We start from the raw sequence: 56,368 nt of genomic DNA, 5'->3' as shown, positions 1-56,368 counted from the left end.
AGAGAAGAAAGGGAGGGGTTCTCAGGCGACAGAGAGGAAGAAAAAGAAGAAGAGGAAAGGAAAGGAAGAAAGGAAGAGGAAGAAGAAGAAGAAAAAGAAAGGGAAAGAAATCCCGGATGCACTTCCAGCTAAAGGAAAAAACGTAGATCTCCTTCCCCTCTACGCAAGGACCTCGATTTCAAAAAAAGAAAAAGGTAAATATCCGTTCCTACCTAGTCTTTTGATGATATTAGGCTATACAAAGGGTGGATGTAGTCTAGAGGGGTCAGATAAGGGTTGTAGAGGTGGTTAAAAGAGAAAGAATCGGATTTCGACAAATTTTTCCGACACTACGGAAAAATCGTGTCAAAGTTCCAACTTTGGCAAATTATTTAGGGGGTCAAACGGCCTCCGATAGTGATGCATGTTATCTCTTTGGAATCCTCTATGAGTGTAGAATGTTAGGTAAAAATTTCATCAAATTTGGAGTCCTGAAAGTGGATCAAAACCGGGATGAAGTAACCCACTGTCAGTTCGGGTTACTGTTCATCCAGGTGGAAAATAGGGGATTTCATGCTATAATAGAGTATTAAGCCTAGATCAAGCTAAAAGGGACCTTGTACTCATGCAAAGGAGTCCCTAATACACATAAATGGTGAGTTAATTAATTAAAAAGAAAAAGAAGAAAGAAAAGAAAAGATTTAGGGAACAGGGGAGTTGAATCAATTAAAGTTCCCTATGTTATAATTGGCACGTAGATTATAGCCCTTGATACAAGACTAAATGTATTGTAAATGCATGTCACAGTTGGGCAAGAAGCTAGGGAACAAGAGGAAGAAGTTCCCCACTGCCTGCTGTAGATTTTTGGAGGCGTATCAGGGCTGTGCCGGATTGACAGGTGAGTGGGAGTCATGTACTTTGCACCATGAGCATCCTTAATTCATTTTCATGAATACCGCCAAGTGTGAATTGATTCCACTTGTGCATATTGATTGATATTGTAGTAGATTCCTCTATAATTTTGTTTCTCCATACTTGATTATCTTGTGCACACATTTGAGGGAACATTGAGAGGAATTACGAGGGGTTGATGAGTAACCAAATTGATTTCGAATTGTGAAATAACTTCTTTTGTAAATTGATTTCATTTCCTATATTTCAAAGACTTATGAGTGGTAGCCTTGATTATACTCTTTATGAGTAATTAAATTGGATCTGAATTGTGAAATGACTTCTTTTGTAAATTGATTTCATTTCCTCTATTTCAAAGACTTGTAAGTGGTAACCTTGATTATACTCTTTATGAGTAATTAAATTAGATCTGAATTGTGAAATGACTTCTTTTGTAAATTGATTTCATTTCCTCTATTTCAAAGATTTGTAGAGCCCATTTCAGTGGTATATTGAGTTGCATTACACACCCTTGACCCCTCACTCCCAAACCTGATGTTAGTTTATGATTGGGTCGGAGTCGAGTGAGTGGTAGTCTTAATTATGCTCCTTTTAGTAGAGTATTGGGAGGGTGCATTATGGCATTCATGCATGGCTTGACAGTATCTGCAGGACACCTATAGTCGATGGGGTTGAACATCGGCCTTTGTGCACATAGTAGCCTTCTGGGTGGGCGGAGCCCAGTCCCTTCCTAGGGGGGACACGGCCCTAGGCGTAGGATCGGCCGGTCCTACGACTTATATTCTGCTTGCCGCCGGGCATAGTAAGACTCCGCGAGGTGCAGTATGGCTTTCCGCGGATGTAGAATTCCCGCGAGGTGCCGTTTAGTATGTAGATGTGAGATGGATTTCTGTTCTGGATACTGGCCGGCATTTACATGATTAGTGTGGTGTCTTATCCTGCATATGCATGTGACAGTAGGAAGTTGTTGCTGGTTCGCCTGGGGCGTAAAACCCACCTTCCGACAGCTGTCTAGCATTTACTTTATCGATATGGTGTCTTATCCTGCATATGCATGTGACAGTAGGGAGTTGTTGCTGGTTCGCCTGGGGCGTAAAACCCACCTCCCGACAGCTGTCTAGTGATGATTTCAGCATATTGACACCTGATTTGTATGTTCCAGCATTATGATCTGTTGAGCATATTCATGAGTAGTATATATGTTTACTTGATTATTCCATATATGCTTCAGATGAGTTGATATTGATTGTGGTGATATTGATGATTTACTCCATATTCTCTATGTTGAGTTCATGTTCATGTTGTTATTGATCTTGAGATTTCATCTCGAGCCATGATTATATTCTGTCTCATGTGCATAGTACTCTCTACTCCACTCACTGAGTATTTATATACTCACTCCCCAGTTTGGTATTTTTGATTGCAGGGCAGGTATTGTATAGAGAAGAGCAGGGTTAGAGATTGCCTGCTAGCTGTGCCGCTCCATAGTATAGTATAGTATAATGTAGATAAAGGTTTATACATTTTGGTGTATTATGAACCTTCTATTGTATATAGTGTATAGTTACAGTCATAGATCCTGTTGTGGATATGGGTTTGACCATGGATGGAATGGGAACCAGATTTTTATACAGATGAGTTATATGCCTGAGATAATGTATTGATATATATTGTCCAGGTTCATTATGTGACGGATTATGTGATTGCTGCTCTGACAGGTAGTGTGTTGTATGTATTGAGATAATCCTGACAGGTCACTATAGGAAAAGTGATCATTTTGTGCATGTATCATGCCAAATTTTTCAAGATCTATTGATGATTGATAGGTAGTAGGGTTCTACGCGGTGGCTGGTGGCCTTATGCCTATCCGCACCCTAGGACCGTCGCGGCGGCCCGCCGGGAATGGGGCGGGGGTCGTGACAAAGCTTGGTATCAGAGCAAAGGTTAAGAAGAGTCCTGTCAGAGCAATAGAGTGAGTCAGAATTAAGTATAGGATTATACTATGGAGCATAGGATTTTTCTGTATATTAATTTATGAGTCATTTACAATTCAGTAAAATATATTATGGCTCTGTGTAACGACTGTCCTCTCTTTTTGACTCTTTTAGAGACATATAAAGAATACTTCCAAGGAGAATGGAGCCAGATATAGCATTGGATGCGGGTTCCGCACATGTCGAGCCCCAAAGAGAAAAATCTCCTCCTGCTGATAGACGGAGGGTTGATGATCAAGGAGAGGTAGGAAGTAGAGATGCATTAATGGAACAGTTACTGGCGGAGAATCAGGCTCTGAGGGAGCAGATTGCTCGGGGGAAATCTCCTGCCCCGTCAGTAGTATCCATCCCACCTCCTGTAGTTGTGCCAAGAAGTTTGGCCAGGCGGGCTCTAGATGATGAGGGGATTACTGTACAGGAATTTCTGAGGCTCAGAACCCCAGAGTTTAAGGGGGAAGAAGGTGAAGATCCTCAGAGATTCCTGGAGGAGACTGAAAAGATGATACGGAGACTGCCCTATTCTGATGCAAGGGCAATAGAACTTGTAGGGCTCACAATGAAAGAAGATGCCTGGGGCTGGTACTAGAGGCACGTGGAGGACAGATTGTACAGTAGGAATCCTCCAACCTGGAAAGAGTTCAGGCAAGCAGTGATGAATGAGTTTTTGTCTCCGGCTGAGAGGCAGAATCGGGCTCTTCAGTTTGAGAGGCTGAAGCAGATGCCCGGAATGAGTGTATCTGAGTACGCTCGTGAGTTCACTAGATTGGGGAAGTATGCTCCTTACATCATCCCCACTGAAGCTGCCAGGATAGAAAGATTCAGGCGGGGTCTGATTTCTCCGCTTTATAATGCAGTGCTGGCAGTAGAGGTCCCCACCTTGTCTAGGCTGATTGATAAAGCAAAACAGTGGGAGATCAGAAACAAAGAGGAAAGGGCTGAAAGAGAACATAGGAAAATGAGTAAGGGGAAAGGGTAAAGCAGCCGAGGTAGATCTGAGGGAGCAAGTCTTCCGGAGGGCCCGACGGAACAGTCTGTACGCTCAGCTCCACCTGCCCCACGTAAGAGGAAGTGGAGGAGAAGAGGTCAGTCACAGGATGCTTCTCTACCATTAGCACCTCGTCCTCCGGTCACTATGGCCAGAACTGAATCCAAGTTCCAATCATGGCCAGTGTGTGGCATATGTGGGAAGCAGATTAAGTTCACTTGGACAGATTCTTGTGAACAGAGCTTCCAGAAGCTGAAAGATTGCCTCACATCAGCTCCAATTTTGACTCTACCCACAGATACAGGCGGGTTTGTAGTTTACTGTGATGCTTCTAAAGTGGGATTGGGATGTGTGTTGATGCAGAATGGCAAGGTGATTGCATATGCATCCAGACAGCTAAGAAAGCATGAAGTAAACTATCCCACTCATGACTTGGAAATGGCTGCTGTCATATTTGCATTAAAGATATGGAGGCATTATTTATATGGTGAGAAATGTGAAATATATACTGATCATAAAAGCCTCCAGTACATTCAGCAGCAAAGAGATTTGAATCTCAGACAGAGAAGATGGATAGAACTGTTGAAGGATTATGACTGCCAAATCCTGTATCATCCGGGCAAGGCTAATGTTGTAGCAGATGCATTGAGCCGGAAATCAATGGGCAGTTTATCTCACATCTCCGGCCAGAGGAGAGAGATAGTCAGAGATCTGGCAGATTTATTTGCTCAGGGACTATCTTTTGAGGTATTAGAGGTTCGTGTTGGCGTCCGACCGCACCGGAACCCACTCACACCGGCACTGCCCACCAACGTCGGAAAACAAAGAGAGAATAACTCTCTCGCTCCCTCGACACCGGACTCAAGGATCACCGCTTCGCTTATCCCTACGAAGGGCAAAAGATTACCCCGTGGTATCAATAGGGTAAAACACTTGAGCACCGCAGCGGATTATCAAACCAAAGGAAGAAGAAATAGGAAGAAGATAGCAAAGCAAACACAAAGATGTAACGAGGTTCGGCTACAAATAGCCTACGTCCTCCACCGCTCCAAATCTCAACTAGGATGAATAGATTACAGAGATGGCACACACACGAACGATCACACGAGATCGCTCTACAAGAGATTCACACAGAATTCCCTTTGCACAAGAAGTAGGATCCCAATCCTCTTCTTCTCTAGAACCCTAGCCTCACAAACAAGAGTCTCTCTCAAATATACGGCCAATAGCTATACCCTAGGGCTCTCATGAGTCCTATATATAGTCTCAAGACCTTCAGATGATCATAGCCGTCGAAACGCCAACAAAACACCAAAAGAAAACTCATCCGTATGATTTCCGCGAGCTCGAGTCGACTCGGCTTTAGTTCGAGTCGACTCGGGCACGTCTGGACAACTTCCAGTATGATTGGCACGATCTCGAGTCGACTCGACTGTGGCTCGAGTCGACTCGACGATGCTTCGAGTCGACTCGACTGTAGCTCGAGTCGACTCTGACAGTCCAGACAGAAACATGGTTTTTCGGCCTTTCTTCTCCCGGGTCGACTCAATGGACCTCGAGTCGACTCGACTGTTCCCGAGTCGACTCGACTGAAGCTCGAGTCGACTCCGACAGTCCGCCAGACAGAAAACTATGCAGAATTGATTTTTCTTCAATTCTCTTCATCACCAAAGGTCTCCACATACCCCAACAATCTCCCACTTGGAGACCTTGGGTATATCCTCTTGTTACTTGGCTCTCCTCTGTGCTCCCACTGAAACTGAATCATCCTAGTGAAATAGGTACGATGCCTCCTCAACGTCTTCAAGCATGAAGACCAGCAGAAGCTGAACAACTCCTCAGCTTCTCCACCGTGACGACCTTCGTCAGCATATCTGCAGGATTCTGACTTGTATGAATCTTCTCCAACTTGACGAGTCCCTGCTCGAGCAATGACCTCACGAAGTGGTACCGTATGTCAATATGCTTCGTCCTCGAATGGAAAGCTGAATTCTTCGCCAGATGAATTGCACTTTGACTATCTGAATATAACATGCAATCCTTCTGCTCCTTCCCAAGCTCCTTCATCAAGCCTTGAAGCCATATTAGTTTCTTGCACGCCTCTGTGGCTGCCACATACTCCGCCTCCGTAGTCGACAATGCAACAACTGGTTGCAACCTGGAAATCCAACTGACGGCTCCACTGCCCAAGGTGAACAAGTACCCTGTCGTGCTTCTCCTGCCGTCCAAGTTCCCTGCCATGTCTGAGTCCACAAAGCCCTGTAACTGGATCTCAGAACCTCCATAGCACAATGACATGTGCTCCGTGCCCTTCAGATACCTCAGTATCCATTTGACCGCGCGCCAATGCTCCAAGCCTGGGCAGCTCATAAAGCGACTCACAACTCCCACTGCTTGAGCAATGTCTGGTCTTGTACACACCATAGCGTACATCAAGCTCCCCACCGCCGATGCATACGGGATTTTTGACATATTGAGCTCCTCCACCCGCGTCTTCGGACTTTGCCCTTTGGAAAGCTTTAAGTGGGCACCCAGCGGTGTGCCAACAGGTTTGGCACCCTCCATGCAGAATCTCCTGAGTACTCGGCTGATGTACTCCGCCTGAGATAGTCTGAGGATATGTTTAGACCTATCTCTGCTGATCCGCATTCCAAGGATCTGTTTCGCTGCTCCTAGATCCTTCATTGCAAATTTTCTTGACAGCTTCAGCTTCAATTTTGCAATCTCATGCATGCTAGCTCCTGCAACTAACATGTCATCAACATACAATAGTAAGATAATGTAAGATGTACCGAAGTCCCGGAAGTAGCAATAGTGATCCTCCTGACATCTCCTGTATCCTATCTTAAGCATGTAGCTATCGAACTTGAGATACCATTGCCTGGGCGCTTGTTTCAAACCATAGAGGCTTTTCTTTAATTTGCAAACCAAGTCACCCGTGCCAGCTGCAATGTATCCCTCCGGCTGCTGCATATATATCTCCTCATCGAGATCTCCGTGGAGAAAAGGCGTCTTCACATCAAACTGCTCTAAGTGAAGATCCTCTTCTGCCACCATGCTCAGCACCGCCCGAATAGAACTCATCTTGACTACAGGAGAAAAGATCTCCGTGAAGTCGATACCTGCTCTCTGCTGAAACCCTTTTACAACCAGCCTGGCCTTGTATCGCTTCTTCCCATTCTGCTCTTCCTTCAGCCTGTAAACCCATTTGTTTGACAGTGCTTTCTTCCCCTTGGGCAGATCCACCAAATTCCACGTTTGGTTCTGCTCCAATGACTTCATCTCATCATCCATGGCCAACTCCCACTCCTTCCTGGTATCAACCTCCAATGCCTCCGTGAAGCATTCAGGTTCGCCATTATCTGTGAGCAGCAAATAACTAAGAGTCCCATCATACCTTTGAGGAGGCTTCCCATGAGTACTACGAGTGGACCTTCTTAGTTGTGGAGGGGGTGCCAATACTTCAGGTTCTTGCTCTGACTGAGTCTTCTGACCAGAATTTGTAGACTCCTCTTCAGGATCCACAAAACACGGCTCAACAGGTTTTGTTTCTGATTCAGTGCTCTGCTGCATTTTCTCATTGAATACCACATCATTACTACGAATGATCTTCCTGTGTTCGGGATCCCAAAACCGATACCCAAACTGTTGACCTCCGTATCCAACGAAAATGCACTTATTTGATTTGGCGTCTAGTTTGCTTCTTTGACTGGAATCAACATGGACATAACTGGTACAACCGAATACTCGTAAGTGCGCCAAATCAATCTTCTTTGCTGTCCATGCTTCCTCAGGAATCCCAAATTCAAGTTTCTTTGATGGCCCTCTGTTGATCAAATAGGCAGCAGTGTTAACTGCTTCCGCCCAAAACTGCTGTGGCAATCCAGCATGTATCCTCATACTCCTGGCACGCTCATTAATTGTTCTGTTCATCCTTTCAGCAACTCCATTTTGTTGTGGTGTCCCTGGAACTGTCCTCTGCCTGACGATCCCAGCCTCTGCACAGTAGTCCTCAAACTCCCTGCTACAATACTCACCACCGTTGTCTGATCTCAGGCATTTTAACCTCCTTCCTGTCTCGAGTTCTACCATTGCCTGCCATCTCCTGAAGGCCCCAAATACCTCTGACTTGTGCTTCAAGAAGAACACCCAAAGCTTCCTGGTAGCATCATCAATAAAAGTAACATAGTACTGAGATCCACCAATGGAAGAAACCGGTGCAGGCCCCCACACGTCCGTGTGCACGAGATCTAGCTTTTCTTGCTTCCGAGGTTTACCTTCTTTGTTGAATGAAACACGCTTCTGCTTTCCGAGAATACAATCCTCACAGAAGTCCATCTCAACACTCCTGAGATCCTGCAGCTTTCCCAACTGGTGCATCACCTCCAGTCCCTGATAACTCATGTGCCCAAGTCTGCAATGCCATAACTTGGCGTCCACATCTGCTGCAGCAACTCCAATAGAGTTTTCTGTGCCATTGGCGACATAAAGTGTCCCAATCTTCTTGCCACTAGCCACCGTCAACGAACCTCTGGATACCTTCCACTGATCAGCTGTGAAAGTAGTCTTGTACCCTTTGCTCGCCAACTGTCCAACAGAGATCAGATTTCTCTGCAGTTGAGGCACGTGCCGTACGTCCTCAAGCTCAAGTGAAGATCCAGAAATCAACTTCACTTCCGCGCTTCCCCTTCCTTGTATAGTGCAAGGCTCTCCATCCCCTAGGTAGACTTTGCCGAAGTCTCCCTTCTCATATCCTCCAAGAAGCTTCCGTTGGGATGTAGCATGGAAGGACGCGCCCGAGTCTATCACCCAAGACTCGTCACCGGTAGATAAAGATAGAACGAGGGCATCCATGTCACCGTCTTCAGCAAGATTTGCCAGATCCTTGCTGACTCCTTCGGTGTGGTCGCCTTGCTTCCCTTTAGGAGATTTGCAGTCCCTCCTAAAGTGCCCCATCTTCCCGCAGTTCCAGCACTTCGCTCCCTTGTTCTGAGGTGCTCGAGACCTGCTGGATCTCGACTTCGAGTCGCTTCGAAATCGACCGTCCTTCTTTTGTCTTCCCCGGTCAGAGGTGTTTAGTGCACTTCCAGACGACTCCGCAGCTCCAGAAGATTTCCTTCTTGCTTCTTCACTCAGAAGCACTCTCACAACGTCATCAAAGATCAACTTCCCCGTTGCCGAAGAGTTGCTCACCGCCATCACCAGGCCCTCCTAGTTATCAGGTAATCCGGAGAGAATTAGCAATGCCCGAATCTCATCGTCAAAACTAATCTCCACTGACTCCAACTGGGCCGTGAGTCCATTGAACTCGTTGAGGTATTCTGCTACGCTGCCGCCATTTTTCATACGAAGATTAAACAACCTCTTCATGAGAAATACCTTGTTTGATGCTGAGGGTTTCTCGTACATCCGCGACAATGTTGCCATCAACTCCATCGTCGTCTTCTCGTTTTTGATGTTGAATGCCACTTGGGATGCAAGTGACAATCTTATGGTGCCGAGCGTCTTCCGATCGAGGACCTCCCAGTCTTCATCGGACATCTTCTCTGGTTTCTTCGCTCTACCTCCAAGAGGTAAATAGAGATCCTTCTGGTAAAGGTAATCCTCTATTTGCATCTTCCAAAACCCGAAGTTCGTTCCATTGAACTTCTCAATTCGCAACTTCCCTTCATCCGCCATTGCAGAAAACCAATAGGTCTGATACCAATTGTTGGCGTCCGACCGCACCGGAACCCACTCACACCGGCACTGCCCACCAACGTCGGAAAACAAAGAGAGAATAACTCTCTCGCTCCCTCGACACCGGACTCAAGGATCACCGCTTCGCTTATCCCTACGAAGGGCAAAAGATTACCCCGTGGTATCAATAGGGTAAAATACTTGAGCACCGCAGCGGATTATCAAACCAAAGGAAGAAGAAATAGGAAGAAGATGGCAAAGCAAACACAAAGATGTAACGAGGTTCGGCTACAAATAGCCTACGTCCTCCACCGCTCCAAATCTCAACTAGGATGAATAGATTACAGAGATGGCACACACCCGAACGATCACACGAGATCGCTCTACAAGAGATTCACACAGAATTCCCTTTGCACAAGAAGTAGGATCCCAATCCTCTTCTTCTCTAGAACCCTAGCCTCACAAACAAGAGTCTCTCTCAAATATACGGCCAATAGCTATACCCTAGGGCTCTCATGAGTCCTATATATAGTCTCAAGACCTTCAAATGATCATAGCCGTCGAAACGCCAACAAACACCAAAAGAAAACTCATCCGTATGATTTCCGCGAGCTCGAGTCGACTCGGCTTTAGTTCGAGTCGACTCGGGCACGTCTGGACAACTTCCAGTATGACTGGCACGATCTCGAGTCGACTCGACTGTGGCTCGAGTCGACTCGACGATGCTTCGAGTCGACTCGACTGTAGCTCGAGTCGACTCTGACAGTCCAGACAGAAACATGGTTTTTCGGCCTTTCTTCTCCCGGGTCGACTCGATGGACCTCGAGTCGACTCGACTGTTCCCGAGTCGACTCGACTGAAGCTCGAGTCGACTCCGACAGTCCGCCAGACAGAAAACTATGCAGAATTGATTTTTCTTCAATTCTCTTCATCACCAAAGGTCTCCACATACCCCAACAGTTCGTCCTTTGATTGCACAGTTTCAGGTGAAACCGAGGTTGATAGATGAAATCAAAGTTTCACAGGATTTAGATCCAATCCTTGTGAAACTGAAAGGAGAAGTGCAATCAGGACAGACAGAAAAGTTCCAGATTATGGATGAGATGTTGATGTGTGGCAGTAGGCTATGTGTGCCGAATGTGGGAGATCTGAGACAGAGGATTATGCATGAAGCACACAACACTCCCTATAGCATTCATCCTGGTTCCACCAAAATGTATCATGATATCAAAGGCATATATTGGTGGAACAGATTAAAAAGGGATGTGGCCAAATATGTGGCTTCTTGTTTGACTTGTCAACAAGTGAAATTTGAACATCAGAAGCCAACAGGGCTTTTGCAAGAGTTATCTTTGCCCGAGTGGAAATGGGAAAGGATAACTATGGATTTTGTGGTCGGGCTGCCCAGAACACAAAAAGGATATGATTCCATCTGGGTGATTGTGGATAGATTGACAAAATCAGCCCATTTTCTACCGGTGAAAACCACATATTCAGTAGCTCAGTATGCCGAAATATATGTGAATAAAATAGGATCTCTGCATGGAGTGCCAGTTTCTATTATATCAGATAGAGGTTCACAGTTTACCTCTAGATTTTGGCAGAAACTCCATGAGGCATTAGGAACTCAGCTTGATTTCAGTACAGCATTTCACCCTCAAACAGATGGGCAATCGGAGAGGACTATTCAGACCCTCGAGGATATGCTCAGAATGTGTGTACTGGATTTCAGAGGTAGCTGGGACAGATACTTACCTTTAGTGGAGTTTGCATATAATAACAGTTATCACTCCACTATTGGTATGGCACCTTATGAGGCACTTTATGGGAGAAAATGTAGATCTCCCTTGTGCTGGTCTGAGATTGGAGAGAAGCACCTAGAAGGACCAGATTTGATCAGAGAGACATCAGAAAAAGTGCCAATGATACAGGAAAGGTTGAGGACAGTGTTCAGTAGGCAGAAGAGCTACTCAGATGTCAGAAGAAGAGATGTGCAGTTTGGCACGGGGGATCATGTTTTCTTAAAGATCTCTCCTATGAAAGGGGTAATGAGGTTTGGAAAGAGGGGCAAGCTTAGTCCCAGATACATTGGCCCCTTTGAAATATTAGATAAAGTTGGCAATGTATCTTACAGACTAGCACTGCCTCCAAACCTCAGCCATGTGCATCCAGTATTCCACATATCTATGCTCCGAAAGTATATGCCGGATCCATCTCATGTGCTATCAGTGCAGGAAGTTACAGTAGAAGAAGATCTTTCTTATGAAGAACTTCCTGTCGCTATTCTTGATACTCAGATCAGGAAGCTGAGAAATAAGAAAATATATATGGTAAAGGTCCAATGGCACCGACACAATGTTGAAGAATGCACTTGGGAGTCGGAGCAAAGTATGAAGAGCAAATACCCTCACCTCTTTGAGTAATCAGGTAATTTACTCTTTTAAATTCGAGGACGAATTTTATATAAGGAGGGGAGGATGTAATAACCCCAAAAAAATTTTTTTTTTATATAAAAAGGGATAGAATAGTCCTTTAAAATTGATATAAGGGGTAAAATTGGAAGGAATCAAAAGATAATGGCATAGTTGTAGATATGTTGAAGTGTTAGGGGCAAAATGGGAATTTAATAATATTAAACAAAGGTGAATAGTGCTTTGATGTGATTTAAATGGGGTGGTTGGTGGCTCACGGGAATGAAGCAGAGAGAAGAAAGGGAGGGGTTCTCAGGCGACAGAGAGGAAGAAAAAGAAGAAGAGGAAAGGAAAGGAAGAAAGGAAGAGGAAGAAGAAGAAGAAAAAGAAAGGGAAAGAAATCCCGGGTGCACTTCCAGCTAAAGGAAAAAACGTAGATCTCCTTCCCCTCTACGCAAGGACCTCGATTTCAAAAAAGAAAAAGGTAAATATCCGTCCCTACCTAGTCTTTTGATGATATTAGGCTATACAAAGGGTGGATGTAGTCTAGAGGGGTCAGATAAGGGTTGTAGAAGTGGTTAAAAGAGAAAGAATCGGATTTCGACAAATTTTTCCGGCACTACGAAAAAATCGTGTCAAAGTTCCAACTTTGGCAAATTATTTAGGGGGTCAAACGGCCTCCGATAGTGATGCATCTCTTTGGAATTCTCTATGAGTGTAGAATGTTAGGTAAAAATTTCATCAAATTTAGAGTCCTGAAAGTGGATCAAAACCGGGATGAAGTAACCCACTGTCAGTTCGGGTTACTGTTCATCCGGGTGGAAAATAGGGGATTTCATGCTATAATAGAGTATTAAGCCTAGATCAAGCTAAAAGGGACCTTGTACTCATGCAAAGGAGTCCCTAATACACATAAATGGTGAGTTAATTAATTAAAAAGAAAAAGAAGAAAGAAAAAAAAAGATTTAGGAAACAGGGGAGTTGAATCAATTAAAGTTTCCTATGTTATAATTGGCACGTAGATTATAGTCCTTGATACAAGACTAAATGTATTGTAAATGCATGTCACAGTTGGGCAAGAAGCTAGGGAACAAGAGGAAGAAGTTCCCCACTGCCTGCTGTAGATTTTTGGAGGCGTATCAGGGCTGTGCCGGATTGACAGGTGAGTGGGAGTCATGTACTTTGCACCATGAGCATCCTTAATTCATTTTCATGAATACCGCCAAGTGTGAATTGATTCCACTTGTGCATATTGATTGATATTGTAGTAGATTCCTCTATAATTTTGTTTCTCCATACTTGATTATCTTGTGCACACATTTGAGGGAACATTGAGAGGAATTACGAGGGGTTGATGAATAACCAAATTGATTTCGAATTGTGAAATAACTTCTTTTATAAATTGATTTCATTTTCTCTATTTCAAAGACTTATGAGTAGTAGCCTTGATTATACTCTTTATGAGTAATTAAATTGGATCTGAATTGTGAAATGACTTCTTTTGTAAATTGATTTCATTTCCTCTATTTCAAAGACTTGTAAGTGGTAACCTTGATTATACTCTTTATGAGTAATTAAATTAGATCTGAATTGTGAAATGACTTTTTTTGTAAATTGATTTCATTTCCTCTATTTCAATGATTTGTAGAGCCCATTTCAGTGGTATATTGAGTTGCATTGCACACCCTTGACCCCTCACTCCCAAACTTGATGTTAGTTTATGATTGGGTCGGAGTCGAGTGAGTGGTAGTCTTAATTATGCTCCTTTTAGTAGAGTATTGGGAGGGTGCATTATGGCATTCATGCATGGCTTGACAGTATCTGCAGGACACCTATAGTCGATGGGGTTGAACATCGGCCTTTGTGCACATAGTAGCCTTCTGAGTGGGCGGAGCCCAGTCCCTTCCTAGGGGGGACACGGCCCTAGGCGTAGGATCGGCCGGTCCTACGACTTATATTCTGCTTGCCGCCGGGCATAGTAAGACCTCGCGAGGTGCAGTATGGCTTTCCGCGAATGTAGAATTTCCGCGAGGTGCCGTTTAGTATGTAGATGTGAGATGGATTTCTGTTCTGGATACTGGCCGGCATTTACATGATTAGTGTGGTGTCTTATCCTGCATATGCATGTGACAGTAGGAAGTTGTTGCTGGTTCGCCTGGGGCGTAAAACCCACCTTCCGACAGCTGTCTAGCATTTACTTTATCGATATGGTGTCTTATCCTGCATATGCATGTGACAGTAGGGAGTTGTTGCTGGTTCGCCTGGGGCATAAAACCCACCTCCCGACAGCTGTCTAGTGATGATTTCAGCATATTGACACCTGATTTGTATGTTCCAGCATTATGATCTGTTGAACATATTCATGAGTAGCATATATGTTTACTTGATTATTCCATATATGCTTCAGATGAGTTGATATTGATTGTGGTGATATTGATGATTTACTCCATATTCTCTATGTTGAGTTCATGTTCATGTTGTTATTGATCTTGAGATTTCATCTCGAGCCATGATTATATTCTGTCTCATGTGCATAGTACTCTCTACTCCACTCACTGAGTATTTATATACTCACTTCCCAGTTTGGTGTTTTTGATTGCAGGGCAGGTATTGTATAGAGAAGAGCAGGGTTAGAGATTGCCTGCTAGCTGTGCCACTCCATAGTATAGTATAGTATAATGTAGATAAAGGTTTATACATTTTGGTGTATTATGAACCTTCTATTGTATATAGTGTATAGTTACAGTCATAGATCCTGTTGTGGATATGGGTTTGACCATGGATGGAATGGGAACCAGATTTTTATACAGATGAGTTATATGCTTGAGATAATGTATTGATATATATTGTCCAGGTTCATTATGTGACGGATTATGTGATTGCTGCTCTGACAGGTAGTGTGTTGTATGTATTGAGATAATCCTGACAGGTCACTATAGGAAAAGTGATCATTTTGTGCATGTATCATGCCAAATTTTTCAAGATCTATTGATGATTGATAGGTAGTAGGGTTCTACGCGGTGGCTGGTGGCCTTATGCCTACCCGCACCCTAGGACCGTCGCGGCGGCCCGCCGGAAATGGGGCGGGAGTCGTGACACCTGACCACCACTCTCCTCCACTCAGCCACATGGACTTCCCTGATATACCCTCCAGCTCAGCTGGACCTTCCACCTCTATGCCACCTCCTCCTACAGTCACTGGGCCCTTCTCCCTATCAGAAGAACAGATGCGCACTTTAGCATCTGTGATATGCCAGCAAATGAGGGAGGAAATGAGATCGATGATCTCTACTGAGTTGGCCCCCATCAGAGCCTCACATGAAGGGCTTCTACAAGAGTTGAAGGAAATCAGAACTCAGATAGAAGCTACAGCGCAAGAACTAGTTAGTGTGAGTGCCACCCAAACCTTCAGATCAATTGAGCTACAAGACAGTGATGCGGGACAGCTGATTTAGAGAAGAAATTAGGAAGGGGAAGGAGGAGGGAGGAGTCTGGAGTCCACCAGATGCCAAAGCAAAATCTTTTTTTTTTAATCCAAATATTCTGCCTCCAACAGTAGATATGGGGGTGCCATATATAGCCCCAATACAACTACCCATGATCCCCACAAATGAGATCATGTAACTACCCATGATCCAACAACATCACGGGTCACTACACTAGCTAAATACAATCAAACAAGCCAGCAACTAATAAAAGACGAAAATACATAAGAAATAAATGAAAATACACAAGAAAATAAAACTAGGGTGGCCAAAGTGCTATGCACGCCGGCGACGCCTGTATACATGCTGGAAACGGTGGTTTGTGTCCCCACCAACTCTCCTCAGCGGAGAAGAGTTCGCCTCTGGCGAAACGGATGTCTGGTAATGCTCCAACAGGTCTGAAGCAAGTCGCTGAAGCTCATCTCTGCTAATCCAAGTATCATCTGACGGAGGTCGACCATGCCATCTGACCAGGTATCGCTGATAACCACCGTTCTGCGTACTAACAATCTGATCATCCAAAATCTGTTCCACTGTGTCTGTGATCTGTGGAGAAAAAGGTACATGAGGCAAGGCAGGAGCAGGAGATATGTTCTCAAAATTGGATGTGCAGTCAGTGTCAGGCTCATTGAGTGGGTCTGTAGGAATAGTTGTCAGACCTCGGTAGGCAACTAAGTCTTCTACGTTAAAAACTGGATTAATCCCAAAATCACTTGGAATATCCACCACATATGCATTAGATCCAACCCGTTTCAGAATTTTGTATGGACCCATACTTCGGGCGTGCAATTTCCTAACGGCTCCTGGTGGAAACCGTTCAGGTCTGATTCTGATCATTACATCATCACCCGCTCGAAATTCTTGATAACGTCGACGTAAGTCAACGGCCGTTTTATATCTCGCATTGTTGATTTCGATTTTCTTCTTAATCTCTTTATGTAAATTTTGCATGTGTTGCGCAAAGGATTCAGCGGTCTCAGAGATTCTATTGTTAGGGGCTACTGGGATAAGATCAACAGGTTTTCGTGGTACATAGCCTAAGACAATTTCAAAAGGGCTCAAGCCAGTGGTCCTGTTTACAGAGCTATTGTAGGCGAATTCAGCTATGCATAGAAGAAGATCCCAATTACCTGGGTGGTCACCTACCAAACATCGTAGAAGGGTTCCTAGACTGCGGTTGACCACCTCAGTTTGCCCGTCTGTCTGAGGGTGATAGGCTGTGGAATATTTAAGCTTAGTACCCATAAAGTTCTAGAGGGTCTTCCAAAAATAACTAACAAATTTGACATCTCTATCAGTCACTATCGAGGTTGGAAGCCCGTGGAGCCTAACAACCTCATCAAAGATAATCCTCGCAACTTTGGAGGCATCAGAAGTCTTGGAAGTGGGTAGAAAATGTGCCATCTTAGAGAACCGATCCACTACCACGAGAATGGAATCATGCTTACTTCTAGTCTTTGGCAATCCTAGCACGAAATCCATACTAATGTCCTGCCAAGGACGATCTGGGACAGGAAGGGGAGTATATAAACCAGTGTTTTGTTTGCGCTGTTTGGATAGTTGACAAGTACGACACTGACTAACAATTTTTGCAACATCCCGTTTTAAACTAGGCCAATAAAATCTTTGTTCGACCATATCAATGGTCTTATTTCTACCAAAATGGCCAGCTATTCCTCCCGCATGAAGTTCCCAAACAAGAAAATCTCTAAGGGATGTTTGAGGGATACATAGCTTGTTTCCTCGGAACAGAAAGGCATCAACCACAAGGTAATCGCTATTGTCCCTGATGTGACCATCTAAGACGCTTGCATAGATCTCAGCGAAGTCTGGACAAGTTGCATAATCGTCAATCATACGTTCAAATCCAGTAACATTTATGCTTACCGACAAAAGTAATGCTACACGTCGGCTTAAGGCATCAGCTGCTTTGTTGTCAATACCTGCTTTGTGACACAATACGAAGGTATATTCTTGAAGAAATTCAGCCCACTTTCCGTGTCGTGAATTCAATCGCATTTGGGAATTTAAGTACCTCAAAGCTTCATGGTCGGAATATAATACGAATTCCTGAGGTAGCAAATAGTAACGCCAGTGACGCAGCGCTTGTACAACTGCATAAAATTCTTTGTCATAGGTGGAATATTTTCGTTTGGCATCATTCAGCTTTTCACTGAAGTATGCGATAGGATGCTTTTCTTGGCTTAGGACACCACCTATACCTATACCAGATGCGTCACAAGAGACTTCGAAAACTTTAGTAAAATCTGGGAGGCGCATCACCGGGGCTTCAGTCATTCTAGTCTTGATCTCTTGGAATGCCCTTGAGGCCGCAACGGTCCAATGAAATTCACCTTTCCGGATACAATCCGTAATCGGTGCAGTGATCGTACTAAAATTCTTGATGAACCTTCTATAAAAGGTGGCTAGGCCGTGGAAGCTTCGCACCTCAAATAATGTAGTGGGTTCGGGCCATTCAAGAATAGCTTGGACCTTCTGTGGGTCTGCTGAAACACCCTCAGAAGAAACAACGAATCCTAAGAAGATTACACGATCTGTCATAAATGAACACTTCTTAAGATTCGCATATAGGCTTTCTTTTCTTAGTGAATTACAAACCAAACGTAGGTGCTCAAGGTGTTGTTCCTTGTTTTTGCTGTAAATTAAGATATCGTCAAAGTAGACTACAAGGAATTTACCCATGAAAGGTCTTAGTACTTGGGTCATAATTCGCATAAATGTACTAGGTGCATTTGTTAATCCAAAGGGCATGACTAGCCACTCGTATAACCCATCCTTGGTTTTGAAAGCTGTTTTCCATTCATCACCTGGACGGATACGGATTTGGTGGTAACCACTCTTAAGGTCAATTTTGGAAAAGATAGTGGCACCTGCCATCATATCAAGCATGTCATCCAATCGTGGTATTGGAAACCGATATTTAACCGTTATCTTATTAATTGCCCTGCCATCCACACACATTCTCCAAGTGCCGTCTTTTTTGGGCGTTAGAAGCGCCGGCACCGCACACGGGCTAAGACTTTCTCGGATGAACCCTTTTTGGAGTAGTTCATCAACTTGCCGTTTCAATTCAGCGTGTTCGATCGGATTTAGTCTATAATGAGGCAAGTTCGGGAGAGTCGCCCCTGGAACCAAGTCTATGGCGTGCTGAATGTCACGCATAGGGGGAAGCTCATCAGGAAGGTCCTCAGGAAAGAGATCCTTAAATTCTTCCAGAACATGATGAACTTCCTTCGAAAAATCTATTTGAAAATCAGGAATAACTTCTTTGGACACTAACACAAGGACTATGGATCCTTGGGATGCTGCTTTCTCAAATTCCTTAGGGCTAATGATTTGAAGGCGCTTTTCAACCTTCACATCCTTCTTTCCAGCATTAGAAGGTCTAGGTGGTAGAGGGTTTAGTCGAATTTTCTTTCCTTGGTGAACAAAAAAACAGGAATTGGATTTGCCATAAATGGTCACATCCAAATCATAAAGCCATGGTCGACCAAGGATGATGTGTCCAACGTCCATGGGAATAACATCACACCAGACCTTATCATTATATTCAGAAAAGTTGATTTGAACTAGACAACGCTCAGTGACTGGTATAGCGGTTTTATCCACCCAAGACACATTATAAGGGTTAGGATGAGGCACTGTCTTTAACTGTAGCTTCTTGATAGTTCTTGTGGATACAACATTGACACTACTCCCACTGTCAATGATAACCTTACAGCTATGTTCGCCACATTTGATATAAGTGTGAAATATGGATCGACGTCTCCAGTCATCATCTTCTTGCTTAGGTTGTGTAAGGACACACCTAACTACGCCTAAAGGAGTGGAACCCTCAAGTGAGCCGGATTCCTCACCTTCATCTGACTCTTCAGGGTCTATCTCTGGTTCATAGACCAACTCATTCTCTTCTTCATTTCTATCTTCTTCGATGACCAGTGTTTTCTTAGTAGGACATTGACTAGCTCTATGCCCAAAACCAAAACATCTGTAACACTGATCTCTAGAAATTTTGTGTGGTTCACTTAAAATTCCCTTATTCTTTTGATCATTAATTTTTGGGGACTCGGTCGCTTGATTTCTAATATTAGGCTTACTCCAAGTATTAGTTTGACTACCGTGGGTGTTCTTATAATTGGTCTCCTTAAGATCAAATCGCCTAAAGGTTGTCTTATTAGTATAACGCTCAATGTCTTGGACAAGTTGATAAGCATGTTCTAATGAATTGACCTCACGCAGAATAAGCTCTTTTTGTAAATCATCTCGCAATCCGGACCTAAACCTAGAAAGGGTCAATTCCACACTCTCACGTGCATCACATCGCATGAAAAACTCATCAAAACGAGCGATGTACTCAGACACAGGTTTGTTTCCTTGAATCAGTCGTTGCCACTGATCTAACAGGCGACTCTTATAGGATGTTGGGAGATATTTTTCTTTTAACTTCTCCTTCATTTCATCCCAATGTACCACAGGGGGTTGTCTAGCTCTAGCAAGCATATTTTCTATTGTGTTCCAATGTAATTTTGCAGGACCAATGAGCTTCATTTTTGCAAAACGAACTCTGCGATCGTCAGACAAGCTATACCATTCAAAGTAATGATCCATATCAGCGAGCCAATCGATGAAGACTTTTGGGTCAAGACGACCATCATAACTTGGTGCATCGATCTTAATACTGCGCATTACATGCTCATCTGGTGTCTCACGTGCTCTTAGGTAGTCCCTTTGGTGTTGTGGCCCAAGGCCTCTGGGGCGGGACGGTTCAATCTCACCAAGTTCAGATTCTCCATCGTTGTGAGTCACTTGGAGGTTGGTGATTGAATTTTCAGCCATAGTCAAGCGAGTGTTCAGCCTAGTTTCAAGGTCAGTGATTCTTGCTCCTAATCTGATTTCTAATGCTGCTATGGCATCTAACACCTGTTGGTTTGGGTTGGTCGACATCTCATGTGAGTAAGATGTACCGCTGCGAGTTGTCATACTCTAGAATTCAAAAATCCTAGATATATAATTAACATTCAAAATAAAATCAACAATGTTGAATAAAAGACGACTTTTGACGTAGTCTTGGTTACCTTCGAATTAGCACAGGTGATAACTAAATATCAGGACCTTAGGTACTGCTAACCTTGGTCTGGATCATGCAAAATCTTTACAGGTTAATCTAATGAAAGTGGGGTCCTTCAAATTGATTTGGGTTTCACCAGATTCAAGTAAAATTTCCTAGTTGCCTTTCGAGGATTTGAAAATAATTTGTAAGGCTCAATATGTGTTTTCAAGGGGCATAGGCTTTTATAAAATTAAAGTCCTATCTCAAATCGACAACATGAAGTGAAAACAATAATAATCTAAAGATAAACTAGTTTATAGGGAAAGGCTGAAAAATAATTATGTAAAGGAAAGATACGACCTCTTCTTACAGATCTGATTCAGTGGATGAGTTTGGATGTCAGAGTGTAGGATGCAGAACCGGAACCCGACGATTTGTAGAAGATGCTGCTGAAAAATGGCTGACTGCAGTGTCGTTGTAGAAGCCCAACTCACGGCAGGGTCTGGATCCAGGTGCAGGTCCTGAAAGCTGGGCCCGCAAGATACTGGGCCAGAGGATCAGCTGGGCTCGCGTGACAGCAGGCTAGATGCTGGGCCGGCCCACTCGCCCGAAAGCGGAGACTAGATGGGACCCGAAGCTTCTAGATGGCTTCGGATCCCTCTGTGTGATCGGGAGAGGAGCTGAGGGAGATCGGGTGGAAGAAGAGAGGCGGATGATGGGTGGCGATCTTCGTTTTGGGGAGCGAAGGAAGCGGCGAGGGTGGACGATGGAGTCGGCAACGGAGGTGGAGGTGGTGGCGTGGGGAAAGAGATGGGAGAACTCCCAAACTGATGAGGTATGGAAGGGAGGTTTCGGTGAGATGGGAGGGAGAAGAAAAGAAGATTAGGGTCTGAGGGATGAGGTATGGAAGGGAGAAGGGTCTCGGTGAGCTGGAAGGGGGAAGAAATGGGAGAACTCGAGGGTTGGGGAAAGAGTGGAGGCAACGGAGAAGATGGAGGGAGTAGCGGCGGTGTGACCGGGCAGCAGTGTATGTGGTCGCAGAGAAAAGCGGCGGCGGCGGTGGATGAGGATGGTCCGATGACAAGAAGAGAGGCGGCTCGGTGGCAGCAAGAGAGCGGCGACAGTGGCGGTGGAGGCGCGGCAGCGAAGCGTCGACGGCGGCAGTGGTGGCGGAACCCTAGATCTAGGGTTCTTCTCCGTCGACGACAAGGTACGATCTTTCTTGCTGCTTTTTTTTTTTTTTGAACAGCACGTGCAAGTCACGTGCTGCGTCTGGAGCTGTCACGTGTGATGTCACGTGCGAGACTCACGTGAGGGTCATGTGACCTTTTTTTTTTCTCTCTCTCTCTTTTTTTTTTTTTTGGTGGAAACGGATCCGGGTTAATAGACTGGGTAACGGGTGAGGGACTTACCCGTTAGCTGGTGTTTCTTCAACCTCCCGACGGTTTCGGGAGGTGGTACCGGGCTCTGCGGCTACGGTTGCCGAGCGGAACCTGTGGCCTGCTGCGATGGACAGCAATCGATTACAAGCCCTTGACTGGTTGGAGAGATTATAGAAGAAGAAACCTCTCCTTGCTCCTTCTGGTGAAAGCCGATCGAGAGGGAGGTGAATAGAGACGTAAGACTCTCCCTCTTCTTCACACTGTGCGCTGGTCGTCGGCATTCATCATGCTCCGGTGTCCGTGGTGCAAAGTCTTCTGTGAAGAACTCGTGCGGCATACGAAGCAGGGGCAGCCTGTCCATACACCAGGTCTTTGGGGATTAGGACGGCTACAGATGTACCGAGAGGGAGTCAGGAGGGAAATAGAATGACAGGATCAGGGCGTTGGCACAGAGGCAAAGCCCTGGCTGGCTCTGATACCAAACTGATGCGGGACAGCTGATTTAGAGAAGAAATTAGGAAGGGGAAGGAGGAGGGAGGAGTCTGGAGTCCACCAGATGCCAAAGCAAAATCTTTTTTTTTTAATCCAAATATTCTGCCTCCAACAGTAGATATGGGGGTGCCATATATAGCCCCAATACAACTACCCATGATCCCCACAAATGAGATCATGTAACTACCCATGATCCAACAACATCATGGGTCACTACACTAGCTAAATACAATCAAACAAGCCAGCAACTAATAAAAGACGAAAATACATAAGAAATAAATGAAAATACACAAGAAAATAAAACTAGGGTGGCCAAAGTGCTATGCACGCCGGCGACGCCTGTATACATGCTGGAAACGGTGGTTTGTGTCCCCACCAGACAGCTTGAGGAACATTTCAGATGGTCTTCAAGAGTTGACAAGCCCTGGAGGCAATGTGGGCACCGTGGCTGCCCAACTTAGAGGAAGAATTGAAAGGGCAAGCATTGAATTTGAAGCACTAGTGGCAGCCTTCCATCAATCTCAAGGAGAGCAGTTCAAAACTCTACTGGACTCAATTAATGCATTTATAGATGCAGCTGCTAGGGCTTATGAGCAACGTCGCCGATGAGGGACATTTTGTAGACATCTAGAGTTCATCTGTTTTTGTAAAACCCTAGGCTCATTTTGAAACTTCTTTTGTATTAGGAATCAATACTTGTAATGATTTCCATTTTAACCTTGTAATGACTTCAAATGTTTACAATGAATGACATACAATTCTTTTTGAAACCTTGTGTATGTAAATTTGACACAACTTATCAATGCATATGAAACAGGGGGAGCACAACCTGAATATCAAAGGGGGAGTGAAATGAATTCTGAATTCATTAATAAAACAATAGACAGAGGGAGCATAACTTGAATATCCTTGAGTGGTTCATTGTAATATGCTGAATTTCCCTAGGAATTGTGCTTTAAGTACCTACGTATAATTTGTCCCCTTCATTGTTGATGACAAAAAGGGGGAGTAGATATATAGAACTTATATATGGAGTAGAACCTGAATATGGAATGCAAAATTTACACTCATACTTAAAGTTGAATTAGAAAAGATAAAATTGAAGAATATTGGCTTTAAGATAATTGCCCTTCTAGAAAAGAAAGGGGGAGTCAAAAAGAACTTAGCTTTCAGTTATCTTTAGCATCAATATTTTATTTTAACTTGATTCAAATTCAGTTGATATGCTAAAATTGCTTAAGAGCTATTAAGATCAATCTTATGCATAAGGATAGAACTGAAAATTGACTATTTTGAATTATGCACACTGTATCTAGCTCTAATCAAAACATTATACTTGTACATCTGATCAAATACTGTGTATATGTTTAAATTTCGAATTTTGCATATACTCAGTGTTTTGTCATCATCAAAAAGGGGGAGATTGTTGACCCCCTAATGGATTTTGATGAATACAAAACACTAGAGTATAATTCCATTTATCTTAACAATTTACTTGAGGATTTCATGTGTTTAATTAAGAATATTGTTAAAAAATGTCTAGGCAAGTTCCCATAATTTTTATGAATTTATTGAAGAATTTTTGAGATGAAGAAAACAGATCAGGGACAGCCGAGACGTCTCCGGTTTGTTCCAGAGACGTCTCTGGCACAAACAGGAAGAACTGGCACGTTTGGAGACGTCCCCGGCACCTGGCGAGGCGTCTCGCAGGGTCGGAGTCGACTCTCTCAGAAGCGGAGTCGACTCTCTCAGTGGCGGCAGAAAGGCCGATTTCAAGAGATGCGCGCGAGCCGTCTCCACAGTACGCGGAGTCGTCCCCGCAAGTAAAAGCTGAGTTTCCGAGTCGTCCCCAGAGAGTGCGGAGTCAACTCTCTCAGGGTATTCCAGAGGATGTCTTTTTCGGTGATAAGGCAGCGGAGACGTCCCCTGAAAGAGCGGAGTCGACTCTCTCAGAGAATTCCAGAAGACTTGTTTTTCGGAGATATAACGGCGGAGTCGTCCCCAAGGCAGCGGAGTCGTCCCCATGCAAAAAGCGCAAACAAGCCGAGACGTCCCCGTAAAGTGCCGAGGCGACCCTCTCAGAAAAACAGAAAAACAAGGATTCAAACCGTTCATCATCGGAGTCGTCCCCGTAAAGCGCCGAGTCGACCAACGTCAAAAGTAAAATCTTACAGCCGAGACGTCTCGCGTTGAAGCGGAGACGTCTCCGAAGCGCCTGGGACGCGACTGACAACTTTTTCAGGTTTGGTTTGAATTTCAAACTCCCTTAACTTTATCTCTAACGGCTATATTTGCTTTTTGGGCTATAAAAGGGAGCTCTTAAGTGCTTTCCAATAACTTCTGACCAACCCAACACAAGATCATTCAAGAGAGAAGAAAGAAAAAGAGGTTCAAGGGAGTTAGTGCATTTAAGTGAAGAAATCAAGTGCCTTCAAGCTTCCCAAGTGATTTCGTGCTCAACTACTCTCTTCCGCTAGGCATTCAAAACTCACATTCAAGCCAACGCGATCCACATCGGAAGAACCACCATTTCCCACGCTTCCAACGGCTAAAAGGATTCTTCCGGGTTCTATTATTTCTCACTGTTTTATTTGCTTCTTGAGAGCTTTTAAATCCTTGTAAAACTTTTTCAATATTGTGCTTGTTCCAGTCAAGGGACTTGGAACAAGGGAAAGGCGTCCCAAGCCTAGGTGAAATTGGGGGTTATAGGGTTCGTTGTTAGCCCGGTGTAAAACAACGAGTTGGGTAGTGCACTCGCAAAACTACCGGACTGTAATATTGGATTATAGTGGAAATTCCCAAAGGTGCTTTGGGGAGTGGATGTAGGAGCAGTGGAAGCTCCGAACCACTATAAAACCTTGTGTTTGCGATTGATTGTTCTCATACCTCTATCTTTACTTTAGTTCATACATTTGTGTGTTTTATTTTTAATTAGGCAAAAAGTTTTAAAACACCCAATTCACCCCCCTCTTGGGTGACCATCTCTGGGCAACAGAGGTGAAGGACCTGCGATAGAGCTTGCCTTCATGCAAGAGGTATCGGAAAGCCTGATGCTTGATTCAGCGGGCCTCGAGCTCATTGTCGGGAAGGATTTCATTTTGCAGATAGTTGACGAACGTATCTATCCAGCTTGGTTTAGCTTCAATACAGAGGACCGGCTCAGGCTCCTCAATGCTCGGTATTTTGAGGTACTTGAGCGTTGTGGTCTTTGGGAGCTCGCTCATGCGGGATATCGCCAACTTTGATAGCAAGTCGGCCCTTGTGTTTTTCGCCCTAAGGTTATGTTGGATGTTGAAGGTGCTTAGCATGGAGGTGATGTCTCGCACCTTCTGGAGGTATTTCTGCATTGACGGCTTTCTTGCTTCAAAGTCTCCCAAGATCTGGCTCACGACCAGTTGGGAGTCACTAGGACCTTCAGCTTTTCGACCTTGAGCTCCTTTCGCCAATTTCAGCCCAGCGACGAGCACCTCGTATTCCACCTCATTGTTCGAGGCAGAAAATTCAAAGCGTAGTTCTTGTTCTGCGGCCACCCCATCTGGGCTTGTGAGAATGAGGCTTGCACCGCTACCCCCCAAGGTCGAGGAGCCGTCGACATGTAAAATCCATGGTTGCTCTAGGGCTTCCCCTTTTGGTGTGAGTTCGGCCTCGGGCTCATCCGGCAAGGTGCATTCCACAATGAAGTTGGCGAGCACTATGCTTTGATTGCTGGCCTCGGGCGGTACTCGAGGTTGAATTCTTCAAGCTCGACCGCCCACCTCACAATTCTCTCCGCTCGATCCGACCATTGCAAGACTTGCTTTATAGGTTGGTCGGTTAATACAGCCACGGTATGGGCTTGGAAGTAAGGTCGGAATCTTCGAGCTGAAATGAGCAGTGCATAGACTGTTTTTTCTAGCTTGGAGTATCGGATCTCGGCGCCCCTTAGAACTCGGCTGATGTAGTATATTGGTCTCTAAGACTTGTCATCTTTTCGAACTAGGACCAAGCTCACCATTACCGGGGAGACGACCAAGTATAGATAGAGGAGCTCGCCCTGCTGAGGCTTGGTGAGCAATGGAGGGGAGGCAAGGTGGCGTCTGAGCTCTTCGAAAGCTTGTTGGCATTCTTCGGTCTATGCAAAATTCTTTGGCCACTTGAGGATCTTGAAGAACGGGAGGCACCGTTCTGCTGACTTAGAGACAAACCTTCCTAGGGCTGCAACCCGCCCAACGAGCTGCTGCACTCATCTCCTATAGTGCTCGGATTTTTTTACGGTTGGTTTTGATTCCGCATTGGGTTGCCACGAACCTGAGGAACTTTTTTGAGGTAACTCCGAAAGCGCATTTCGTGGGGTTAAGCTTCATCCGATAATTCCGGAGGGTCGAGAACGCTTCCTCGAGGTCAGCTATGTGACATTCGGCAGTCTGGCTTTTTACCAACATGTCGTCTACATAGATCTCCATGTTCCGACCTATCTGATTTTTGAAGACCTTGTTGACCAACCTCTGGTAGGTAGCCCCAACATTTTCCAACCTGAAGGGCATTACTTTGTAACAGTAGAGGCCTTTGTCGGTAATGAACGCCGTCTTCTCCTCATCCTCGGGTGCCATCCGAAGCTGATTGTATCTCGAGAAGGCATCCATGAAGGTCAGCAACTGATGTCTCGAGGTGGAATCGACGAGCTGATCGATCCTAGGAAGGAAAAAACTATCCTTTGGACATGCTTTATTCAGGTCGGTGTAGTCCACACACATACGCCATTTTCCATTAGCTTTCTTTACAAGGACTACATTGGCGAGCCAATCTGGGTAGGAGACTTCTCGAATGAAGCCAACCTCGAGGAGTTTGTCGACCTCCTCGGCCGCTGCTCGCTATTGTTCAGGTGTGAAGCTCCATTTTTTCTACCTCACGGGCTTGTAGGTTGGTTTCACCTGGAGTTGGTGGACCATAACCTCGGGATCTATCCCTGACATATCAGTGGGCGACCAAGCAAAGATGTTTGCATTGGATCGGAGGAACTCAATCAAGCGATCCCGTTCGCGGGGGCTCAGGCCAGAGCCAATTTGTACGGTCTGCCTCGAACAATCTTTTCTCAAGGGGATTTGAATGAGGAGCTCGCCCGGTTCTGCCCGTTCCCTCTTAGGCTCATCTCGTACCTTCAAGATTCCAATTGGCAGAGCCTGGTTCGAGACTTTGGGCTGACACGTCAGTTGGTTGCTCTACTTAGCTTGGTGTCTCGACTGGTTGCTTTGCTTTGAGGGTCGCCGTGTAGCATTGCTTGGCTATCATCTGATCCCCTCGAACAGGTATTCTGTTATTTTTAGCTTTCTCTACTTCAGGCGATTTCAGATATTGACGCAATGAAATCTTTACCAAGCTGCAGGAAGTCAAAGTCAGGCAGGCAAAAAATATAGTCCCGGCCAGGCCCAGGCAGTGAGCTTTAAGCGATGTCAAGGCCCGCGAGTGCATGAATGTGATATTTTCACCAACTCCTCGCTCGGTAGGGAACCGCACGAGTAGATGGTAAGTCGAGACTACGGCTCGGAGGGCATTGAGTCCTGATCGGCCGAGGATAGCGTTGTAGACTGAAGGCAGATGGACCACAAGAAAGTCCGTCCTCACAGTGCTTTCTAGAGGAGCGAGCCCGGCCATGATGGGTAAGTTAATTACGCCTTCAACCGAGACTGAATCTCCGGTAAATCCGACCAGTGGAGCATTTATTCTTCGGAGCTGACCCTCCATCATTTCTATTTTTTGGAAAGCATCATAACATAAAATGTTTGTCGAGTTTCCATTATCAACTAAAATGTATTTTACATCAAATTTATTTATGACCATAGAAACAACCACAGCACCGTCATGAGGAGTTTCAACTCTTTTTAGGTCCTCGTTCGAGAACGAGATGGCTTCAAGGGTGCGTTGACGCTTCGAAGGGACTTTCCTCTCAGTCAGTCCTTCAGTTGAGCTCCCTTCGGTCGAGCCTCTCCCTATGGTGTTGATGGTGCCAGCGATGGGCTTGTTGTCGTTTTGACCTTCAGGCGGCGTAGTATTCTCCGTTGGTCTTCCTTCGTCACGCCGGTTCTGCACGAACCAGTTAAGCACCCCACGGCGGATGAGTGCTTCGATCTCGTCTCGGAGTCGGAGGCACTCCTCGGTGTCATGACCATGATCTCGGTGGAAGCGACAGTACTTCCTAGAGCATTGCCGAGCTTCTGAGTCCCGCATTGGTGGCGGCAGTTGAAGATACCCGCGGCCTTCTATCTCTATGAGAATCTTGGACCGAGTAGCAGTGAGGGGAGTGTAGTTCCCGTACTTTCTTGAGGGTGTTCTCTGCTGAGGTGGTGATCTCGGTCGGGGACGCGGTCTCGGGCGAGGAGGACTCCTCAGCCGAGGCATGTTTTTCTCGTGGTGGGGTGATCGGCTCCTCAAGCGATCGCGTTCCTCATGACGTCTCTTCTGCCCTTTTGCGAGAAGCCATGGCTTCCTCGGCCTTTGCATACTTCCGAGCTCGGGCTAGCATCTCCATGAAGTCGGTGGGAAAATTTTTCTAAAGGGAGAAGAGGAACTTGTAGGACCGAGCTCCTGTTTTCAGTGCAGACATGGCAATCGACTGATCGAGATCACGGGCCTCCCAGGTTGTATCAGTGAAACGGTTGATGTAGTCCTTGAGGGACTCTCCTTCTTTTTGCTTGACGTTAAGAAGAGAATCTGACGTCCGCCGCTGGCATTTGTTGGCGGCAAAATTGGCAGCAAACTACTTACCCAGCTGCTCGAAGGATGACACGGTGCTCGGCTTTAGACCGGGGAACTAAAGCTGAGCCGTTCCTCGGAGAGTTTCAGGGAAAGCCTTGCAGAGCACGGCCTCCGAGGATCCCTGTAGCACCATGAGGGCTTGGTAATTTTCTAAGTGGTCCAAGGGGTCGGTGGTCCCGTTCTAAGGCTCTATTTGAGGCATTTTGAACCTCGGTGGGATTGGTTCGTCCTCAATCTGGCGGGAGAAAGGCAACTTGGTGGTGAACTCAAGGTTGCCCTCACGCCTTGCCCTCTGGTCCTGGAGAGCTTCGATCTGCCGCTCGAGTTTCTCGACCTTCTTGTCGAGTTCTCCGCCTTGGGAGATCACCACGGTGGTCTGCTCCGGTATCGACTGACCTGGGGTCGATTTGGCTTCGGAAGGCTGTAGTCTTTTGTCCTGGTTCTTCCCTAGTGGCTCTCTTCAGGGGGACGCCCGGGTCGAACCCTGGTGATAGCGCTGTCCTCCATTGTTGACTCTCAAGGAGTTATGGGGGTCTCGACCTTGGGACATGGGTCCATCTGGAAGAAGCGCCGATGGAACATGATCCCACGGAGGCGGCGTGGGAGGGGCCTCCATATGTTGCAGGCCTTAGACTGCTGCTGTGAGGGCCTGGACTTGCTGCACCAGCATGTTGAATTACTCTGGCTGGATCTGAGGAACTTGATCTACTGGAGGCCTTAGTGGTGGATTCTGGACAGAGTGGCCAGGACTTGGTGCGCGATGCTGAGTGGCATTAGAGGCTCCTCTGCTCCTTAATCTCATGGTCACGACTCGGTCCTTTCCTCTAGCGCTAACTGTTGCTGAAATTTAGACCCGGGGATGATCGCAGACCGAGGAGGAGGAGCTTCGACTGGCTTGGCGGCGGGAGGCTGTCTCCGGCGGACCTACAAGAAGCCAGTGGCCGGGGTTTTCGGTGTTGGCCCTCCGATGATTAAGTCAGAGAGGGGCTTTTTTAATGGGAAAAAGTAATGAAGAGGAAGGATATAAGAATATATTGGCTGGGGCCGAAGAATTGATCCCTTGCCTAGAGCTCTTCCTCCTTTTTATAGGGGGTGCAGTGGTTACATGTGACCGGGCGTGATTACGTGAATCAATGAGTTACCATAACGATCCGAGATTTCGGGCTAGCTGGCGATCCGTTGAGATCGGGTGCATTCAAATATTGATAGCCGTTGAGGTGGAGATCGCAGGATTTGATCCTGGATATGGAGGGCTTGATTTTCGGTGTGCTGAGGAGGTCTGCTTCTCCTTTTGATTGGGTCTTCTCTGGTTATGAGGTCGACCGAGCTCAACTCTGCCGAGACTGTGCCTGCAAAGGTCATGCCGAGATCGAGGTTGTGGGCTCTGTGGTTGTCGGTGCCGAGATCGGACGCTTCGAGATCGGGTGCTCTGAGGTCGGAACTGCCGAGAGCATGTTTGCCGTTGTTACATTTACTATTGAGTGCCGACGATTTGACCACGCGCTTTGGGTGATTCATTTTTTCCCCAACAATTTTCATCCTTTGAAACCGTGATATGTTGACATCAGTGGATGTAGGTAAACATGGTTTTAGATTCCCGCCCCCGTGGAATGATATCTAAGGTTGGCAGGGATAACTGTTCATAGGATTTTATAATATTTATTTGCTTTATTTTTATTTTACATGTCAAATGGTGATTGAATTTTAAGGGAGATTGAACTATTTTGCAAGGATTAGAGTTGGAAATATATGTAGCATCTTTCATATATTCTTTTGGGGTTGAAGGTTGGTTTACTTTTTTCATTGATCTGCATGTTGTATTATTTGTTTTGGTGTTCTTGAAAGGATTTTTATTTCTTGTAAGACTTTTGGATTTTGATCATCTTTTCTTTCCTATTCATTGATGATTGGGATGAATTTTTGAACATCGATGATTGGAATTAGAGTTCAAAAATGTGTTTTTGGATCAGGTTATTTATTTGCTGTATTGTTCTGCAATGATAAAGTTGTTAATAATGTCATGTTTTGTGAGTTCAATGTTCTATTTTCTTATTTAGTCCATTTTCATATATTTATATTAAGTTCTTGGTATGTTTGATTGGATAATACATTTTTAGTTTATTTTAATTCATTTGCATCTGTTTTTGTAATCTTTTTTTTTGTATATTTGGTTTTGTATGTTTGTCTAGGTTTCCAGATTATTTAATTTTTTTGTCATTTCAGTTTTGTATTTTCTTTTGGGTTATTTTTGCATACACACCCTCCCAAATATTAGAATTTACGTGAATACCCTTCCAAAATTGATATTTGCATGTATACCCTCATCAATTACTTATTTTGTATGCATACCCATATCATGTAACACCGTTAAGAAGTTAGCGGTTTAAAATTAAAATGATAAAAATACCATTAATGGATAAACATGCAAAAAGAAACGTTTATAAGGGTATACACAAAAATAGTAATTTTGAAAAATATTTATGTAAATTCAAATATATAGGAGGGTATACATGCAAAAAAAACTTATATTTTTGCATAAATACCCTTCTAAATATGAAAATTTGCACGAATACCTTCCAAATTGAGATTTACTTATTAGCCCTCACAAAACACTATTTTTGTATGAATACTTTTGACATAACGATTCAGCTAACGTATTAACCAATATTATATTTATTTAAATTAAAATTTAATTAAAATTAGAAAGTATCTTTTATTTCTAAAATGGATAACGGGTTAACAGATCTCACTGAAAACTAAAACAGGTTGAAATAGAAAAAATAAAATTAGATTTTTTTCATGTAAACCCTCATAAATATGTGAAATTGCATGAATATCCTCACAAAGTATTACTTGCATCTATACCCTTATCAAATATATATTTTTTGTATATCTACCTATTAAGAGTATTTTAGTCATTTTTAATTTTAAACTGCTAATTTCTTAACGGCGTTAGATGGGATGGACATATATGCAAGAAAAAAGAAAAATGAAGAGTATACACGCAAAACTATTTTGTAAATGTATACATGCAAATATCAATTTTGGAAGGGTATTCACGCAAATTTCAATATTTAGAAGAATATGTAAGCAAAAAACCCTTTTCTTTTTATTCTATTTTGACTTTTATTTAATTTCCATATTTATATTTGCTTCCACAATTCAATTTTGGTTTCTATGTTTTTAATTTTCTTTTCATTTTTATTTGCATCATTATGTATTCTATAATCTGATTTTATATATTGTATATTTGTTTGAAGTTTTAGTTTATTTTATTTCATTCAAATTTAGTTTTATATTTTCATATCTATTTTATGTTTTCTGCCTACATTCCATTTTTACATTTGCTTTGCCATACCAAATTTATATCTTCTTTTCTAATCTATTGTTCTTCATTTTTACTATCTGTTTTCTTATCTGTTTTCATATTTTCAATATTTTTTTACTTTATATTGATTTTTTGTCATCCTCTTTGGTGGTCTGTTTTTATATATCCAAGCTTGCATATCTATTTGGAATTTCATTTTATTTTATTTTTGTGTATCAAGTTTTTTTTCATTCTATTTGTTTTTGTTATATAAGTTCATTTTACTAATCAAATTTCATATTTTATTTATTTTTAGTTCACTTTCTCAATTTTTGTTTGTTAATTTGTCTGTTTTTATTTATTATATTCTTGTATTTGCTTGAATATTCATTTATATATTTTCTTTATAATTTTTTTTAAAATTTATTTTAAATCTTCATTTATTCAGTTTTTCATTCTTTAGTTTTCTCTCCTTTGTATTTTCTTTTTTATAAACTAATAATTATGTGTTCTTTTCTTGTATGTCCTGTTTTGTGTCCTTATTAATAGGGGGCAAAATGGATCGTCGTGCTCAGGGCAACGGATCGTCCCATCCTAGCCGGGCAGACCACAACACTGACCAGGCAAGACCTCAATCGCGTTTGAAACCAGCCGATCTTGGACTCCACCGAAGGTTCAATTGATCTTGGTCGGACCTCTCCGCTGCTACGACCTGCGGCAACCTCTTCTGACGCTTATAATGACGTCTGAGGCCCGAGCTCGAAATGCCTTGCTGTGTCAGCTACATGCCTAAGAGCTCTTTCGACCATAGGTCTATTCGCCGATGCGCCCCGACCGGGCTTGGGGTGCCCCTTATATTCGTCGATGCGCCCTGGCCGAGCCTGGGGCGCCTTTATATTCGACGATACAATCCGGCTAAGTTCAGAGTGCCCCATCTAATAACGCGCCCCAACCCTCGAGCTCGGAGAACCTTACTGAGAAAACCTTGCCTTGCTCGGACCTAGCCCGAGCAGGGTTGGCAGCTTCAATCTGAGCGAGCTCGCCCTGCTCAATCCCAGAGCTAGAGGCAGCTCTGGCCCTCTTCGGTTTTCTCTCGGACTGAGCTCCGTCTGAGGTGGCCACCCTCTTTCTGTACCGGGCCATCAAAGTCTCGGCTTCGCAAATCATCCCTATGATTTCTGGCAATAAAAGATTTAGTTAGAATCCAGCCTAAAAAAAGGAAAAGAGAAGTAGATGTGTTGCCCTTACCATTGGGACGAGCCGAGCTCAGGCCAACATTCAACAGGGCCTCCTCGCTGAGCAGGTCGGGAAGCTATGGAGTCCCTTCCAGCCCGAGCAGCCTGTCTAAAACGCCTTGCTCGGACTGTGATAACTGGAGGAGCTTGTTATTCACCGTGGACCATGAAAAGCTCCAGATCGGGTTAAACCCCCACGACCACTCGGAGGAAACAAAAAAGAATCTATCCTTCCACCCATGAATGGAGGAAGGAATGTCCTGAAAGAGCTTATGGCCTCTCTAGAAAGAAAAGTACCACCACCCTTGGTCTGCGGGGTTGCCTTTTAATATAAAGCAACTCCGAAAGACACTCATCAAGGGAGTAGATCATGTGCAAGGCAAAGGGCGAGGAAGCCGATTATCATTCTCCACGAGTTTGGAGCGAGCTGTGCGGAGATGGTAAGCCGTCAGGAGCTCGATCACGAACCTGTGCAGAGGGAACCTCAACCATGCTCAGAGTGTTTCTATGTACACCCCAATCTAACCTTTAGGCGGGTCGGCGGCTCAAGCCCCGGTCTCCGGGAGCTCAAGGACGAACTCAAGAGGGAAGAAGAACCGAGCCCGAATCAGGCCTATCTCCTCTACACTGATGCTCGAACTGGTCCCATACGGACCTTGGCCCACCCCGAGCTCAGCCTCCTCCACATCTAAAGAAGCCTAAGCTCGGGATGATCCTATATCGAGCATCAAAGCCCTTGAGGGCGACCTATTGCCTTCGTCACAGAATCAAAAGGAGAAAAAGGGGAAAAAGGCGAAACTCTCCGAGCGACCGAAAGGGGATAAAACACATACCCAAGAGTTCGCCGAAGGAGAGGACTGAGAGAAAAAGGGTGATCGCCGGAAATTGAGAGCAAGGCTCGTCATCAAGACCATTGGGAAGCTCCAAAAACACCCAAAGAGAAGCTCGAACACCACGGCAACGATGGCCTGAAAGAAAAGAAATAAGGGCAAGAGGGATCAAATAAGGATCCTAGGGTCCTCTCCAGGCCTTATATGTCCCACTACAACAGCTCTGATCGGCTAACCTAAGAGATCAAGCGAGCCAAACCCCGCCGCGTGGCAGGCCCGGGAGCAACCTAGCAAATCTTCCTAGATCACGACACTAAAAGCCAATCATTATGAGAGACACTTCGGAGCACGAGATATTAATAAACGACCCCTCGTGTTCCATCATGCGAGGCGCTTCGGAGAATAGGACATTAATGATTGGCCCTCTTTGCATTCCATCCAACGATGCCTCGGAAAGAAGCGCATACGTGGCACATTAAAGAGCTCCCACAGCTGTTTCTACTTAGAGTGATGTGGCAACCTAAGCCACCCAAGCCCGGCTCAAAGCCATCGGCCCCAACAATACACCAAGTGTTTCCTGCTCGGTGCACGCATCTTCATAAGCACTTAGCCACGACGTAGGACGACCAACAATCCAACTACTTCCTTCGCCTGAGTTAAAGAGCAACTCGACCTCGAAAGTCGGGGGGCAAATGATGGGGGGCAAAATGGATCGTCCTGCTCAGGGCAAGGGATCGTCCCATCCCAGCTAGGCAGACCACAACACCAACCAGGTAGAACCTCGATTGCGTTCGGAACCAGCCCGATCTTGGACTCCACCGAAGGTTCAGTTGACCTCGGCCAGACCTCTCCACTGCTCCGACTCGAGCCCGAGCTCGAAACGCCCTGTTGTGTCAGTTGCAAGCCTAAGAGCTCCTTCGACCACAGGTTTATTCGCTGACGCGCCTCGACCGGGCTCGGGGCACCCCTTATATTCGCCGACGCGCCCTGGCCGAGCCTGGGGCGCCCTATATTCGACGATACATTCCGGCCAAGTTCAGAGCGCCCCATTTAACAACGCGCCCCAATCCTCGAGCTCGAGGCACCTTCCCGACAAAACCTCGGAATCAAGGATGCTAGGCCGACCTCAGCATCCGCCAAATCGACCTCGTTAAATATATGATGCGACCTCTCATCGAGCTTGACCTCGCCCACGACCGCATCTACGTGCAAGTCCACCCCCACCTACGTGGTCATACATTACAATGCCACTACGCCAAGCTTTGCTTACTGGTCAACAACAGCCAAGAACAACACCATACTGTGCCAGCCATACCCCGTCATACTCATCGACGCCTTACCGTTTACAGGAACGGCCTACGCCGTGTGCCTCAAGCAAGCTCCAGCTGCGCGCCGTCTAAAACCTACCTCCTCCCATGATGAGGATGGGCCATACCTCCGCCACCTGGACATCTTTACGGGACTATAACATTACAGGGACTTTTAGACCAACGAAGATCCATTCTAACTTGAGCGTCAAAGGACCCTTACCGTTGACTTTTAGACCAACGAAGATCCATTCTAACTTGAGCATCGAAGGGCCCTCACCGAAACTACCGGTGAGGCTTTATACAGGTATACTGTCGCGCAGGAGGTGGCTCCCCTTTCTCCGCCCCAGCCGCTCTCTCGACTCCCCCGACATGGTCACCCTCGGGCCAAATTTGAACCACAACACTTATGTTCCATTTTAATAATTTACACATGTTTTTTTATTATCGACTCCTTTCATATTAACTTTTACAAAATCAGTTCTATACAAATTTTTTTAAAGTTTTTTAATTGGTAATCTTTGCCTTTGTTCTTCTACAATGCAGTTGTTTTTTTTGTTGCAAATTCTTTTCTTTATTTTCCTTTTCTTGTTAACTAAATTTGATATCCCACCACCCCAGTAGTTTTGCCTCCAGAACTGCCATGTCAGTTGGCGCTCCTCATATATTCATCAATATTCGTGCAATTTCAGATAACAGAAAAGCTAAATCCCTGTAAACCTTTCAAAACAACGAAAGATGTCAGCAACATTTACACAGCAGAGAGTCAATGGCTTATGAACAGCAAGACAGCATCTATTCCCGCTCATGGTGTGCCAAAACTCTCTTCATCAATAACCCGCAACTTAGAAGATCTAAACTGTCTCATTACCATAACGTGAGATATTTCAGTGACAAAATTGACAGAATAAGAGGTGCCCAATATTGATATATTAGAAGTTAAAAGTGTTGTGCATACAATCTATAAGAACTTATAACTGGAAAGTTAAACTGGATACAACATCACAAAAAACATTGGGAGCAAAAGCTTGATTTAGGTTGAAATGAATACACCTCAAAATAATCAGTTGCTAAGTTGGAAAAATGTAGTATCCTCAACTTTATTTTATGAAAAGATTAGATCATTCCACACACAGAGTGTCAAGCAAGTTTTCAGTGGCTTTGCTCACAACCACATTCTCCATCTTCAACCGCCTCCGCATCCCTGGGCTGTTCTTCCCAGCAGCAGAATATGTCCTTACAAGGGCCTCAAATATCTCTGCCCCCAGATCCTTCTCCACTTTCTGTAGAAGCTCAATGAACTTTTCAGCACCTCCAACATCTTTCTTCTCCTCAAAATACGCCATTATAGCCAGGATCACCTCACGAGGTGGGACCCAAACCCTACCATGGCTTCTCCCCTTCTTAATTGCACGGTCAGCACACAAATGCACCATTTTCATATCACCTTTACTCAGATAATATTCCATGAATATCTGCCATGTTTTGGCATTGAGTCTTCCGCCTCGCATCTTTGCACGCTTCTTAACAGCTTCAGCCTTATCTAACATGCCCTCTTTAGCATAAGCTCTAATCATTGCATTTGCCACCCGGATATCATATGTTGAGCATTTGGCTTCCCATTCCTTGAAACATGCTTCAGCACCTGGCAAGTCCTTCAAATTCACCAGCACCTGAATCATATTTAGATAGCTTATGTTTGCCATCTTAGGATGTGCCAGCTTCAGAGAACGCCAGATACGGTGCACTTCAACTAGATTGCCAGTTCGGCCATACAATGTGATCAAGAACTGATAGGCTCCAAGATCTTGATCCGTGCATCTCTTCTCAAGCTCTTTGAGAGCCCCTTCTGCCTTCTGAAACATGCCAGCATCTACATAAATGGATGCTAGATTACTATAAGTAGTCCAATCAGCAGTAACCCGCCCATCCCTTTTCATCTCTTCTATGATTCTTTCAACACCAGAGATATCGTTGATGGCAGCCAGAGCCCTCATCCAAACATTGTAAGTATAACAATCCAGCAACACATCATTAGCCTTCATCTCTTGTATAACACTAGGAACCTTTTCTGGTTGGTTGGTTTTAGTGTAGAGGGTCATTAAGCTGTTATAGGCCATAGGACTTGAGGCAAACTTCAGTTCCTTCATTTTTTCCATGAGGGCCTCAGCCTTGTCCGTCATTGATTCCTTGCAGTAGCAGTTCAGGAGTGCACCATATGTAAGGTGATTTTTAGCAGGTTCTGGGAGATTGATGAAATACTCCTCAGCAGAAACAATGCCTCTGGCTTTGGCTACAAGATCTAGACATATAGCTTGATCGCTGAGAGTTAAGTTCATACCTCTTCTGGCCATGGTCTCTGAAAGCTGCAGCAAGAAAGATCATAAATATTTTGTGAACAAATGGGACATGGAAGAAAATTCTCCTCACTAGAATTTTCTTTTCATATTTATCTTATCTTTCTTTACTATGTTTGGTGTTCTACAAAAAAAAAAGATTTAATATCAAAAAAAAAATACTTCTATTCCAAGGGCAGAAGCTGGAGCCAAATCAAATGCATATAAGCAAAATGGAACAAATAATTCATGTAGCACAAATCTATCTGAGAAATAGTTTTAGGAGCTTCTGAAACCAAGTATTCAGATAATGAGACAATCAGATAGCAAAGAAGAATATAGTATCAATGAATGAATTAACAATGCACAACAAGGCAAAATAGCATTCCTATTCTCGACCCCCTCCCCTGGTGCAAAAGAATAACAGATATGCAGACTCCTTCTATACAGTTGAAACTCTCTAAAATCCCAACTCTTTATTATGCAACAAAGTTACCATTATACTTGTAGTTAAGAAGGAAAAACTTGGAAAAAAACCTGAGAATAGTAGACTAGCATTGCAGAAAAACGAGACTCTGTATAGATTGAAGTAAGTATTGCCTCAAAGAGATGATAAAAAGCTTTGACCAGGGTTACTTCTTCGAATATTCAAAAAGTGCTAGCTCAGGGCACCCAGGAAGCAGGTGTAGATGTTGGAAACCTGATAAACCCAAAGCATCATAGTTGGAAATTGCATTCAGTGTAGAGACAACGGAAGTGTTGTTATTCAATAGTTGGTGGCAGGCTCGTTACAAAGCATGACATAAATATGAAATGTGGATTCAGCAAAATATAAACATATTGATACAACAAATTTGAAAAATATAAGGGCATAAATGTGGTTAAGATGTGAGAATAAACAAATATAATTTTTGTTTATTTACAACTGCATTATATATAACAAACATTATATTTTTTGGTTTAGATTATATAATTTCTACAATTTCTAGAATTGAAGCTTATGATAATTAGCAACCACATGAATGGCCGTAATTTTTTCGTCAGGAAAGAAACTGTAATTCACGCCATGAGGATCAAAATATACAATATACTAAGTAAAGAAGCAAGAAGAAAAAAGGCAAAAAGAGGGGAGTAGGAAAGGGAGAAAAGAGCTTTCAAAAAACGGAAAAGAAAACCTTGTAGAGGTTTCTTTTGCTAAGTCCCATCAATGCTAGCTATTCTTCTCACTTTTTCTCCCTCCCTTCCCTCCCTTATCTAGGGCGCACATTATGGGAGAAAGGGGGCTTTGTATACCCTAACTGACCGTAGATCCAAAAGTTGAATGTGAGTTGATCTGTAGCTCATAAGCTCTCAAGGGTACTAGAACATGTTGAAGAACCATTCAAACAGTATCCTCACTATATTGCCGCGTTTGATGACAATAAAATAAAAGGATATTTGCAAGAAGTATCCAATATATCATATTGTATTCAAGGTAAATCTATACAACATGTTCCAAATACAGCATGGGATAGTATATGTGCCTTTCAGTCATATCATGGTTATTGTCATGCCTTACATTGATGTTTTTACTATAATTAAGGAAGAGGCTGAGGGCAAAGATAAAAGCGTAAGGTCCCTATAAAAAAAAAATTGACAATACAAGTGGGATGTTAAAGTATTAAAAAAAAATATCTTACTGAAAAATATCAAAAAGAGATCAAAAAATATAAATAGCTAAACCCAAATGCAGAAGATGTTTAATTTGAACAACTGAATCCAACTACTGAAAGTTTGCAAATTTGTGTATGTCTTTTTCTAACACTTGTAGCAAATTCCTCAATATTAAGATCACTTCACCTTCCAAGAACATTCACACAAGGTTTTATGGAAGTTTTTTTCTGGAATCTAGCTAATGACCAACTCCTGAATAAATTCTGTTGAGCTTTATAAAAAAAATGGACACTGCCAACTTAGCTTTGCAATGTTTGAATGATGAGATCAAACCCTGGTTAGTGTAACCATGATCTAGGAAAAAACAATTTCTCAAGTTTATCAGTCACCTTAGACCTTCTGGTGATAAGTATCCTTGTTCAATAAGTTTTACAATCAAATTCTACTTTATAATTTCATCTTCTCGTTTCACTTCATCTTTTTGCCCCATTTCTGGTCGGCTGATGATAATGAATCAATCAACTTCTGTATAAGGCAGTATAGCACTTTGAATTAACAAACCAAGAAGAAAAACATAGACTCCAATGTCTCAAATTCATAATAGACCCAGCTAGATGAAAAGCTAACACACCCTTAATGTTTTAAAGGGCCTAAAAGTCAACCAGTCCTGTAGTACTATCCAACGCCCCTTTTGAACTGTTGTTTTCAAAGATATGACCGTTCCCTTCTCCAACCTAAGCTTCAGAACTAACTCTCTATAACATCATTATAGAACAACTTTCAAATTCATGATAACTCCGAACAAAGAGAATCAAATGTTGAGAGAGTACTTACAAGGCGATATTTTGATTACCAGGTTGCTACAACAATAAAGGGCTAAAAATTGGAATTTGGTTTAAAGTATATTTCAGCTTATGCTATGTGGATGTCAATTCATGAAACGAGTTCAATCCATAACAAATGAAAAGGCCGTATTTCATATGGACTTAATAGGCCTTCAATATTCAAAAACCTAATAGGTATTGACCCCACACTTGCCAGCTGCAATACTGGCCCAACATGGTATGTGCCAGCAAGCACGGTCTGGCACTTTGAATTTCATATGCTGTCAGCAAAAAAATGACGAACTCAAATCTTAGCCTTAAAATAAGAGAAAAACCTCAATTTTCTTTCAGAAGTAGAGGGTTAGTACATAGCGCCATGGAGTTCAAAAGCATTCAACAAAAAGGAGCATTGTGTAGCAATGCCGTAAAGACAAAAGTTTGAGCTTGTGATGAAAATACATAACAACAGCAAGGGTTCTAGTCTTGACATGATGAAGGTAAATATAAAACTTTGTCATCAAGATAAAATCATTGACATACATTCTAAGAAGAAAAGAGGGCAAAAACCCCTTATATTCCAAAGTAGAAGGTAAGTGGCTAAGTGCATTGTGGCTTGGACTTCAAAGCAAAATGTGTTTTTCATTGAATAGAAGCTGTGTAACAGTCTGAGGCTATAACAAGGAATACATTGCAGTTGTGGTTGTAGGAATGATGATATAGACAATATACAAGCACAATTTTGTTAACAAACTATGCATACGACATTCTCCTAAATGGTTCTGTATTGAAATTTACTAAGATGCTAAGAGTAAAAAAAAATGAGGTGAAGTTAGTCACAGTTTGTTATCCATGGGGCATTTTACATCAAATGCAGCATTAGGAAACAAGGGACCTAACCAAGAGAGATTCCCATGTAAGAGATTTTCCTTTCAAATTTGTCCCATGCAACACTAGAAGTCGTAAGAAAACTACTACATCGGTATAATGGCATTATCACCACCTAGTTGTTATCTATATGCAAACTGTAGTAGGAACTAGGAAGAATACTTTACATATGCCTTATTCTCACAACGAAGAAAAAAACTAATTTATTTTTCACAACAAACGCTCAATAAACTCATGCAGACTTGTAAAATGATTTGAGACTAGAGAGAGAACACCTCTCAGAGCTCTTTCAATTTTTTGCTTTATTCACACAGCTTGAATCAGAATTCATGTATGAAGAACTTGTATCTCTCTACACGCAAAAAAAAAAAAAAAACAATGCAGACACTTCACTAATAACACTAGTTTCATATTTTTCCCATTCTCTTGATATCTTTTTATTCTCATAATACTGAAATTGCATCCGCATCATTAAGTATACCACTATCATGCCAAGAGGTCATGTCCTTTTGCCAACCAGGGTGAAATCTATGAAGTATGTACCTTAACAAAGAAAAGATAGAAAGATTAAAAATGTTGGCAGATGTAAAACTGACTCCTTGAACATCTGGCACATTATTTGTCTTATATGTTTTTTAATGTATCTGGCTTAACCATGGTTTTTCAATTACAATTAAAAATTTTCAGCTAGGGCATCGCATAATGATCCATTCTGGATCTCACTTCATGATGCCTATATTGCTAATTAATCAAGTCTACTCCTGGTTGAAGTCATACTATTTTTTTTAAGAATGTGATACCTTCAAATAGAAATTAATTCTTACATTACAGGATGCAATATATCTTTTCTTTTCAAAGCACCCAGACATTTTGAAAAGGATGGAGTAGTTCCTTCTTTCAAAGTACCTTAGAACCTGAATTATAGACTTCGAATAAACTCTTTAATCCCACTAACCACTATGTATTTATAAGCTTAACAATAACTCCTCATGTTTACATAACAATAGCAAGAACAATACTATTGATCAATGCTAGTCTCATCCAGGTCCTCTCTTCCTGTGTCACTATCCCAGAAGACACCAAGTATACAAATACAAAATTTGTGCAATAGATCCCATTGATTTTCTAGCTTAAAAGCATTCATAAGTGTTGAAAGAGTACACCTGTAATCATAGCCACGCAGTTATCATTCCTTAAAGAAGGCCCATGTTATATACTTACAGTGCCAACTCAAAAAGGAAAAAAAAAAAAATCCGTGGTGAATTTTACCCATATAAAACTTTATCGAGCAAATCAAGAATGCAACAAATGACACATAATTATCTAATCATTGATTAGCACTTCAATCAGTAGCTTAGGGTAAACCAATACACGGGACGCGCGTTCAGTTTATACTAGCATGATTAATATTACGGCATAGAGCATCTTCATTACCTTGAATATAATCTCTAGCCAAAAAATACCAAGCGGAATATCCAGTCATTTTCGCAAACAGTTAACGTACCACAAGGTGAGGGATATAATAGACCATATATTAAACTCAACTCAAGTACACAACAAGATATATTAAACTCCAACTATTACAGAACTTGTTGATTGAAAAGAACGAATCGCATAAATTTGATCTCAGAAGAATGAGACAAGGGGCGAAGCGAAAAAAGAGAACGAGAAGAGAGGGAGAGAGGAGGAAAGGAGGAGACCTTGAGGGCGGGGCGGAAGCGCTTGCGGTCGCGGAGCTTGCGGATGGAGACACCGACCTCCCATTTGAAGACGCGCTTGCGGCTCTTGAGGAAATCGTCGAGCTCCTGGCGGACGCTCGCCGGCGAGCTCCCCTGCCGGAAGAGCCTCCTGTACAGCGCCTCCTCCAGATACTTGCTCGACCGCTTCGCCACCAACTTCGTCCGCGTCGCCATCGCAAGCGCCTCCACTTGCTTCCTCCCCTCTCTCCGGCACCAGGGCTTTTTGTTGCCAAAGCCTAAAAGGGTTCTGCTGGGCCGACACCGGTCCAGTTGGATCCGGCCCGGCTGATAAGGGGCAACCCCGGGAAAAAGAAAACGAAAATATAGCTGGGCACGTGCGTTGCACGTGGAGTCGTCATCGTCATCATTATTATTTGCCTGTGTTATATAAAAAAAGAGAGAAAAAGGCCATTTAATGGAGGTCGTGAAACGGGCCAGATTGCTCATGCTATATCACCCTTTCCTTATAGTTGCAAGGCTATATGACTTGACCGCTCGGAAAGAACTCAAAAAATTGATGCACTCTTTTTATGCTATTCACTTGCCTTAGAGGGACAAACTATGTTCTTGCAATTGAATCTTTATAAATTAAAATTCTTTCCATGCATTCATTAACTTAATATTTCATGATATTTTGAAATTTTAATAGTTAACTAAGAAATCGGATTCTTGTAATTAAAGTATAATTAACAAATCACAATAACTTAAGATAATACGGTTTTCATGTTTAAATGTCATTATTAGCTGTCTATCTATTGTTTGATTACCTTTCCAAAGAAATTTGTATTAATGATAATATTTATGCTAATTGCAATCTGAGAAATCATGAAAGTAACATGATTCTAATGCGCAATGAATTGCATAACAGATCATGTAGGTAACATGATTTAGCTTACATTTTTTTGAAACCACCTACCATGGTAGCAAAAATATATAATTACATGATAGTTTATAGTAAGTATGGGAGTTTAGAATCAGAGAATAACTTATGGAAAAAAAAGTCCTTACCATGATCCTTGGAAGTTGCTCTCCGGTATAATTTTCATCTGTTAGGGGAGTCAGATTTCAACAAAGTAGATAAAATGTTTTAGTAATTTACATTTGATTTATTTAGTTTTATTTGCTAAACACTAATTTACTTTTATAGTTTAATAATGTGAGATATTGGAGGTACCAATACTTTCCCTCGTTATCTTCCCTTCCCTCTGTTCGCGGCCTTCGATCTCAACGACCGCCAAAAAGAGATGTAGAAAAAGAATAAATCAATCAAAATTATTTACCATGTTCTAAATTATATGAGTGATTTTTTTACTTATTATGACGTTCAAGTAATTAAATAATCATTCAATATGCATTGTGATATTTTATATTTTAATTATTATTTCTATAAAAGATAAATCAATTTCTTTAATAAAAATAAAAGTTAAATTTATATATTTTCAATATTTTATTGCTAAAAATATTTAAAAATATTAGTAACTTCTATGCACAGCTATAATTATATAAAATAAGCACTCTAAAAAATGGATAATTCATTTTTTTATTTATGCTATAACTAAAGAGTAATAATAATATTCTATAAAGGATTAATATTTTTATCATATTTATTTCAAATAAATTTAATACAAATTTGGTCGAACGAATAACTTAGGATTCTTGACCAAATTGGCCTACAACCATGCATTAAATCATTATTTATCTTGGGTTTCATGCAATCTACATAATAAATTATGTTACTATCCTTTATGATAATATAACTAATATTAGTTTTCATCATTAAATTTCACCAAAAATCTAATTTATATCTAAATAATATCCAACTTATAAATGTATATAAATAGAAAAAAATATAGATATGCCTAATATTTGATTTGTATCTATTTTTGTTTAGACCAAATATGGACACTAATTTTGATATCCATTTAATATTCATATCTATATTCATATTCGTTGAAAAATATGGATATAAATATAGATATACTGGCATTCGATATGTATTTAGTCCGTTTTCGGCTCTAGTTAGATAAAAGCTTGTTCTCAAAAAGAAAATGTAAATATAAAAATAAAAATATTGTAGAATTGTATACTTTGAGAATTTCATGTATCTATTGAGGCAATATACATTTTGTTGTAATTTGAGAATTTTCCACCCCTTCTTCTATCTGGCAATATACGAGTCATTAATAGAATTATAATTTATGTAAGTAGATTGGAGTTTGTAACGTAAAAATGATTTTTTTTTCCATCCAGTAGATATAAAAATAATTATTTTCATTTTCTAAATATGCTAGAGAGTCAAGTATTGTTCTTAATGTGGAATGATATAATTTATATTGACACCGTAAATAAACTGGCTAGAACAATATTAATCAGGGTCATTCCCATGCTTAGCTATCTAAAACCCCTTAATACATGTCTGATATGGACTACAAACATGACCATGTGGGTCCCACATCCATTATCGTAATTATAGACATTAGAACGGGTGAGTAGTCTAGACCTCGAGAGAGCAGCATGATTCACTTCAGCTGTCCCTTTTGACACTTTTCCTCGTTGTCTTGTCAAACGGAAGTGTTTTATATGTATGTATCTAGGAATGATAAATAATATATAAACATTTGATACCATAGACTCCATAGTGACAACCATTTGCAAAATCGAATAGGGGAATAGCATTACCCAAATCATAAGCTAACATTCAAACCAGCTGAATTAAGATCTTGAACAAACAAAAATTAAGAACATATAGTGCCATTTGGCATCACTTTTATTTGTTTTCCTATTTTATAAATTAAAAAAACTATTTTTATTTTTTTTATTTTTTAAAATAAAAAAGGTTTGATATACTTAATTTTTTTTAAAATATAAAGATGGTGTTAGTGATAGAGATGATGCTAGTAGTGATAGGAGCAGTGGAGGCGCTAATGATGTTGGTAGCAGGAGCGATGATGGTATGGTGGAGGTGACAGTGATGTTTACGGTAGCAGCCATCGCGGTGGCAACAACCATGGTGGCAGGGGCACCATTAATGTAGCAGAAACGATGACGATTATGACGATGATGTGGTGAAGGCAATGACATGATGGTGGCGGAAGGCGGTGCAAGCTATTAGGTGAATTGTGGTAGTGATAATGATAGTAACAAAGGTACCAACAATATAGCAAGGTAATGATGATAATAGGGGTGGAGGGGTAAAGATGACGATGGTGGTAGTGATGGTAACAACAACAATGGAGGTGACAAATTGCAGTGGTAATGGATGTAATGATAATGGTAGTGAAGGTGGTAGTGATGGTAGTAAAAAGTTCTCATCATAAAAACTTCTTCTATGGCAAGTTTCAATTAGCCCTACGGCACGGCATGCTAAGAATATTTTATATTTCGTAAAAAAAAATTTCGTGACATGATTACGAATTTCAACTAGTCCCACCACCTAGTGCATCGAGACTAATTTATGCATATTTGAAGAAATCTTAGATTCAACTAGGTCAGGTACACTGCTTGCCGAGACTAGTTCACATGGTACAAGATAAACTTTCATCTATTCCCTTCACGCTGTGCATAGACTAATGTATATTTGACAAAAGTTGTTATGACAAATTATAGTTAGCTCAACAAAGTAGTTGTGCTCTTACTATGTGCCTTCAGTTGTTTGGTAAGTAGCCAACAAATGCTAACGTTTTCATATACATTAAGAATTTTTGAAATCCTATTCTTGAAATTGAAATAATTTGGCATCCTTTGTGAAACCAAAAGAACATCGTTCCTCAAAATACTAGAAGTACGAAGAATGAAAGGATACGAACTTTCAAAAAGGGATCAATATATGTACAGTAAATAATAAGATGCTTTCTTTCACACAGTCCACCTTCCGAAAAGTCTTAACAAACTACTTGACATTTAATACTTAGTGCATCTATCCTTATAAACATATGAACTTGCTTTCATTGGCCTGAGAAGCAAAATTACTCAAGTCCCTGGTACAATAGATTTGTTATTGATCGAGGAATATGCTCTTCCACATGTTTCAATAGAGCTCATGCCCCAGCTTCACAGGGATTTCCAGTGAAGCTAGCTGGCTTGCATAATACCAATAAAATTGGGTCATTCAGCTCTCTCTACATACTGAAAGAGCTAAAATGTCCATAACTGTTGCAACTGACTAGTTTGATGTCACATAATACTTTTTTGATGAAACATCATATAATATTCTTAATGTCATATATTATTTCTCTAGAAATTCTGCTAAAGGGATTGACATAAAATCTTTGACCAATGCCATTGATCAATTATTTATTGGTTTATCCCTTGGCAGCTTGACAGTCATATCTATGATGGAAGACTAATAATATTATACTGCATCGACCAATACCAACCTTACAGGATAAAAATAATTGTAGCATTAAAAAGGAAATGCTATGTCATTATGATCAGCATTCATCCCTTCTCATTTGTAATCAAAGTTAATCTCCTAATCAAGCTAAGTTTGGTATAGTTTGAAGACAAAAGATGAACCACCCTCAAGCTCAACCATTAACCTGTTATTATTACCTACATTTCCTTCATCACATCGACCAATAACAGCGCCATGCTAGATCTAATGCTGGCTAGAAATCAGAAAGTAGAAACCATATTATTATAATTGTAAAAGATATTTAACCAGTAACTATTTATTTACAGTCAGGAGCCAAAGGTTCTTCATGCTATATACTGTTTAGTTCCATTCCATGTGCATCAGAGTTAAGGTTACTTGTTAATCTATTATTCATTCTCTTAATCCAAAACTGAACATCTATACATTTGCAAGCCAGATATGCTCTAACGACAAAGAGAATCAATCATCTTTAAACCAATAAATTGGATTTAATAAATACATTTTCTTAGGTAGGGGGAAAAATTATCTCCTATCTTCACATTGTAAATTACATCGATGATAGAAAAAGATCTGATCTTTGCATAGATTTGCATTAGTTTATCCAATAATATAGCACACTGGATAGAAATCATGTATTACCAGAAATCATGACAAGAACAGCAGCCTTGCACAAACCGATGATATCGATTTGGATCCTTCAGGATGATTTCTCTATCACAGATCAATGATATGAATTTGAACGCTTCATGGCAATCTCTACAGACTCGAAGGTTCTTACCTATGCGGATCAGTCTTTCACCTTGGAAATGCATCAGTACGAAACCAAGAGCCAACTTCTCTGTATGACCACATAAATCACTCACCTTTTCTTCCTCATTAATTTTATGACCTACATTTGATGTATCCCGCACAAACCCAGCTCTCTCCATGATCAAGCCTAATGTCTCTAAGAACTTGTAGATCTTTTCAGAACATGTCTTTATGTGATCACCAACAGTAAACCTGTACACCTTGCCCCTCAATTCTACCCAACTACATGCAGTTGTTGCCCTTAATCCCACCTCCTTCATGAGTGACCTGACCTTAGCAAAATCCTCCCACCGTCCTGCATCAGCATAGAGCCGAGACAATAGCAGATAGTTACCAACATCATACTGGTCTAACTCTAAGGCTTTTTTGGCTGCATACTCCCCCAACTCAAGATTTTTGTGATTCCTGCACGAAGAAAGAAGTGATCCCCAAACAATCTTGGACGGTTCAACTGGCATTGTCTTTACAAAATCATGTGCCTCGTCGAGAAGCCCTGCTCGTCCGTATAGATCCACCATACAAACAAAATGCACCATCTCTGGAACAATATTATAATCTCGTTGCATTGAATAATACAGTTGCCGACCTTCATCAACTAGCCCACCATGGCCGCAGGCTGACAAGATTGCAACAAAGGAGACTCCATCTGGCCTAATTCCCGATTTCTTCATGTCATCGAATGTCTCTAGAGCTTTTCTACTCAATCCATGCGCACCATATCCAGCAATCATAATCGTCCAAGTTACCACATTTCTTTTTGCTGTCCTTCTGAAGAGTGATATGGCAGATTCCATATCTCCACTCTTGACATACAAGTCGATAATAGCATTATACATTATCAAGCACTCTAGTTCACTGCTGTTGCCAATGCATTTAAGAACATATCCATGTATCTCTTTCCCTTTCCGGAGGTCGGTAGTTACCCCACATATATTCAGCACTGCTGCAATTGTAGAAGATCTGGGATGCCGCCAACCTTCCAAAAGCATGTCCTTGAACAGTGCAAGAGCAACCTCGAATGACCCATTTAAAAAGTAGGCATTGATGATCGAATTCCATGAAATCAAGTTTCTTTCACTCATTCTATCGAAGACTCTCTTAGCATGGCACAAGTTTCCACATTTTGCATACATATCTAATAACGCAGTCTGCAGTATCATATCAGGCTTGTCAAGAAGACGACTTCTCAAAGAAGCCCCATGGAGAACCCTGCCCAAAGTATGCTCCCTCAGTCGTGAGCAAGCCGACAATGCACTAGTAATGGTTATGCTGTTGGGTCTCATCCCCTCTTCCAACATTTCAGAAAAGAAGTGCAACGCTTGGCCCCCGAGCCCATTCTGTGAGAATCCACAAATCATGGCAGTAAACAAAACTACATCCCTTTTGGAAATTTCACCGAACAGCTGACGGGGGGCATCAACTTGGCCATTCTTGAAGTACATCTCCACTAAACCTGTACTAACGAATAGGTCATTGATGTACCCAGATTTGATAGAAAAAGCATGGATCTGCTCTCCATGGAGAAAGGGTTCTTCTAGCTCAAGAGCGAGTTTAAGAAGGGATGGGATTGTGAATTTGTCCGGCCTAAGGCCTTGTCTCTGTGATTCTAAGAAACGTTTCAGTGCTTTCTCTGGTTGTCCTAATCTGAGATGAGACCTTATGGTGGAATTGAGAGAGAAGGTGCTTTGCTTCCTAACGTTAACATATAAGCAAAAGCAAGAAAGCAATTGGGAGAGATAGAAGACAGATGGTCTCTTTTTAAATATCCTAGGAACGGGATTTTGTTTGAAGGGTGTTTTGCAGAATCTCTGCATGCATAACAAAAATTAAATTTGAGGTATTTATGACACAACAGGCATCCTTGATCCAATTGCAGATTTATGAGTTGATGACATAAATCTGATGCTAAATTAACAGTGTTTTTGATCCTTATATTCAATAAATGACACAGAACTCTTCCAGCATTAAATCTACTATCTCATGGCAATTCAGAGTGTTTTCTTCAACAAAAAAAAAAAAACTCTGTTAGCTTTTATATAGGAATAATCTTATATGGGATGCAGTGAATCAAAGGAAGAGCTCGAAAACAAAACTTACAGCAATTGAAGGGCAAAATAAGGGCTTTGGAGCAAGATTGTAGATACTCTAAATTCCGAATTTTGAATTCGTTTATATACAAACCAGGCAAGATGGGACGAGAAGAAGATTATATAATTATGGAATCAAATGGTCAAAATAAAATACTGTAAAAAAATAAAAATAGAATAGAATAAGAAAAGAATATTAATGTAACCAAGAACCCCAAGTGCGATACATTCGAATAGCTAGGAGTAGGGGAAGATGTTTCTTTTTTTTTTTTTTTTTTACTGAATACGGGTGCTTCATACAGTACGGGTACGAATACACCCAATAAGATCAAAATACAATAACTCACGGAGTGCCAATGGCAACTCCCCCTCCTCCGACCAGAGGGCATACCCCGAGTGGTGGGCCGCGTAGGCAGCCACCCAATCGGCTGCCCCATTGGCCTTCCTGAATACATGCTTGGCCTGGATGGCCCCCCATCTCTCATCATCATCACAATGTCGCGAATCAAGGGGTGGTCTGTGCCTTCACCCCCCCCCCCCCCCAATCCCCTCTGGATCCACCCGACGACAATGGCCGAGTCACCCTCCAAAATAATCGAGCTGGCCCGCAGTACTACCCGCGCATGTCGAAGATCCGCCCAGGCTGCACGCAGCTTTGCTCCGGGAACCGATGTATCAAACAACTGGCAGCCTCCTGCGACTATTGCCCTGGAATGTGGGCCCCGTATGACAAAGCCTGCACCGCCCCGCGTGCCGCCATCCAAAATCGACCCATCGAAGTTGATCTTGAGAAAGCTCGGGAGTGGGGGCTCCCAGGTGAAAAACACCATCTGAGGAGCTGCCGGAGCAAGGGGGGAACCCCAGGTGTCCCGAGCTATCAAAGGTCTGTCTGTATAAGAGGTGGGTCTGATCTCTGTGGCCTGTGCTCGAGCAAACTCTGCCACAAACCTCGGTGACACCCTGCGCTCGCCGAGAGTACGGGCGTTCCTGGCCAGCCAGATCTGAAGTGCTGTGCAAGTAGCTCTGATGCCCTCCTCGCGAGTCCGTGAACTGGCTAACCACTGCCGTATCACCCTAAGAAAACGTAGCTGCGCACTCCGAGCCTCCTGCGGGATTCCAGTCCACTGCCATGTCGACCTCGCCCATGTACACTGGAAGAGCACGTGGTCCACTGACTCCTCAGCTCCACATGTCCCGCACTCAGCCGGGACCCCCCAGCCACGCCTGCTCAGCACTGCTCTCGTAGGAAGGCGGTCCCAGAACACCTTCCATAGGAAGAGAGCTACCCTCGGGTGAAGTCCGGACCTCCAAATCCAAATGCAATCTGGCCCCGGCTCGTACTCCGGCTGAATAACACGGGTGAGATCTCCCAGCCTAACACTAGCCCGGCTCGAGGTGCCCCACACCCTGACATCTGCCCCCGCGCATCCTGGTAACGGAAGGGACCGAATCCTCGCAGCTAGGTGTACCCCGAACAATAGCCTGAGTCTGGCCTCATCCCACTCTGCCCCTCCTGGTGCTAGGAGGTGACACACCCGTAGCCCCTCCACTGCCTCTGTGTTAGAGGTGATCACGGGCCTTCTGGCCCGCCCGGCCCGCCCAGCCCGGCCCGAAATTTTTCGGGCTTGGGCATTGAAAAAGAGCCCATTGGTCGGGCCTGGGCAGGAAAAACGGCCCGATCAAAACAATCGGGCCGGGCCTGGAAATTTTTAAAAATGGCCCGGTTCAGCCCGGCCCGACTATAAAACAGTAAAATATAATATATTAAAAAATATTAAAAAACAAAACTAAAGAGTAAAGCCCTAATCCCTAAACCCCCCCTCCCCCTTCCCTCGTTGAGACCCCCCCCCCTTTTCCCTCACTGAGTGCCGCCGCCCCCTTCCCTCGCCTGAGAGCACCCCTTCCCTCGCGGAGAACCACCGCCCCCTGTAGCCGGTTTCCCTGTAGCCGCCGCCTCCTCTCGGTTTCCGCCGGTGTCGTCGCCACCGCCTCCTCTCGGTGTCCTTCTCCCCCGGACGGCAACCTCCGCGGCTCCGGTCACCGACTCACAGTCGCCGGTAAGATTTTTCTCCTCCTCCCCCCCCTTTCCCTCACTGAGTGCCGCCGCCCCCCTTCCCTCGCCTGAGAGCCCCCCCTTCCCTCGCGGAGAACCGCCGCCCCCCTTCCCTCGCCTGAGAGCCCCCCCTTCCCTCGCGGAGAACCACCGCGAGGGAAGGTTTCCGCCGGTTTCCGCCGGTTTCCCTGTAGCCGCCCCCTTCCCTCGCGGAGAACCTGAGAGCCCCCCCTTCCCTCGCGGAGAACCTGAGAGCCCCCCCTTGTAGCCGGTTTCCGCCGGTTTCCCTGTAGCCGCCGCCTCCTCTCGGTTTCCGCCGGTGTCGTCGCCGCCGCCTCCTCTCGGTGTCCTTCTCCGGTTCTCCCCCGGACGGAGGTGGGACTCTGGAGCTTCCCCATCGGGCCGGTTTTTTAGGGTGGGGGGGGGGAGAGGGAGGTGGCCACGAGTCTTCCCGTGGGTGGACCCAGTCGAAACTCTGAGAAAGAACCGAAGAAACTCTGAGGAAGAAAGATCCACTGTTCATCCCGTGACCCAGTCAAAACTCTGAGGAAGAAAGATCGGGGGATTGGAGATGGACGAGGGATCTTTCATCCCTTCTCTTTTTCGGTTTTGGTCTTCGGACTCCTTCCTGATTTTTTTTTTTTTTTTTTGCCGGTTGGATGGGGCTTTATTTTTATTATGATAAATGCTACTATCCCAACTTCCAAGTAATGAAGGGATGGTTTGTTCATTGTTGATAGGATAATTCTTATGAACTAAATTTTTTGTATAATTAGTTGTATAATTTTTTGATAGGCTTATGTCAATGGCAAGCGAAAGTTCACCTATTCCTGTGGTGGATAATGAGCATGAGGATTGTTATGTCAAGGATGGTAAAGCAAAATCAAAGGTATGGATGCACATGGTCAAGCTTCCAACTGAAGATAAGGACATATTGAAAGCACAATGCAAGTATTGCAAGGAGATTTTTTCAGCTGCTTCTAAGAATGGTACGTCTCATATATGGCGCCACTTAAAAAGATGTTCTAAACGTTTTCATCATGACATAAGGAATTACACTATTTCAACTGAAACCACAACTTCTGGAAGCACATCTTTGCATTTGAAAAATCCCAAGTTTGATCAGGAAGAAGTTCGTAGAGCTATTTGTATGTTTATTGTTGCTGGTGCACATCCTTTTAGAACTTGTGAGGAACCTGGTTTTAAATATATGGTATCTGTTATGTGTCCTCAATACAAAACCATGAGTAGGCATACTATTAGGAGAGATGCATTGAAATATTACATGGATGAAATGAAGGTTGTGAAGGAGGAGTTAGCACAAGCACCGGGGAGAATCTGTTTGACTTCTGATAATTGGAAAAATGATTACACACAAGATGAATATATTTGCATCACAGCACATTGGATTGACAATAGTTGGAAGTTGCAAAAAAGAATAATTAGATTTGCAGCCTTAACCCCCCCCTTTGATGGGCTTTCTATTGCTGATGAGGTCGCTTTATGCTTGGCTCAATGGAAAATTGATAGTAAGGTTTTTACCTTGACATTGGATAATGCATCTTATAATTATACCATGGCTACTTCTCTCAAGATTCGTCTTCTTGCAAATAAATCTCTCTTGCATGGTGGTGATTTTTTTCAAATTCGTTGTTGCTGCCATGTTATAAATCTTATTGTGCAAGCTGGTCTGAATCTCATTGATGGTGTTGTTTGTAAAATTAGAAATGTGGCCAAGCATTTGAAAAATTCAGTTCCAAAGAAGAAGAAGTTTTATGAAATTGCTGAACAAAGTTTTCATTTGAATACCAGAAAAAGATTGCGTTCTGATTGTTGTGTTAGATGGAATTCTACTTTTATAATGCTGGACCGTGCTATTTATTTCAAGGCAGTTTTAGATCACTGGGGACAGCGTGATAGAGAATTTGGAATCTTTGCACTTTCTGAAGAAGAGTGGGAAAAAATAGCTATTCTTCATAAGTTTTTGAAAGTGTTTTATGATGTGACTAATCAGTTTTCTGCTAGTAAACATCCAACAGCAAATATTTATTTTAGGGGGGTGTGGGAGATTCATAGAAAATTGATAGAGACTGCTAATGGCCCATATGATTTTATGGTTGATATGGTTAGAGAGATGCAAGTTAAATTTAACAAGTATTGGTCTGAGTATAGTTTGATCTTATCTTGTGCTACAGTTTTGGATCCCCGTTGCAAGTTAGAGTTAGTTGAATATTGTTATTCTAAACTTTATGGGGAGATTAGTGCAAGGGAGATGGTTCAGAATATTAAGAATACTTTGTATGATTTATTTGAGGAGTATATGCTGCGTTCAACTTCAGTCTTTTCTCCCAAAATTGGAACTTCTAGTGGCAGTGATGTTGGTAACCAAGATGCAGATAGTTTTGAAGATTATGAATTATTTTTGAGTAAAAAACAAAAGCATGATCATGGGAAGTCACAATTAGATCTTTACTTGGAGGAGCAAAATCTTGGGCTGCACATCGATTTGGATATTCTAGCATATTGGAGAGATGCCTCAGGTCGTTTTTCCGAGCTTGCATCGATGGCTCGTGATATTTTGGCCATTTCCATATCAACGGTCCCTTCAGAGTCTGCCTTCAGTATGGGTAAAAAGTTGATAAATCCTTGGCGAAACTCACTTTCACCAAAGACAATTCAAGCTATTACATGTTATGAGGATTGGTTGCGAGCAAAGGGCTTCTCATTAGGTAATTCTTTAAATCTTTGCTTGTTCTTCTATTTTTTTCTTTAATATATATTTGAATAAAAACTAATTTTCTATTGTTTCATATTTATTTGTTTTTACATTTTTTTAGGACAATCGGGTGTCTTGGGAGCTAACATGGAAGAATCTAGTGAGGATGAAGATGACGAGGAAGAGATGGAAGAGGGATTACATGGTTCGGTCATTTAGATATTCTATTAATAACTCTAATAATTATTCATGTTCAATCAACAATTGCTAATGTTTCAATTTTGTGTTTGTAGGTTTTCAGAGTTAGAAGATGCAAGGATGTTCTACAGTTTTCTATTATGGAAGTGGCTTCAAGAATTATGAACTTTTATGAACTTTTGAATGCACAAAGATGCATGTTTGTTATAATGTTAATGGGACAATGTAATTTGTATTTTGTCTAAGTTTGCAGTTTTTATTGTTAGGTTGTAATTTTCAGCTGGACAACACTATTGGCTTGAAGCTGCAAGTTTTTTCTTTTTTAATGTTTGTAGATATATCCAAATTCCAAAGTTTGAAACCACCACGAACACTATCTATTTAAAATAGGCTAGTTATATCCTTAACATTAACCAATTAACCAATTTAGAGAGCCCATTAAGCTGTTGGGCCATTTTTGCCCATTTCTAGATTCCAAAAAAAAAAAATCGAGCCTGTCGGGTCGGGCCTGTCGGGCCGGTCGGGTCGGGCCTGCCGGGCCGGTCGGGTCGGGCCTGTCGGGTCGGGCCTGGGATCAGATTTATAAGGTTGGGTCGGGCCTGGACAAAAAATTAAGCCCGACAGTCGGGCCGGGCCGGGTCTGGGCACAGCCATCGGGCCTAATTTCTGCTATAGAGCCCGGCCCGAGCCCGGCCCGGCCCGGGTTTTGATCACCTCTACTCTGTGTCAACCATAGTCGGCCAACAGCTCAGGGACAGGGAGTCCACCCATGAATCGCTGGTCACATCAATATTCCGGCCGTCGCCAATCAAACACCTGATGTGTGCCGATACTGACGGCAGGTACCTCCCGATCTCACGCCACATGAAAGAGACTCGACGACCCCTCTGT

At 42.8% G+C, this 56,368-nt stretch overlaps 2 protein-coding genes across 2 annotated transcripts; both read right to left on the bottom strand.

Annotated features, from left to right (window-relative positions):
* Window positions 1-36,700: 36,700 nt before the first annotated feature.
* LOC103715940 (pentatricopeptide repeat-containing protein At1g60770-like) lies at window positions 36,701-43,511 on the bottom strand. Its single transcript, XM_008803739.3, has 2 exons — window positions 43,200-43,511; window positions 36,701-38,167 (listed from the first exon to the last, which is right to left on the bottom strand). Exons 1-2 carry the CDS (start codon window positions 43,410-43,412, stop codon window positions 36,923-36,925), a joined length of 1,458 nt encoding a protein of 485 aa, XP_008801961.1. The 5' UTR covers window positions 43,413-43,511; the 3' UTR covers window positions 36,701-36,922.
* Window positions 43,512-48,248: 4,737 nt separating this feature from the next.
* On the bottom strand, window positions 48,249-49,865 carry LOC103715959 (putative pentatricopeptide repeat-containing protein At3g23330). Its single transcript, XM_008803765.2, has one exon. It carries the CDS (start codon window positions 49,863-49,865, stop codon window positions 48,249-48,251), a length of 1,617 nt encoding a protein of 538 aa, XP_008801987.2.
* Between the last annotated feature and the right edge of the window lie 6,503 nt (window positions 49,866-56,368).

The sequence above is a fragment of the Phoenix dactylifera genome, chromosome 4, assembly GCF_009389715.1.
Source record: "Phoenix dactylifera cultivar Barhee BC4 chromosome 4, palm_55x_up_171113_PBpolish2nd_filt_p, whole genome shotgun sequence".
NCBI classification, from domain to species: domain Eukaryota; kingdom Viridiplantae; phylum Streptophyta; class Magnoliopsida; order Arecales; family Arecaceae; genus Phoenix; species Phoenix dactylifera.
Note: the sequence above shows the minus strand (reverse complement) of the source record. Positions and strands in the feature narration are given on the sequence as shown.

Excerpts from the sequence above, each read along its gene's own strand:
- LOC103715940 (XM_008803739.3), bottom strand. The coding sequence starts at position 43,412 with ATGGCGACGCGGACGAAGTTGGTGGCGAAGCGGTCGAGCAAGTATCTG. Across the intron at positions 38,168-43,199 it reads GCTTCCGCCCCGCCCTCAAG|CTTTCAGAGACCATGGCCAG; the intron begins GTCTCCTCCTTT and ends TTCTTGCTGCAG.
- LOC103715959 (XM_008803765.2), bottom strand. The coding sequence starts at position 49,865 with ATGTACTTCAAGAATGGCCAAGTTGATGCCCCCCGTCAGCTGTTCGGT.